The sequence below is a fragment of the Tachyglossus aculeatus genome, chromosome 20 (assembly GCF_015852505.1).
Source record: "Tachyglossus aculeatus isolate mTacAcu1 chromosome 20, mTacAcu1.pri, whole genome shotgun sequence".
NCBI lineage: Eukaryota > Metazoa > Chordata > Mammalia > Monotremata > Tachyglossidae > Tachyglossus > Tachyglossus aculeatus.
In genome coordinates this window covers 28884012-28956100 of record NC_052085.1, presented here as the reverse complement: position 1 = coordinate 28956100, position 72089 = coordinate 28884012, and the positions used below count along the sequence as shown (strand labels likewise).

Sequence of the window (72089 nt, the reverse complement as noted above, 5' to 3'; positions counted from 1 at the left end):
TGCAAATGCAAGGGGAACCAAGTTTGCTATAGCAAATTGGGTGGAAATCTCAGCCTTGGAAATGGATTACTGAGGCTGACTCTTCTAATCCAAAACACGAGCCATCGAAGCATTGTAAAACAATAAAAAGTCAACCAGTGCCCAGGTGCCAAAACAGCCCTGGAGTGTACATACCCGTGAAGCCACTGGCGAACTGGGAAATGGTCAGCGAAGATCACTTCTCGTGGTTATTGAGCACCGACGCTTCACTTAACCCGTCGACTGCATATATACCTGTATATATGTTTGTACATATTTATTACTCTATTTATTCATTTATTTATCTATTCTATTTTATTTTGTTAGTACATTTGGTTTTGTTCTCTGTCTCCCCCTTCTAGACTGTGAGCCCGCTGTTGGGTAGGGACTGTCTCTATGTGTTGCCGACTTGTACTTCCCAAGCGCTTAGTACAGTGCTCTAGCACACAGTAAGCGCTCAATAAATACGATTGATTGATTGATTGATTGATTGATTGACAGATGCCCCTGGATCCAGGAACGGACCTCGGGCCTGAGCACAGTAGCCTGCCCCCTGGTGGCCCTAATAGGGATTTGGACATAGTCCACGTTTCTAATGGGACTCACAAGTCTTAATCCCCATTTGCGAGATGCTCTAGCTGATTCTCAGAGAAGTGAAGTGACGTACCCAAGGTCACCTCGCGGATGAGTGGCCGACGCTGGATTTGGAGCCAGGTCCTTCCGGGAGGCAGCCACAAGGCGGCGCTGCTTCTCGCCCAGATGACGATTCTGGGCCTCCGCGCTTCTCTATCGCCACCTGGCGGCACTTTGCTCCAACAGCGCCGGCTCCTTCCCTGAGCCTCCATCTCTCTTCTAGGTCATCATCGTCATCAATCGTATTTAGTGAGCGCTTACTATGTGCAGAGCACTGGACTAAGCGCTTGGGAAGTACCAATTGGCAACATATAGAGACAGCCCCTACCCAACAGTGGGCTCACAGTCTAAAAGGGGGAGACAGAGAACAAAACCAAACATACTAACAAAATAAAATAAATAGAATAGATATGTACAAGTAAAATAAATAAATAAATAGAGTAATAAATATGTACAAACACATATACATATATACAGGTGCTGTGGGGAAGGGAAGGAGGTAAGATGGGGGGGATGGAGAGGGGGACGAGGGGGAGAGGAAGGAAGGGGCTCAGTCTGGGAAGGCCTCCTGGAGGAGGTGAGCTCTCAGCAGGGCCTTGAAGGGAGGAAGAGAGCTAGATTGGTGGAGGGGCAGAGGGAGGGCATTCCAGGCCCGGGGGAGGACATGGGCCGGGGGTTGATGGCGGGACAGGCGAGAGCGAGGTACAGTGAGGAGGTCGCCTTCGGCCTCCCCCTGGCCTGGATCTCCCTCCCCACTCCACATAGGCCAGACCGCCCCTCTCCAGGTCTTCAAAGCCTTATTAAGGTCGCCACTCCTCCAAGATGCCTTCCCTGATTAAGCCCTCCCCCCGACACCCCGTGCCTTCTTCGCCCTTCTTCATCCTCTACATCTGTCACCTGTGGAAATTCCCTATTTCCCCTGCAGCACTTATATGCATACCTGTAAACTGTGCATTTCGTGTACAGAAATGCAGTGGTTGTGAGCACAGAGGGGACAGTTAATAATAATGTTATTACTAATAATAATTAGTAGTAGTGATGCGGTATTTCTTGAGCACTTAAAATAGACCAGGCACTGTACTAAGCATTGGGGTAGATACAAGAAAATGGGTTTGAACACAGTCTCTGTCCCAAGTGGGGCTCACAGTCTTCATCCCCATTTTACAGATGGGATAACTGAGGTAGAGGGAAGTGAAGTGACTTCCCCAAGGTCACACAGCAGACAAGCGGCAGAGCAAGGATTAGAACACAGGTCCTTCCGACTTCCGGGCCCAGGTTCTCTCCACTAGGCCACACTGCTCAGCGCTTAAATGCCATAATAATAATAATAATAGTAATAATAATAATAATAACAATAACACGGCTTCAGCTAACACGTCAACATGAATGACTCCCAAATCCATCTCCCCAACAATATGCCATGTGAGAATGGGAAAAGCTTTTTCTTTCAGGACAGTGTCATCGAATCATCAATTACATTTCCACTCAACTATTTCCCCTCTCTGCAATTTATATTAATGTCTGTCTCCCCCTCTAGACGTGATGGGCAGCCCGCGTCTTCCAACTTCGATGTACTGGACTCCCCCAAACGCTTCATATAATGCTCTGCACACAGCAAGTGCTAGATACCATGGATTGATTAATGAGCTCATCATGATTATATAACAATTATACCACTTCCACAAAGATTTGGATAGACTCACTGCAGCATCCAGAACTACCAGCACCCAAAAATAGTGATTATAAGAGGGAGACTTTGCCATTTGGAATGGGAAAAACAAAAGTAATCGGAAGTCATGGTATTAGCTCCACGTGAGAGAGGGACTGTATCCAGCTTGAATTGCTTGTGTCCACCCTAGCTCCTGGTACAGTGCGTGGTACATAGTTAAGTGCTTAACAAATACCACTATTAATAATGATAATAATAGAATGGGGATTCAATACCTCTTCCCCAGCCTTCTTATACTGCGAGTTCTGTGTGGGACAGGGACTGAATCTGACCTGATAATCTTGAATTTACCCAGGGCTGGGTACAGTGTTTGGCACAAACTGGGCACTTAAAAATGCCACCACAATTATTATTATACAGGAAGGGGGTTAGGAGCCTGCTCGTTTCTAACCAGATTTCTGTCCTCTCTCTCTTTCCTTCCCCTGCCTTGTTAACTAGAGGAGAGTGGTTTGGCTCTGCAAATTGGACATTGCTTAAGAGGCCACACGGGAGATTAATCAATGGTGTTTATTTTATGCAGACCAATATATTCTAAGTGCTTGGGAGTCTTCAACAGAGCTGGTAGGCATGATCCCTGCCTTCAGGTGCCTTAAAGTACAGGTCCCTCCCCCCAGCCTTACCTCTTTCCCCTCCCCACAGCACCTGTATATATGTATATCATCATCATCATCAATCGTATTTATTGAGCACTTACTGTGTGCAGAGCACTGTACTAAGCGCTTGGGAAGGTCAAGTTGGCAACATTTAGGAATGGTCCCTACCCAACAGTGGGCTCACAGTCTCTCGTGGTAAAAATACGGAAGCTGTTGACCATTGCTCCCAGACTGAGCCCCTTCCTTCCTCTCCCCCTCATCCCCCTCTCCATCCCCCCCATCTTACCTCCTTCCCTTCCCCACAGCACCTGTATATATGTATATATGTTTGTACATATTTATTACTCTATTTATTTATTTATTTATTTTACTTATACATATCTATTCTATTTATTTTATTTTGTTAGTATGTTTGGTTTTGTTCTCTGTCTCCCCCTTTTAGACTGTGAGCCCACTGTTGGGTAGGGACTGTCTCTATACGTTGCCGACTTGTACTTCCCAAGCGCTTAGTACAGTGCTCTGCACACAGTAAGCGCTCAATAAATACGATTGATGATGATGAAATAGGGTGCACTTAATAATAATAATAACAATTATGGTACTTGTTAAGCACTTACTATGTGCCAAGTACTGTTCTAAGAGCTGGGGTAGATACAAGGTAATCAGGTTGGACACAGTCTCAGTCCCAAAGTGGGCTCACACTCTGAATCTCCATTTTACAGATGAGGTAACTGAGGCACGGAGAAGTTAAGTGACTTGCCCAGGGTCACACAGCCGACACGTGGCAGAGCCGGGACTAGAACCCAGGATCTCTGACTCTCGGGCCCGAGCTCTTTCCACTAGGCCATGACATCCTAAGCCAACCCAGGACTGAGCTGGGGAAATGATACAAAGACGTCTGGGTAGAGCCAGCTTGATGCAAAGAGGGGGGACTGGGACTGTAAGGAAACCACATTCATTTTTTGGCATTATTAAGAGCCTATCAATCAATCAATCAATCAATCAATAGAATATATTTATTTATTATGGTATTTGTTAAGCACTTACTATGTGCCAGGCACTGTACTTAGCACTGAGGCAGATACAAGGTTGTCAGGTTGGACAGAGTCCCTGTCCCTTACGGGGCTCACAGTCTTCACCCCCATTTTAAAGACGAGGGAACTGAGGCCCAGAGAAGTGATTTGTCCCAGGTCACACAGCAGGCAAGTGGCAGAGCCAGGATTAGAACTCATGACCTTCTGACTCCCAAGTCTATCCACTCTGCCATGCTGCTTTTTTAAGTTGAAGGAGGAGGAAAAACATAGGTACATCTGATAATGGCATGAGTTTGGAGGAAGTGAATAAATGGACCCATAAATGACAAATATGTAGAGGCAATTAATCATATTTATTGAATGTTTACTGTATGCAGAGCACCGTACTAAGCTCTTGGGAGAATACAATACAGTAGAGCTGGTAGGACATGTTCCCTGCCCGCAACGAGCAACAGACAATAATGTAACAGACAGGCCAGACAAATCTTTGGGAAGTGCTTTGCTGCTACTAATCACACAATTTGGCCCAAGAGGCAAAAAAGCAGACAGAGCCAGCAGGTCTCTTAGATTGTCAGCACCTTAAAGACACGGATTGTGGTTTCTTCTTTTTCTGTAGAACCTAATAGACTGCAAACTTGTTGTGAGCAGGGAATGTGTCTGTTTATTGTTATATTTTACTCCCCCAAGAACTTAGTAGAGAAGCAGAGAAGCAGCGTGGCTCAGTGGAAAGAGCATGGGCTTTGGAGTCGGAGGTCATGGGTTCAAATCCCGGCTAAGCCGATTGTCAGCTGTGTGACTTTGGGTAAGTCACTTCTAGACTGTGAGCCCATTGTTGGGTAGGGACTGTCTCTATATGTTGCCAACTTGTACTTCCCAAGTGCTTAGTACAATGCTCTCTGCATACAGTAAGCGCTCAATAAATACAATTGAATGAAAGTCACTTAACTTCTGTGTGCCTCAGTTACCTCTTCTGTAAAATGGGGATTAAGACTGTGAGCCCCTGGTGGGATATCCTGGTCACCTTGTAACCTCTCCAGCGCTTAGAACAGTGCCTTGCACATAGTAAGTGCTTAATAAATGCTGCCATTATTATTAGTAGTAGTACAGTGCTCTGTATTGTAAGTCCTCAATAAATATGATTGACTGACTAATAAAAAGAACAGGGGCTTGGGAGTCAGAGGTCCTGAGTCTTAATCCTGGCCATGCCACACATGCTTGTCATGTGATCTTGGGCAAGTCACTTAATTTCCCTGTTCTTCAATTTCCTACTTTGTAAAATGAGGATTAAACACCTGATCTCCCTACCACTTAGGCTGCGGCGTGGCTCAGTGGAAAGAGTGCGGACTTGGGAATCAGAAGTCATGGGTTCGAATCCCTGCTCAGCCACTTGTCATGGTGTGACCTTGGGCAATCCATTTCACTATTCTGTGCCTCAGTTCCCTCATCTGTAAAATGGGGATTAAGACTGTGAGCTCCACGTGGGATAACCTGATCACCTTGTATCCCCCCCAGCGCTTAGAATGGTGCTTTGCACATAGTAAGTGCTTAACAAATACCACCATCATTATTATTATTAGGCTGGGAGCCCTGTGTGATAATAATAATAATGGCATAATTATTAATAATAAGGATACAGGGACTGGGGCTGACCTGATCATTTTGTGAATCCACTGAAGGTTAGTGCAGAACTTGGCACAAAGTTACTACTTAGCAAATACCGTCATTATATATCACCTCTCGCTCCACCCTTCTAAGCCTCAAGAAGCAGTGTGGCGTGGGCCTAGGAGTCATAATAATAAGAATAATAATGGCATTTATTAAGCACTTACTATGTGCCAAGCACTGTTCTAAGCACTAGGGAGGTTACAAGGTGATCAGATTGTCCCCCGAGGGGCTCACAGTCTTAATCCCCATTTTACAGATGAGGGAATTGAGGCCCAGAGAAGTGAAGTGACTTGCCCAAAGTCATACAACTGACAAGTGGTGGAGCCAGGATTTGAACCCATGACCTCTGACTCCAAAGCCCGGGATCTTTCCACTGAGACACACTGCTTCTCTCAGAAGGACCTGGGTGCTAATCCTGACTCTGCCACACGTCTGCTGTGGGACCTTGGACAAATCACCTAACTTCTCCTTTCCCTCATCTGTAAAATGGGGATTAAGTGTGTGAGCCCCATGTGGGACAGTCACTGTGTCTAATCTGATCAATTTCTGTTTACCCCAGCACTTAGAACAGTGCTTGGCCCAAGTGAGCACTTAACAAGAACCATAATTTTTATTATCACCTAATCCAGATCCCTGAACACTGTGATTCAAGATCTTACACTGGCCTTTCAGCCTTTGGAATAATAATAATAATAATAATAATAATAATGGCATTTATTAAGCACTGACTATGTGCAGAGCACTACTCTAAGTGCTTGGGGAGGTTACAAGGTGATCAGGTTGTCCCACGTGGGGCTCACAGCCTTCATCCCCATTTTACAGATAATAATAATAATAATGACGGCATTTATTAAGCGCTTACTAGGTGCAAAGCACTGTTCTAAGTGCTGGGGAGGTTACAAGGTGATCAGGTTATGCCACAGGGGGCTCACAGTCTTAATCCCCATTTTACAGATGAGGTCACTGAGGCCCAGAGAAGTGAAGTGACTTGCCCAAAGTCACACAGCTGACAATTGGCAGAGCTGGGATTTGAACCCATGATCTCTGACTCCAAAGCCCGGGCTCTTTCCACTGAGCCACGCTGCTTCTCACGCTGGCACAAATCCTGCTTTGGCAGGATGTGACAGTAAAGATCTCTGCATCCACAAGAAAAGGCTTTCTCGGGTAAACTTATTTTTCCCCCCTCTCGGACTGCGAGCTGAGGTTGGAAATGTTCTTTCCGGAACTTGAAAATGTTGCTGTTCCTAACTGTTCCTTTGGTGACATTTGTACTTGCAGTTGCTATGTTCTCATAATGCCCAAAGGCTATGCGTGATGAATCACCAAATCTGAGCTCCAAAAGAACAACTCTATTGATGTAGGTCACCCTGCTGAGCCCAAGCAAACTGTTTTCATTTTCCCCCATCCACAAACCTGTAAATTCAAGTAATTGTGGTATTTGTTAAGTGCCGAACACTGTACTAACTACTGGGGTAGATACAAAATAATCTGATCAGACAGAGACCCTGTTTCTCCTGAGAGGGAGAAAAGGTACTGAATTTCCATTTCACAGGTGAGAAGTAAAATGACCTTTACAGAGAATTTAGGTGACTTCTTTTCTGGTTTTTGTTAGTATCAGGCATTGTAATAAGTGCTGGGGTAGGTACAAGCTAGTCAAGCTGGACACCGTCCATTTCCCACATGGGGCTCACAGTCTTAATCCCAAATTTACAGACAAGGAAACTGAGGCACAAGTAAGTGAAGTGACTTGTCCAAGGTCACACAGAACACAAGTGGCGGAGACGGTATTGGAACCCAAGTCCTTCTGATTCCCAGGCCCGTGCTCTTTTCACTAGGCCAAATTGCTTCTCATTCAAAGAATGTCTTTCTCTTTTCTCAAATGGAAACTGTCCAGCAATGGTTTGCAGGACTGCGGAGACAGAGTGATGAGAAGAATCAACATAATAATAATAATGGCATTTATTAAGCACTTACTATGTGCAAAGCACTGTTCTTTTTTCTAATGGCATTTATTAAGCATTTACTATGTGCAAAGCACTGTTCTAAGCACCGGGGTCATTACAAGGTGATCAGGTTGTCCCACAGCGGGGGTGCTCACAGTCTTAATCCCCATTTTCCAGATGAGGTAACTGAGGCACAGAGAAGTTAAGTGACTTGCCCAAAGTCACACAGCTGACGTGAGGCGGAGCCGGGATTGGAACCCATGACCTCTGACTCCAAAGCCCACGCTCTTTCCACTGAGCCACGCTGGAAGCTCGACCTCAACTTCTGGTGATAGAATTTGGGTCTATGGATGAAACATTAGACGATGAGACCAGATGCTCCACCATTACTGAGTCCAGTCAGTCACTCATCCAGTCCAATGGTAATCCTTGACAGTGGCCACAGGGCACATGAAAGGACTGGCCAAAGGCCACAGGGTACATGGAATTATAGAAGCAGCATGACCTATTGGATAGATCATGGGCCTAGGAGGAGTCAGAGGGCCTGGATTCTAATCCTGGCTCCAACACTTGTCAGCTGGGTGACCTTGGGCAAGTCACTTTACATTCATTCATTCATTCAACTGTATTTATTGAGCACTTACTGTGTGCAGAGCACTGTACTAAGTGCTTGGGAAGTACAAGTTGGCAACATATAAAGACAGTCCCTACCCAACAACGGGCTCACAGTCTAGAAGAGGGAGACACAACAAAATAAAACATGTAGACAGGTGTCAAAATCGTCAGAACAAATAGAATTAAACCTCTGTAACCTCATCTGTAAAATGGGGATTAAGACTGGGAGCCCCATGTGGGACATGGACTGTATTCATTCATTCATTCAGTTGTATTTATTGAGCGCTTACTGTGTGCAGAGCACTGTACTAAGTGCTTGGGAAGCACAAGTTGGCAACATATAGAGACAGTCCCTACCCAACAGCGGGCTCACAGTTTAGAAGGGGGAGACAGACAACAAAATAAAACATGTTAGACAGGTGTCAAAATCGTCAGAACAAACAGAATTAAACCTCTGTGCCTCAGTTACCTCATCTGTAAAATGGGGATTAAGACTGGGAGCCCCATGTGGGACATGGACTGTATCCAACCTGATTACTTTGTATTGACCCCAGGACTTAGAAAAGCACCTGGGACATAGTGAGTGATTAGAAAGACCATTTAAAAAAAAAAGTATTATGTGAAGGTTGCCTTCCTGATCACCCAACTTTATGGGTATGTGTTAATACAGGAAGCGCTCAACACATACCACTGATGATGATTACAATGATGATGATGAACGAGTTTTCTTTTGTTGTCCGTCTCCCCCTTCTAGACTGTGAGCCCGCTGTTGGGTAGGGACCGTCTCTACATGTGGCCAACTTGTACTTCCCAAGCGCTTAGTACAGTGCTCTGCACACAGTAAGCGCTCAATAAATACGATTGAATGAATGAGTAGGGGAGGGTGGATGTCTAAGAGGCCCCCCAACAGTCAGTTCCTCCAAATATTCTGCTTCCACTGCTGGAGACAGAATCCCGGGAATGAGGGGCCCTCCTGGGTCTAGGCCAGTTTTATTAATGCTTGTGAACTCAGACTCCTGTGAGAAAAACTTGGTCTCCTTCATTACCCACTACAAAACAGAGAAGAGACAGAGAGGGAGAGATGCAAAGAGACAGAGAAAGAAATAGTGTAAGAAAACAGTAATAGTAGTACTAGTTCTTTCATTCAGTCGTATTTATTGAGCAGTTACTGTGTGCAGAGCACTGTACTAAATGCTCGGAAAGTACAATTCAGCAACACATAGAGGCAATCCCTGCCCACAACGGACTCCCAGTCTAGAAGGGGGAGACAGACATCAAAACAAGTAAACAGGCATCACAGCAGCATTTTTGAGTGCCCAATTTGAGGGGGCACTGTACTAGATGTTTGGGAAGTACAGAAAAAAAAGGGGGGGTAGAGAGAGAGGCAGTGATGGAGAGTGTGAAAAAAGGAAAGAAAGAGGCAGCGAATTAGAGACAAGAGAGAAAGGGAGAAACAGAAGAGACAAGAGTTAGGGAGAAACAGAGAGTTAGAGAGACAAGGGAGAAACTGACGGTAGAAGATCCCTGAAGGAAGGTCAGAGAGAGGAAACTTTATGGAAGCTCAGGTATAACTTTCTATAATGCAGAAATCAGGCATTTCAACTGGGGGAAGTAAGCTAAGAAAAAGCAGAGAATTAAGCTCTAGCCATTTGTACTATAAAGGGTACACAAATAGGCTTGGAGAAATAGGGACAGGGCAGGGGGTATTAGTCATGAATAGAAAAGAATGAAACCCAGTAATTTGATCAGTCAAGAGTGCCGGCTGGCTCCGGGAAAGGATTCTGGAGTCTGGCACTGTACAGCGGAGTATTGGATAAGGCAACCGCCATCTCGGGCCAGGAGGATGCAAACTGGGAGAATTAAAGGCTTTTAGTGAAGTTTGATTGAGTGGACTCCCACACTGGCTGGCTGGTGGCGATTTCGGAGTCAATCTCACCTCAGGACCCCTCATTTTAATGCCAAGTGGCCCCCACTGACTTTAAAAACTTCCGGTGTTTGTCTCCACTGTTCACATAAACAAACAAGTCTTTCCCCATGTGAAGTTGAGTACGGAAGTCAGCAAGTTCTCAGAGTGAGTTCAGGCAAGTTTAAATCTCCACCAGGCTGGATTCAGAGGATTTCCTGGTCACAGGACACTTGGATATATAGCAATATGCAAATATTTTTATCCAGCCAGGCACCCTGTCTTAACAAATCATTCAGTAGTATAACTTTACTTATATTAGTGTTGTCTCCCCCTCTAGACTGTAAGCTCGCTGGGCAGGGAACATGTCTGCTGATTCTGTTGTACTCTCCCAGGTGCCTAGTACAGTTCTCTGCACATAGCATGCATTCAATAAATACCATTGGTTGATTGACTGATTGACTGATTTCAAAATATCAGCCTTGCACTGAATCGTTAGAGCAGCAAAAAACGATTTTCCAGGCCATCCCCATTCTGAGAACATTGCTCATTCATAAGTTACCAACCAGAGAGGGTTGGAAAGTCACTCTCCCCTTTCCAGGTTAAGGTCTTATCTGTCTGCATAGAACATGGTCTACAGATATTGGATACATCCATTCCCTGTCCTTCCCAGATGTGGCATTCAGTTTAATGAACACCAAACTCTCTGTTGCTCGGCTATTTAAACTGTTGAGCCTGAAGAGTGTCACAAATTTCCATTTTTTCTAGTCTGGCTTGGCACAGGGTGAAAAGAAGCAAGCAGGGGACCTGGGAAAATCCTTTTGGAGGTAAAGCTTGGAAGACTACAGTATAACAGAGTTGGTAGACAAATTCCCTGGCCTTCAAGGAGCTTACAGACTAGAGGGGGAGAATGGCATTAAAATAAATAAATTATAGATATGAATATAATTGCTGTGGGGCTGGGTTTTTTATGGTATTGTTAAGAGCTTACTATGTGCCAGGCACTGTGCTAAGCTCAGCTCAACCAGCTAATCAAGTTGAACAGTTTATGTCCCACATGGGACTCACTATCTGAATCCCCAGTTTTTCCAGATGAAGTACCTGAGGCCCAGAGAAGTGAAGTGACTTGCCCAAGGTCACCCAGCAGGCAAGTGGCAGAGCTGGGATTAGAACTCAGGTCCTGTGACCCCTAGACCCATGTGCTTTCCACTAGGCAGCATGGCTCAGCGTGATAAGAGCATGGGCTTTGGAGTCAGAGATCATGGGTTCGAATCCCAGCTCATCCAATTGTCAGCTGAGTGACTTTGAGCAAGTCATTTCACTTCTCTGGGCTCAGTTCCCTCATCTGTAAAATGGGGATTAAGACTTTGAGCCTCCCGTGGAACAACCTGATCACCTTGTAACCTCCCCAGCACTTAGAACAGTGCTTTGCACATAGTAAGTGCTTAATAAATGCCATCATCATCATCATTATTATTATTATAGGCCATGCTGCTTCTCTTCTTGTGACACAGGATGGTCTTCATCCTGGTTCCCTCGTTAGAAGATGAAGCCGGAGGCATATATTTTCCTAATGTTCACGAGAACCATAATTGTGATGATGAATTCATAGTCATTTCTGGGCTAAGAGACCTTTCCCTGGGAAGTCTGTAGAGCCAAATTAGGAACGAATTGGTTTGTAATTGTAAATTGCTGAGTTCAGTAATTATTTTGGCAGATGTACAGTAATTGGTTCGCCGAGCTAAGAAGTGTTCTTGGTGCTCCTGCATTACCTAGTTACCGGGTGAGATTTCCATAAACCTAGGATGAGATTCTTTCCCACGCCCACTTAATCACACCCCCGGGGGACAGAATGGGTCACCTGTCAGATTCTGCCCCCCACAAGACTCGATCCAAGGTTCCAGGAGGCAGGAGTAGAAACTCACCAAGCTGTGATAAAGCAGGGCGTTGTAACATAAGGTCTATGTTTATGATGTAGCTGTTAAACACTTAGAGGAAACGTTATTGAATAAGTGAATTTCCTTGGAATTATCCTAAACGGATACAGAGCCAGATTCTCTCAGAGCCCGTGAGAATGAAGGACATTTGGGAAGGCCAGGAATACTTTCAGGCTCATATGAGAGGCCCACCTACCCATGTATTTCCTGGAGCAGTAAAGTCATTCTGCTCCATCTATTTGCTCTCTCCCACCACTGAATTCCAGGTAGACACCTCAGAGTCAAGATAACTTGAAGGCCTCACCTGCTCAGCACCTCAGAGTCCAGATAACTTTAAGGCCTCGACCTGCTTTCTTGGAATTTGGGAAGTAACTGGGAAGGTTGAGAGATGAACCAGAGGTGGATAAGGGAGTCAGATAGTCAATCGTATTTATTAAGCACTGACTGTGTGCAGAGTACTGTACTTAAGCACTTAGGAGATTACAATAGAACAGACATATTCCCTGCCCACAGCAAATTTACAGCCTAGAGGGAAGGAAAGACCGCTAATCAACACCCATGCTCATGTAGAGGGATTACCAACAGCCGGAGGCTCACCCTTATTACTTAGCAAACGTTTGAAGAAATATTGATGTGCACCTGCAATAGAATGTGGTGGGCTGGTATTCATCTACAAGGTTGTCGTACGGCAAGACGTTATAGGCCGAGAAGTTTGCAGCTGTGGTCTGCAGACTGGTGAAGGCTTATCAAGGGTTAATCATTCCTGGGGGAAGAATCATCAGGTTAAGAAAGCAAGTACAGGCTGTAATTTGTCCTACCAAAAATGTTCCGATCATCCTGAATGTGGCTAAACCCAGCGCAAAATATCTTTGCAATCGCGGCCTCTCACCTGGTCTCACCTTTATTTATCATTTCCCAGTTTCCCGACCCCAAGGCAAATACAGTAACATCATTCCTGCTTTGCTGGATGAGTGGGGATGAATTGGATGATCACTCTGGAGAAGTGAAAATTACCTCTCAGATTTGAGAGGATCTATGGAGCAATCTTTCTTTTGTAGGTAGCCGAAGTTATTATAACCTCATCATTTCCCTCTGTCACGGAATCACAACCAGTCAAAGGGCTCGCATCGACGAGAATGTACGGGTTGATAAAACTGCCATGGGATTTTGGTTTCCACTTGAACTACTGATGAAATCAGCTCAGAAATACAGACCCGAGAGGGTGTCAATTTACAGCTTAAGGTGTCAGAACCTGCCCAGGCTTGCTGTTTTCTCGATGCATTTTACTGATTAGCCGCTCCACTTGACTTTGACTTTCAAGGCACTGTTCCCTCTGTTGGATGGACAACCGGAAATGATGTCACAAATGGAAATTGTTTTGTGAGTTGGTGGGGGGAGGATAACCAGATTTTTAGGGGCTCAAATGGACCAGGGAGTGGGGCTAGGGGGTGGGGGGGCAGGATAGATCAGGTGACATATAGGGGTTATAATTATCCTCAAAAATGATTTTTCCAAATTATAGGTTCCTTTATTATTCATATTCACCTAGACATATAATGTTGGTTTTTACCCATCACAAACCTCTTGAACTTTACCGAAGACTCAGGGTCTCTAACTCCATTGTTCAGAATTCTTTGACAACTGGGACTCTCAGGAACCTTGCCATTGGGAGTTGGAGAGGGAAACCTGTCTCTTCCTTCACAGCACAGAGAGGAAGTCTACATATGTCTCCAACACTATTGAGGAATGCTCCGCAAAATTAACTGACATTATTCTATCTTATTCCTTCTAACCTGTCAAAAGTTGCATTGTGTTTGCTCTCAAACCATTATTCAACCAATCAGTGGTGTTTACTGGGCATGTGTTTTTTAAGGAACAAGGAAGAATAATGTCGGTTAGTATTCCTCAAGCCGCCAAGATGTCCAAATTCCGCAGAGAGATAAACTTAGGGAGGTTAAACAATGTCAATCAATCAGTGGTATTTATTGAGTGCTTACTGTGTGCAGAATACTGAACTAAGTGCTTGGGAGAGTACAACACGAGAAAGTTGGTAAACATGTTCCCTGTTCTGGCCCTCATATCCATAGCATGATGTTCTTTCATCCTCTCCACACCCATTGGATAAGGGGGAAAACAACTGAAATTGGTGTAAGTAATTGGGAGTTGTTTACTGGCCCAATTAAGGGACACTCCTTCTCTACAGGGCATAACAAACTGACATCCTCTCAGCCTAGTTTAGCTCCCTTCTTGCCTGAAGGCAGTGGAATGACCTAGTTGACCTCTCAAAATCCCTTCCAGATCCATTATTCTAAAGGAAGATAGACTAACGGAAACCATAAAGCCATGTACACAGTACTAATTCTGGAAAAGTGGTCATATTTTTCAGTAAAATTAAATCTGAGAGGGGAACTTTTCTTGAAAAATTGATGGTATTAGAAAAAAATCCGTAAGACGTGCAAGCACACAGATGACACCCGTCTCAGAAAAACAACAAATTAATTATGACAGTAAGAGAATTGGAGAGCAGGCTATCATAATAAATAACACTGCATCCTCATCACAGGCAAACTGTTTGCACAATTCGTAGTAAGGCTGTGAAGAAAATGAATTACCCTAAAACACATGATTGACTATATAAATCTTTTTAATGGACAAATAATAGAGTGAGAATTGGTGGAGGGAAATAGACCCCAGTATGAGGAAGAAATTACAGGCGAGGAGGTGGTTGTTCTCAATGTTCTCTTCATCCAGGGAATTGGATCATGGAGTCAGCAGCAAAAATGGCCCTGAGAATTTTCACTGAATCCAGATTCTCTAAGGCTCCAAGACCGACATGAGAAAGACAGAGACACTGAGGAGGGAAGAAAGGAGATACGAAAGACAAAAAAATCATTACAGCCCATAACAGAACAATGGATGGAAAGTTAACAATTATTACTCTCTGAGACATGTTGATTGTAAGCTCTTTGTGGACAGTGAGTGTGTCTGCCAACCCTGTTGCATTGAACTGTTTAAAGCACTTAGCATTTAGAATTGATCGCTCAAAAAAAAAGGATTTATTGAGTGCCTACTATATGCAGAGAACTGTACTAAATGCTTGGGAGAGTATGATAGAATTAGCATCTTAGAGAAGCAGCGTGGCTCAGTGGAAAGAGCCTGGGCTTAGGAGTCAGATGTCATGGGTTCAAATCCCGGCTCCGCCACTTGTCAGCTGTGTGACTTTGAGCAAGTCATTTAACTTCTCTGTGCCTTAGTTACCTCATCTGTAAAATGAGGATTAAGACCGTGAGCCCCACGTAGGACAACCTGATCACCTTGTATCCTCCCCAGCACTTAAAACAGTGCTTTGCACATAGTAAGCGCTTAACAAATGCCATCATTATTATTAGCAGACATGATCATTACCTTCAAGAATCTTACCATCTAGTGAAGAAACGTCCAAAAAAATACATTGCAGGTAGGGGAATGTGATAGATACTGCAAAAGTGCTACAGGGGTTATGAGCACTTAAATGTGGAAAGGGGTGCAGATATGCTGAAATGACAGTTGGGGTAATTTAAGACAGGGAGATCAGAAATCAACAGAGAAAAGTTTCTGGAAGGCAATGCGATTGCAGAAGGGTTTTGAAGATGGAGATATGTGAAGAGGGAGAGAGTGAAGTCCGTGGTGGAGACAAGAATCAATCAATCAGTCAAAGGCATTTATTGCAGCGCCCTGATTAGCTCCCTTTATTCACACCCACAATTATTATTATCCTACACTGATTCCCCTTTTGCAATACCCAGCTTCGCATCAGGTCCAGAAAGGCCAGCGCCTTAAACTACAATGTTCTTTATAAAGAAACAGAGGAGGCTGCTAAACTAGCCCACAAAACAAGACAGTTTCTAATGTGGTGAGCACACCCACCTAAACCCTGTCCAACATATGGTAGAAAGTGTAAAAATCCTGTCGGGAGCTGAATCATCTTTGGAAAAACCTGTCAAGCAGCAAAGCCACACACTGTGCCCGCGAACAGAGTCACACTGCTAATGAAGTAGAAAGGAACTTTTGCACGGACAGACAGCTTCTCCACCACAAAACGATCCTGGGAAACCTTCTGCAGAGACTTAGGAAGAAACTCCTCTTGCTCATCTCCTCTCTTCAGGGCCCTTCCCTGTGGCATGTTTTAGATGATGATTTACTTAGATAAAATAGAGAACCAGGAAATGTTGGGAATTTCAGGAGGAAGAGTCCACACGCGACTGGGGCTCTGAAAATGCAAAGCTAACGGTGAACTTAAAGTAGTTTGGCAGGAAAGTATTATGGTATTGAATGGGTCCCCAAATTCTTTTGTCCGATCACACAAAAGGAGTTTGTGGTTCAGTGAACTAGGAGGTAGAGAAACTGCATAAATATCCAATCCTGGAATCGTTTAGTTAAGAACTAAAAGACTGTAAAAAAAAAAAAAAAAGGCCTTTCCGTTACCACAAGAAATGGTATCTGAGCTTTTGAGATTTCTTTTGGTTAGGTAGAAAAGGCTTCAATGCAAGCAGAGTGCAGAAATATGCCAGGTCAGTATGCTTTCCATGGCTTAATTCAACTAGACTATAATCGACTTGAGGACAGGACTATACCTCCTTTAGCATCTAAAGGCTAAGCCTTCTGGGGCCTTCAGCAAACGCTAAATAAAAGCTAACTTTCTGCGGAACTCCTGATCTTCCCTTTCCAGCGCTTAGTACAGTTCCTGGTACATAGTAAGCGCTTAACAAATACCATCATCATCATCATTACAGTGGTGTTACTGTTCTGCACGTTGTCAATCAGATCCTTATTGGCGCTAGATGCACCCTTCCAAAGTGGAAAGCAGGAAGCAATAGAAGACAGTAGAAAACAGCAAGGACAGTTTAGTACAATGTGCTACCCAGGGTAAGCACTCAATAAATGCTATTGGATGATTGACTGACGGTCCATAGGTCAGGCCAGTGAATCAAGGTGATGGGAATTCACTCACTAGAGAACAACATTGAGAGAATGAAGATAATAATGTTGGTGTTTGTTAAGCGCTTACTATGTGCCAAGCATTGTTCTAAGCGCTGGGGGGGGGGGGTGGATAAAAGGTAATCAAGGTTGTCCCACGTGGGGCTCACAGTCTTCATCCCTATTTTACAGATGAGGGAACTGAGGCCCAGAGAAGTTAAGTGATTTGTCCAAAGTCACACAGCTGACAAGTGGTGAAGCCGGGATTCGAACCCATGACCTCTGACTCCCAAGCCCGGACTCTTTCCACTGAGCCACGCTGCTTCTCACCATGCTTTGGGTCCATCCGAGCAGCTTCTTTGGACTCGCTGGTTGTGATCTGATGGCTGTAAGGATGGGCCTGACTTTCACAGGACATCGTAGCCTAGCCCAGAGGAAAGACCAGGGGTCTAGAGGAAAGACCAGGGGCCTGGTTGTCTAAGAACCTGAGTTCTAATCCCAACTCTGTCACTTGTCTGTTGTGTGACCTTGGGCAAATCACTTGCCTCAGTGCCCTCATTTACAGCATGGTTTAGTGGAAAAAGCCCGGGCTTGGGAGTCAGGTCATGGGTTCTAATCCCAGCTCTGCTACTTGTCAACTGTGTGACTTTGGGCAAGTCACTTCACTTCTCTGTGCCTCAGTTACCTCATCTGTAAAATGAGGATTAAGACTGTGAGCCCCACGTGGGACAACCTGATAACTTTGTATTAGCCCCAGTGCTTAGAACAGGGCTTGGCACATAGTAAGTGCTTAACAAATACCATTATTGTTGTTGTTGTTGGTATTGACAAAATGGGAATTAAGACTGCGAGCCCCATGCGGGACAGGGACTATGTCCAAACTGACAACCTTAGATCTACCCCGGTGCTTAACACAATGCCTGGCACATAGTAAGTGCTTAACAGATACCATAAAAACGGGTGGGGAGGCTTCACTTTAGGACTTGGGGTGTTTTCCTTTTCCAGAGGGTGCAGTGGGATTGGGAATTCAGGCTGCCAAGGTTGCACTCGATCAAGTTAACAACAGTGAAAATCTCCCTGCAAGCCCCCTTGGCCCTCCTTCCTACTTCCTACTTCTGCTTTGGTGAAGCAGATGGGGCGGTGGGGGCCAAGGGGAGCGTGTTTGAGGTGGGGAGTGGGCGAGGGAGAAGGACACAAGATGGGAGTCGGCGGGCGGAAGGCCAGATGGCCCAGGCTGCAGAGTTTGCATTTATTGTGAGCAACTAAAGACACTGTAGGCTTGGGATGAGAAGACTGGCATGATGGGAAAAGTAGCCCTCTCATGCTTCATTGTGATAATAATAATAATAATAATAATGGCATTTATTAAATGCTATGTGCAAAGCACTATTCTAAGTGCTACTGATGTTACAAGGTGATCAGGTTGTCCCACGGGGGGCTCACAGTCTTAATCCCCCTTTTACAGATGAGGTAACTGAGGCACAGAGAAGTTAAGTGACTTACCCAAAGTCACAAAGCTGGCAATTGGCAGAGCCGGGATTTGAACCCATGACCTCTGACTCCAAAGCCCGTGCTCTTTCCACTTAGCCACGCTGCTTCTCTAGTTATAAAATGTAGTTATACAATGTGCAGGATCCCGATTTGCCATCACCACTGTCAAACTTCAGCTTTTTAGGGAGTTCCAGTCCCTCCAATTCTCAGTGTACGTAGAGGAGAAGTAGGATTCATGCACTGGTGAGGGATATATGAGACTTTTTCTGGGGGAAAACTGGGGAAGTATAACTCTGCTCCAGGATTAAAAGGTGTTCACTCTTAAGGAGCTGAAGGAGATGTGATTTTTAAATTAGACTGAGTTCCGTAGAAGCAGCATGACCTGTGGAAAGAGCACAGGCCTGGAGGTCAGAAGGACCTGGGTTCTAATCCCCACTCCACCACTTATCTTCTGTGTGACCTGGGGCAAGTCACCTCACTTCTCTGTGCTTCAGTTACCTCATCTGTAAAATGGGGATTAATACCGTGAGCCCTATGTGGGACATGGATTGTGTCCAACCTGATTACCTTGTATCTGCTCCAGAGCTTAGAACAGTGCCCGCCATATAGTAAGTGCTTGACCAATGTCATAAAAAAGACCAATTTCAGCCCACAGAGGTGGTTCTGGAGGTGTTCTCTATAAATCCCCACTTCGGTAGTTGGGTCTGCCAGCAAGTGTAGAAACACTCCCCCTCCTCTATTCTGTGGTCCCTAATCATGTTGTTTGACTGGTTCCAAGCATAATGTTCTCACTCATCTTCGATAGCTACTCTGCCCAATGGTTTTATGCAACCCACCTCCATCATCCTCCACAATCTTTTGAGATGGGACATTCAAAGACCCAGAAACACCTGTCAGTAATGATGGCAGAGATTGAACTCATTGCTTTTCAGGGTTTCTCTTTATCCATTGAACTGATAATATTCTCACCCTAGTTTCCAAGCTGACCAGGGTGTTGACAAATCCTTTTCACTTAACAGCCAATTGGCAAAGGCATTAAAAGCACATAGTAGACAGTAAATAAAGTGTAACATGAATTGACAGCCCTGGGGAATAGTGTAAATAATGCCAGAGGATCATAACTGTAGACATTCAGTAAAGCTGAGAGAAGATGGAAGGTGAACAGACTTTTTAAAGTGGATGCTCCTTTTTTTCTGAGAATACGGCTGTTATTCGAATTGGTTCCTGTTAACACTGGACAATGTGATGAAGGAAAGACTGTGAATTTTGAGATCCTGTAAAGCAGCTTGACTTCAAAGCATACTCCTAGAAACTTCTCTCCTCTGCCCACCTCGTGAAAAGTGGTCAGTACTTTCAAAACGTCCAGTGGCTTTTGTGGGAACATGCTGGAGAGCATTTCCATCTGAAATCTCCAACAGGACAACAATCTCCTGCTCTTCATGAGCATTCTGATATGCAGAGGATCAAATCTGAGCACGCTCTTATTCTGTGCAAAGTAAAGGGTGTCTCTAAATGAAGGCAAACGTAAAAAGAAGCCCTGGCCTTGAGCAGTGCAGTAAATACTAAATGGCGCATGAATGTGATTTTGGAGACTGCAACATTTTCTTGACGTGTAAATACAATGATATCCAGCCACTCACTGGCCTGTGACTTTCTGCTTTTGATCTCACAGTCACCTCAGTGTCATCAGACCCTGATAACGATCCCATGACAAATCCCTGCTTAACTGACCACGGCTAAGAAGTGACAGGGCATATGCAAAATTTTTGTTCTAGGAGAGGAAAAAATGAATAGGTTCAGTGAAGCATTGCATATTTGCCTTTTATGTATTAATAAATAAAGCTTTATTCAGTTTATCCATAAACAAATCCTAGACTGGAGTGTTTCTCAGATAAGCCAGTCATTTTATTCAGTTGAAAACCAGGATATTAAAGAAGTCCCTTCTCCTTTCCTCTGGGATACTGAGAGTGGAGGAAGTGGAAGAAAATATGAATGTTCCCCCAAATTCTGAGTCATCTGAAGCATCAGGCAGGAGAAGCAGTGAGGCCCAGGCAAAAGAGCACAGGATGGAGAATCAGATCTCTGTCCTAATCCTGGCTTTACCATTTACCTGCTGTGTGACCTCAGGTGTGTCATTCAATTTCTCTGGAACTCAGTTTCCTCATCTGTAAAATAGGGTTGAAATACCTGCCATCCCTTCCCCCTTGGACCGTGAGTTCCATGTGGAACAGGGAATATGTCCCCTTACATCTTTCCCGGTGTTTACCAGGGCTCAGCACAGTGCTTGGCACAGAGTAAATGCTTTCAAAATACCATTACCATGAATTTTATTTTTAATAAACTAGGCGTGTGCGTGGAGATACATTTTCATCTTAGTACCTGCACAGTATTGCTACAAATATTCAGTGTTTTCTATTTGTGTTATCTAAGGGTTTGAATTCATCCATCAATTTGCCATCTATTAGCCTGCATAGAATTGCCAACTTTGCCCATGATAGAAATGCAGTGAATGAATAAAAGAATGAATACTCATATTCCTTTGGGTGAAGGGGATACCCCATACTATTTGCCCTCATTTCTGAAACAGCTATGCATTGGGACTGTATCCCTTAAGCACTTTGAGAGTCACCCTACGCCAGCCCCAAAGCACTTACAAACATATCTGCTTTGCTGATTCTTCATTCCTTTGCTCATCTGTACTTTATTTTAGTGGCCATCTCCCCCACCCGTCTTTGAACTCTTTGAGGGCAGGGATCATATCTAAAAACATTATTGCATTTTATTCTCCCAAATGCTTTGTACAGTGCTCTGCACACAGTAAGGACTCAATAAGTACCACTGATGGACTGATTAATTGCTCTCTCGTAAGAGAGTCCTCTCTGAATACATCATCAGAATCAGTGTCAGCCATTGGTTCATTCATTCATTCAATAGTATTGAGCGCTTACTGTGTGTAGAGCACTGTACTAAATGCTTGGGAAGTACAAATTGGTGACATACAGAGACGGTCTGTACCCAACAATGGGCTCACAGTCTAGAAGGGGGAGACAGACAACAAAACAAGTAGACAGGTGTCAATACCATCAGAATAAGTAGAATTATAGCTATTTACACATCATTAATAAAATAAATAGAGTTATAAATATGTACAAATATACACAAGTGCTGTGGGGAGGGGAAGGGGGTAGGACAGAGGGAGGGAGGGGGCAATAGGGAGAGGAGGAATGAATGACACTTCCACAGATCATAAATGGAGCCTCTAGAAGGTGGAAATCCAGGGCATGAAGTTGTCTGGATTTTCAGTTTGTTTTGAAATGTCCAGGGACCTTGAGGAGCTTATACAATGTAGTGTGGAAATGAAGCCCGTAACAACCACTAATGACAACTCTAGGTGTGGGAATCATTTTCCAATACAAATGTGTCAAACAGGAACCAATTTTCAAAAACAATCTAGTCTAAAGCAGCTATGATACATTCCATGAGGGAAATGGAAATCCAAGAACATTTCTGTTCAGAATTTCAACTGCAGGGATTCTTTCAGGGGAAGGATAACATATTTTGTGTTCTTGCTTATGGCTCTGCTCAATCATCCTCTCACTTATTCTGCTTCACTGCAGGTGTTTTATCAAGAGGAAACCCTAATCAAAACCAACAACCCATCGAAGTGTATGTTACATTTACTGAATAAGGGAAAAGATAATTCACAAAGTGAGAAGAGATTTCCAAGAATCAAAGTTGGTTTTGATTTTTGACGAACATGGCCGGAAAATAGTGGCTCTTTTCTAGTCACCTAGGAAGCGAGCCATTACCCTCTGCATTTACTGCTCAAATAGAACAAATATATGCAGACATTGGAGGGTCCTTGCAGGAAGCAGCATGACTTAATGGATAGAGCACAGGCCTGGGAATCAGAAGGACCTAGGTTCTAATTCTGACTATGCCACTTGCCTGCTCTGGGACCTTGGACAAGAAACTTCTCTGTGCCTCATTTACCTCATCTGTTAAATGGGGTTTAAGATTGTGAGTCCCATGTGGGACAGGGACTGTTTCCAACCTGATTATCTTGTATCTACCCCAGTGCTTAGTACAGTGCCTGGCACATAGTAAGAGCTTAACAAATACCTTTAAAAACAATCAATCAATCATTAATAGTCATCAGTACTTGTGGACTGATCTGGTATCCTTAGATTCTGTTGCTTCCCCTATCTGTAATTTATTTTCATTTCTGTCTCTTTCCAATATACTGTAAGATTCTTGAAGGCACGGACTCTGTCTACCAACCTATTCTGGTGTGTTCTCCCGTGTGCTTTATATCAGTCAATCAGTGGTATTAATTTTTTTAATGGCATTTATTAAGCACTTACTATGTGCAAAGCACTGTTCTAAGCACTGGGGAGGTTACAAGATGATCAGGTTGTCCCACGGGGGGCTCACAGTCTTAATTCCCATTTTACAGATGAGGTAACTGAGGCACAGAGAAGTTAAGTGACTTGCCCAAAGTCACACAGCTGACAATTGGCAGAGCCGGGATTTGAACTCACGACCTCTGACTCCAAAGCCCGTGCTCTTTCCACTGAACCACGCTGCTTCTCTAATTAATTGAGTGTATACTAAGCACTTGGGAACGTACACTATAAAAGAATTAGTAGGCATGGTCCTTGCCCACAAGGAGCTTACAGTCTACAGGGAGAGGCAGAAATAAAAATGAATTACAGATAGAGGAAATTCTAGAGTTTGGTACAGTATACCGCACATAGTAAGCGCTCAACGTATATCATTGATTGATTGGTACTTGGCCCAGAAGGGGAGAACATGGACTAAGAAATTAAAACTACAGGCAGAGTAAGATGAGTATAAGTATAAGAAGAAATAAGTATATTTGCCACCCAAGAAATGAAGGACTAGAAAATATCTTTCACCAGCAGCCTCAGAACAAATGCTTGGAAACAGATGGCGCCAAATACAAATAAATGAGTGATGATAAATGTTTCAGCATCTCTATCGATGCTCATTTTTCCACCCAGAGATGGAGGGAAGATTCAAAGCTTACAGGGAAATGCAATATGGAAGCAGTAATTAAGGCTCTTGGAAAAGAACAGATGCTTTGGAGATGGTAGATTAGCAGGAATCAGATTGGATTAGAAATTTAGGAAAAAAATGTATCTGGTTGGGGAAATGTGGATTTCCTCCTAAATCAATCGATTGATCATAGGTATTTATTGAACAGGGGACTGTACTAAGCACTAGAGAGTACAATAGAGTTTATAGACATGATCTCTGTCCTCCAGAAGTTTACAGTCTAGTGGATCAGATAGTCATTAAAGTAAATTCCAGGTAGGGGAAGCGTCCAAGCACAAGAATATGTTCATAAATGCTCATCCTCTCCCCATCTCACCACTGTTTGTTTTTGTTGTTTTATTATGTTGTTAAGCACTTACTATGTTCCAGGCACTGTACTAAGTGCTGAAGTAGATACAAGCTAATTAGGTTGGACACTGTCCATGTTTCACATGAGGTCCCCAGTCTTAATCCCCATTTTACAGATGAGGTAACTGAGGCACAGAGAGGTGAAGTGACTTGCCAAGGCCACACAGCAGACAAGTGGTGGAGCCGGGATTAGAACCCAGATCTTTCCAACTCCTAGGCCAGTGCTCTATCCATAGAACATGCAGCTTCTCAGTATCATCACTGTGGATGATATTGTGAGAACTCTTAACACATCCCAGTTGCAACACTAGAAATTTACCCTCTGTGACCTGGATGTTTAGTACTAGACACTTAGTCAGTGCTCTGCACAGCATAAATGCTCAATAAATACTACTGATGATGATGATGGTGGTGGATGAGATTTAGGACCAAAAAAATCCTAAAAGATTTCCCAGGCCCCATGCCTTCCTCATCCCCCAGTTCTTTCCTAGTCTCTGTCATTAACGTGTTTCAGTGTTGCAGAAGCGTGGCTCTGTGGAAAGAGCACGGGTTTGGGAGTCAGAGGTCGTGGGTTCTAATCCTGGTTCTGCCAATTGTCAGCTGTGTGACCTTGGGCAAGTCAGTTAACTTCTCTGTGCCTCGGTTACCTCATCTGTAAAATGGGGATGAAGACTGTGAGCCCTATGTGGGACAACCTGATTACCTAGTATCTCCCCCAGCACTTAGAACAGTGCTTGGCACATAGCAAGCGCTTAACAAATACCAACATTATTATTATTATTATTATTATTATAACCTGGAATTACATTCTAGACTCAACTGCCATCCAACAAAGTATCTCTGAATTGACAGGAACTAAGCAGGACATGTACTGAGAAAGCTTCCTGCTCATAAGAGGAAGACGGCAGCTAGATGGCCTTATCCACCTTTGCCAGTTTAAACCAGCTGAGGCAGGAGGACAGTAATTCCAGACCATTCGCCTATTTTCTGAATTCCCCCTCGACCGCCTATGGAATTCTATGACGATCTCATCTGAATGAGGACGTATTGTCAGCCTATTTAACAACCATTCTTTTCAACCTTTAAACGCCTTCTTGGTAATCTGGGAAAGTTAGGCTCCTGGGTATAACACAGTAGGAGTAATGGACTTTTTTTAGGACTGCCAAGCGGATTTAACTGATTTCCTTTCAATCCAAATATCACTCACTGAGCCATAAACCAGGCTGCTGTTTCATACTGCCAAGCTCTTGACCCCAATCAATATTTTTAAATGCAGTAGCCTGACTACTCTGTAATAAGCCACTTTTTTTCTGGGCTCCACTCTTCAGAGGAATGAGAGATCAATATCGATTGATCGGCAATAATTAAAAGACGGACCTGAGGTCTCTAGATCACCCAGGGCTAATCTGGAGAGCTGTGGTGAGAGCGGGAGATGATTTCCTCTAAATTAAAGATCTATTAATCCTCTTCCTCTTTAATGCCTTCTTGCCAGATTGGGGATTGTCCAATTTTCTCCACTAATGGAAAGCACATCAGTACTGAAGAGAGAGAAATCAGGATCCTCTTTCTTCACTCTTGGCGGGTTACTGAGTAATTTGTGGTGAGGTTTTCTCTACTCTGATCAGAGGTGCAGATTTTAAAAATGAGAATTGGACTTGACAGCGTTTCACCAATTGAAACTCAGCTAGTAGAGGAGTTGTAAGAAGCAGAGAAGCAAAGTGACTCAGTGGAAAGAGCCCAGGCTTGGAGCCAGAGGTCATGGGTTCTAATCCCGGCTTCACCACTTATCAGCTGTGTGACTTTGGGCAAGTCACTTCACTTCTCTGTTCCTCAGTGACCTCATCTGTAAAACGGGGATTAAGACTGTGAGCCCCATGTGGGACAGGGACTGTGTTCAACCTGATTAGCTTGTATCTACCCTAGCACTTAGTACAGTGCTTGGCACATAGGAAGCACTTCACAAAAACCATAGGAAAAGAAAAAAAGGTAATTTTTGAGGGTACGCCCTTCTAGGGTGATGCTTGTTTTTGCTTATTCTCTCCCATGCCCTAGCCACAGTGGGAGCACCTGATAAAAGCTTGAATGGCTGTATGACTGAATGAAACTCCAGCACCCTACAAGTTGAGAACCATTCTGGTCCTCTCTGGATCGCAATCTCATTTACAATCCAATCTTTCCTCCACCAAACTGGTTTTCATTCACTCATTCAATCATAGTTATTGAGCGCTTTCCATGTTTGAAGCAATGTACTAAGTGCTTGGGAGAGTACAATATAACAGTAAACAGACCCATTCCCTGCCCAAAATGAACTCCTGACCCATTTGTGATCCTATTCCTGAGTTTTGTGTCAAAACCCGAATTTCCATTTCCAGTTCCAGGCCCGGGCCTGACCAGAAAATGGTGGAGAACTGTGGTGCTGAAGCGATACAGATGGATCAGTAAGATGACCTGAGCTACCCCAGGGTGCGGTGAAAATGAATGAAATGCGTTGGCTAAGTTCTGCCGCTTTTCCTGCAAAACCAAATGCCAAGGAAAATCTCATTTGAAAGGAGAAGAAAGACTCTTGCTTGAGTGTCGTAAAATCAGATGGGTTCTAGTGAATAGCATAACCCTGCTTGACACATGGAGATTCTCAAATTCTGTAGGAGAGATGTCTGTTGTTTTCACCTAACCACCTTTCAATTTAGCTTCTGTTGTTTGCTCTGTCACCTTGACTCTTTCTCTGTTCTTCAAAGCACAAAGGCAGTTTGAAAGCTTCTAAATCTGGGGCTTAGTGCCTAAGAGCCGTGACAGAATGGAAGTTTTCTCACCTTCTTTTCCTTTCCTTTTACTGATTTCCGTGTGTCATGTGTATTGAACATTTTCTGTAGGCAGAGCACTGTACTGAGAACTTGGGAGAGTACAACAGAATTAGTTGATGTGATGTCAGCTCTCAAGGAGCCTACATTCTAGTAGGCGAAACACCAAAATTAAGTGCAGGTAAGATGAAGCCATAGCATAAGAATGAATATACCACTGCTTTAGATTCACATGGTCTCTAACTCCCACAGTTTCCCAATGACTGACAGAGGCAATGCATCTTCACCTGGAGAGGAACTATTCTTATCCCACATTTTATAGCTGAGAAACATGAGGCACAGAAAGGTCAAGTAACTTGTCCAAGATCACACAGCAATTCAGAGATCGAGTTGGGAATAGGGACAGGGCTTTGGTTACCTCAGGCCCCGTTACACTTCCTCAAATGTCATGTGGGTCAAGAAATCAGTGGGCAGCGTTAGAACAGGCTTTGCACGTAGTAAGCGCTAAATAAATGCCATTAAAAAAAAATCTACCTATCAAGTGACGTGGTTCCCATAACATCACCTAGGTACCAGTGCTTACTTTGTGCAGAGCATTGTACTAAACACTCAAATACAATAAATAGAGATGGTAGACATGATCCTTTTTTTTGGTATTTACTGAGCACATACTGTGTGCCAGACACTGTCCTAAGCATTGGGATAGGTACAGTTAAGGTGGTCACATAAGGCTCACAGTCTCAATCCCTTTTTTATAGATGATGCAACTGAGGCACAGAGAAGTAAATAGACTTACCCAAGGTCACATAGCAGACGAGTGGAAGAGCTGGGATTAGAACTCAAGTCCTTTTGACTCTCAGGCCTGTGCTCTATTCACTGGGCCATGCTGCTTCTCAGCAGGCCAATCAGCGGGCCCAGGAAGGCACAATCCTTCCTCAATCTTGGCTTGGTTCAGGGCTCTTCCTCTAATGGTCAAGCTCTTAATTGGGTGGGGCAGCTGGGTACCGAAATGTTGGCCTTGTGGTCCAGCTAATCCAGTTAGAGAAGTAGCATGGCCTGGGAATCAGAGGACCTGGGTTCTAATCCCAGCCCTGCCACTTGTCTGCCATCTGACCTTGGGTAAATCACTTCTCATCTTGTGCCTCAGTTGCCTCACCTGCAAAATGGGAATGCAATCCCTATTCTCCCTCTTACTGCGTGGGACTGGGACTGTGTATGACCTAATTACCTCTTATCTACCCCAGTGCTTAGAACAGTGCTTGACATCTGTAATAAATAGCACAATAAGCTATTATTATTTAGGCTGTTTCAGCCATTAATTGAGTGCCACTTCAGGGAGGCCGGCCAATCATCTCTCCTTAATAGCCAGCATCCCTTTTCATCTTGCTCTCTCCTCTGCGCTCTTCAGTCTTCCATCTTTCCCAATCCACTGAACCAAATGAACAGGGCTGTTATAAAATACCTAATGTAGTTCCCTTTGCTCATTAATTTTCTCAGAAATTAATCTAATTTCTCGGCCTGTTGCATCCTGAATTGTAACGTTGAAGTTTCTGCATTAGCACGGGAGTCCTCCAAAGTGCAGGGCATGTACAAATTGGCATTGTCACCCAATAGTGGAAGCATTGGAGGGAGGAAAATAGGATGAATTCAAGACTTGTTTAGCCTGTATATTAATTGCTTAATTACCGTGAGGTTCTATAGTGCCATTAAAAGCCACAGTGTCAAGAGGTCTCGGTCGTATTACGTTCCTGCTGGAAAGCAGTCTTTACATCACCACGTTGAAATAGGGGAGCTAAAATTCTGGATGAACTTGTCCGTAATTCCCGGTTTTTCTTTATTTATTTTATCACATTTTTTGAGGACTTGTTTCTGTAGAAAATCCTGCTGTTGGTCCAGTGGAGAGAGCGTAACTCTGGGAATCAGATGACCAGGGTTCTAGGCTCAGCTTGGCAGGTAGGGGTATGACATCTGAAGCCTTGCTAGCGATGATGAAGATTTCTGTATGAAGACCCACCTAGTGCGTTCAGGTAGATGGGCAGGCCCTGTGGGAATCCTGAAGAATAACTGGCTAATATGGATGGTGAAACCCTAGCCTGTAAAGCAGTGTAACCTAATGGGTACAGCATGCCTGGTAGTCAGAAGGACCTGGGTTCTAATTCTGGCTCTGCCACCTGTCTGCTGTGTGACCTTGGGCAAGTCGCTTCACTTCTCTGGGCCTCAGTTTCCTCATCTGTAAAATAAGGATTAAGACTGCGAGCCCCATGTGGGGCATGGGCTATGTCCAACTTGACTAGCTTGCAACTACTCCACCACATAGTAAAGTGTCTGGTACATACTAAGCGCTTAACAAATCCATAAAAAAATTACTCTCTCCCCAATAACCATGACTAGAGAGAACCCCGCCCTGGAATTTCACCTTTGTGGACATCACCGGTGAAACAGACCCTACATTATAAGACTTTCACAAGGGCCATTAATGATCCCTCCAGACCAGTCTTCCATAACTCAGGAGAGATGAGACTTTCTGTCTTTGCCAACTGATGTAGGTCGGGGAAGGAGGGAGTCGGGGGGAGGTTCAAAGGGGAACAGGTAAATTGGTTAACAGAATGTTCAGGTAAATTCCATTATTTGGAATCTAATACGCAGTGGGTTGAGATCAAACCCTTTCTGGGAGAATACGTTTTTCTGGAGAAAAGAAATCCCATCTCAACTCACTTCCAGAGCAGCAGGAGAACCTTTTCTGGACGGATGGACACTGTGTCTGACCCTGGAGGTGTTAGAAGTAGAGCAGATGTTTGTCTGTCTTTTGTCTCTGGCTTACTCACTGTGCCCCATCTCATCTATATCTCACTGTTGATCCCTTCTCCATGTCCTCCCCCTAGTCTATATATCTCTCCCCCTCCATATATGCCAGACCACCACTCTCGCCATATTCATAGCATTATTAAGGTCACATCTCCTCCATGAGGCCTTTCCAAATTAAACCTTCTTTTCCCTGGCTCCCTCTCCCTTCTGCATCGTCTGTCACTTGGATCTGTGACTTTTGGTCATTTGATATTAGCCCCACCCCCAACTCCACAGCACTTTTGTACACATCTTTAAATTATATATTATAAATTTCTCATTTATTTATATTAATGTCTGGCCCCACCCCCTACCCCCACCCCTCCCCAGACTGTAAGCTTGTTATGGGCAGGGGACGTGTCTCCTAATTCTGTTGTATTGCATTCTTCCAAGCACTTAGTTCAGTGTTCTGAACATAGTAACACTTAATAAATACTACTGATTGATTGACTGTAAGCACCGTGTGAATAGGGACTGTCTTCAACATGTATACTTTTTTTGTCAGAATCCAATCACCTCAAACAGCTAATATTAACATAAAATAAATAAATGTGAAGGAATTTCAGGGCTGAAATGTATCCTTGGAATGCTTAAATGTTCTAAATTAATATTAAGATAAGGATTGCACTTTTAATAGTAAAAGTGAGTGTAGCCCTAACAATAAAAATGTGTAGTGTAATAAAAAATATTTATCACTGAGGGTAAAAATACCAGAACACCTATATTTAGTTGCCATCTATTAAACTGACAGTACCTATTAGGGGAAATTCTGATTTCTTTCTCTACTGAAAAATTCCATTTACAGAAGGCAGGCAGTCCTCCATTCCCGAATGTTTACCAAAAACATCCTGGGCATAATTTATGAATCTTCCTTGGAATGAAAATGAAATGTTTGCATAACTTTCCATTTGGATTCGCCTTTAAAATTGCCTCATTATGAGTGATTAGTAAAAACTCCAATCATTTTTGGTAAGCAGTAAAACCTAATTTAACACTTCAGTGAGGTTACATTGCAGGATGCCAAGGGATGGGAATTGTTCAATCAGGAGAATTACCCAAATGCAGCCACAGAACATGACCTGAAATTTTCCAGACCCAAACTCATGTTGACCGAGTTTGTCTATTATATTTGGGTGTAGAACAGGTGGCTATGATTTCTCAGCATCTCTAATTTTGTTTTCTGTTTCTTTATCCACACTGTAGCAATGAGTTAGTTATTGAAGTCTTACTGTGTGCAGGACACTGTACTAAGCACTTGGGAGAATACAACATAACAGTTGGTAGACACGTTCCCTGCCCACAGCGAGTTTACAGTCTAGAGGGGGAGACAGACATTAATGTAAATATTAATTAATAATGGTTAATTAATATAATTAAGTATATTAATGTCTGTCTCCCCCTCTAGACTGTAAACTCTTTGCGGGCAGGGAATATGTCAGTTACAATGTTGTGTTGTATACTCCAAAGTGCTTAGTATAGTGTCCTGCACACAGTAAGTGCTCAATAAATGCGGTTGATTGGTTGAAGCGGCCTTCCCTGATTAGACCCTCATTTCCTCCTCTCCACTCCCTTCTGAGTCACCCTGATCTGCTCCCTTAATTCACCCCTCTCTCAGCCCGGCAGCATTTACGTACGTATCCCTAATTTATTTATTTATATTGATTTTATCCAATTTTGACAAAAACTCATTGTTTCAAGATTTCATCTGCAGGCTTCCCAGTTTTCTGCCTTTAGCTTTATTTGGTTACTCCATTACCATATCAATGGTTACCATATCAATGGTATCACCATTGATTTTATATACCTTCAACTGGATTTTATCTTCTTTCAACCAGAAAGGCCCACCCCCATAAGAATCCTTGAGGGCTTGAAGAATAGAGGCAGAAGACCAGAGGAAGGTCTCTGGAAGTTCCCCAAGAGGCTGGAGGAAAGCAGGATAAATGACAGGCATGGTGATCGCTCATCCTCAATGGAAAGAGGGTTTGGGGATCACAGTGGTTCCGCTTGGGGAGTCAGGGGAAGGAGTCTGAGGGAAGCCAACCGCTTCACTGCTCAAATCAGTGTCTGTCAAAGCCCAGACAGGGGAGAGGGACATGCTGTGAGGAGGCAGGAGTTTTCCAGAATTCACTGGCGCCCAGAGGAGATAAACTTTCACGAACTGTGTGTCTTTCATGGGCTCTAAACTCTCCAATAAATGACTAGGACCCGGCTGCTACTGACTAACTAGTAATGCAGTGGAGGTTGTTTGCTTTATATCTAGCTAATGCTTGGTGTGAGAACAGGCTTCTCTGACTTTTTTAGTGTCTCTAATTTTGCTTTTCATTCCTCTGTTCACATTGGAAGAAGTGAGGATTAATCCTTTCTATTCAAGCCTCCCCCTTGAGGAGACAGAGAAGCCTTCTAAGAGTGCGCACTCCTTTCGAAAACATGCTTTTATCATTCATTCAATCGTATTTATTGTGTGCCTACTGTGTGTAAAGCACCATACTAAGCGCTTATCAAAGAGAGACCCTCCGTAGGCTGAGAATCCATCTGGACATTCAGTATTTCTTAGCAGCCTTAGCTGGATCGATCTAATCATCCATCTGTGAAATTTTTATTAAGCAACTAACCCAGTTCAAAGCACCACACTAGCACTTAGGAGAATACAGTGGAGATAAAAAATGCATCCCTGAACTTAAGGAGTTTATAATACAATGGGGGAGACAGGCAGGCAAAAATGATTTACAGATAGTGGTAACAGGAGGAAGAACAAGGAGCTAAGAGGTAGTTGTATGATTTTATGGTATTTGTAAAGCACTTACTATGTGCCAGGCACTGTTCTAAGCGCTAGGGTAGAAACAAGGTTATCAGGTTGGACACAGTCCCTGTCCCACACGAGGCTCACGGTCTTAATCCCCATTTTACAGATGAGGAAGCTGAGGCCAAGGGAAGTGAAGTGACTTGACCTAGGTCACATAGCAGACAAGTGGCAGAGCTGGTACTAGAACTCAGGTCTTTCTGACTCCCAGGTTAGTGCTCCATCTACTAAGCCACTCTGCTTCTCTTAGGATTATGATTGTGTCAGGATGAGTGACTGAATATACAATGTGATATACATAAGTGGTGGTGAGAGAAATAAAATGCATAGCTGTTGTGGGTGGTTGTTGAGTTGTTGTTCCTTGGGGTATCATGAACTGATCAAGCAAGACTTCCTGGAGGAAGTAGGATTTTTAAGAGGGCACTGAAGCGGCGGGGGAAAAGGGACTGTCCCTTCCTTTTTGTTGCCCTTCTTCCCAGCCACCCAATAGTCAGAGGGGAAAACATCCTAAGTTACAGGAAAGGAAACTAAGGCACAAAGATGTCCCAAATTGTTATTTTTATTAACAGTGATAATAATAACTGTGGCATCTGTTATGAACTTACTGTGTACCAAGCACTGTACCAAGCACTGGGGTAGATACAAGATAATTAGGTTCCATATGGGGCTCACATTCTGAGGAGGGACAACAGGTATTGAATCCCCATTCTATAGATGAGGGAACTGAGACACAGCGTAGTTAAGTGACTTGCCCAAGACCACAAAGCAGAAAATGGTGGAGCCAGGATTAGAACCCAGGCCCTTTGACTCCAGGCCTGAGCTTATTCCACTAGGCCATGTAAGCAGCTCAGACTTTGTTCCATGGATTCTCTAAGGCTCTGGGGTTGTGTCCCTCCAGCTATGAGCTATTGAATCATGGCTGGCTCAAGAGGACAATGTTCCCACCGTTTGGTTTTATTTGGAAAGCCTCCGGAGCTGTGCTCATAAAATTCTTTTCAGAACTTTCAGCCCCAAGTCTTCCAGCTCCTAAATAGTCGTTTAGGGAGGCCATGAATGCCAGTAAAGAGGAGTTTGTTTCTGAGAGTTACACAAGTTTTCAAGGAACACATGAAAATTTGCATCACTTTCCTTAGGGAAAAGGCAGCCTGCATTAATTTTCAGTATATTTCACTTGACAGTAATCACCTCTGGTACTAGCCAGGCAATAGGAATGCAGCAACACCAATTTAGGATTTCAAGAGAATAACTTGAAACTTTGCAGGTGAATGAAACTCAGAAGAAAGGAATACCTCTCAATTTTTCTGCTTACGTCTTAATTGAATGAACCATACGAAAATAGAATCAGACTTTTGTACCAGGACATGAATCAAACAATATTAGCATATTTAGAATCAGCAGAGAAGGAAATTCCTTCCTCAGTACAATACCTTTCCTTTGACTAATTGACTAAAATGCTAATGAAAGGCTTCTAATTACTCTAATTGGTTTTCCTAGAGAGTTTCTTTCTCAACCGATACTTCAAATGTTATGTCTTTGTATAGATGTCACCAGGATTATATGAAAGAAGCTCCCCAGAAAATATCTTTATATAAGAAGTTCCCAAGTTTTATGCTGCTAAGGCTCAAAAGGACATTTTTCTCTTCTGGGGAAGGGTGAGGGGAGGAAGAAAGAAGTGAAGTAGGGTGTTCTAAAATGAAGGAAATCAATTTTACTTCTAGAACTCTTGAAGCTAAGTATAGGCGCTAGAAAATAACAGTTTGGTGAGTAACACAAGCCCACACTGTTATCTGGACACTCACTATTTTGAATCTCTTTAGATGTTGTCTCACTCCACCCACCCTCTTCTCTCTTTCTCTTTATGGACTGATGCTCAATGAATGCAATTGATTGATTGATTGATTGATTGACCATACATGGAAGTTTGGGTTTGAGTCCAATTTTGGTAGATTTCTCCCTCTTTTGGTTTCCTTCACCATCATCATCATTATCAGTATTTTTTGGCATCTATTTTGTACCACTTAGGTCCTACAATCTAACCTTCACCTTATATCCTCTCCAGTGCTTAGAACAGTGCTTTGCACATAGTAAGTGCTTAACAAATGCCATCATCATTATTATTATTAATGGGGCTAGAGAAGGGGTTTAAGATAAAGTAGGGTGGGAATCTATCCATGGACAACCAATCCAGAGGGATTTTTCAGGAAAACACTCCTTAGTAAGGCAAAAGTGTGTCAATCAATCAGTCAATCAATGGTATTTACTGAGTGTTTCTTCTATGCAGAGCACTGTCCTAAACACTTGGGAGAATACAATAGAGTAAGTAAATATGATCCCTGCTCTCAAGAAGGTTACATACTAGAATCAGCTAAATTCAGAGCATTATATCAATCAATCGATCAGTTATATTTATGAAGTGCTTACTGTCTGCAAAGCACTGTACTAAGCACTTGGAAGAGTACAATATAACAGAGTTGACAGATGCCTTCTGTTCTGGAGGGAATGTAAAGCTCAGAGTGTAGTTTACACACTAAGAAGACACCTTTCACTTCTGGGGGTGGATGGAGTTTCATTGCCTTTTCAGAAAGGAGGCACCAAAACTATGTAATAACAACTGTGGTATTTGTTAAGCACTTACTGTGTGCCAGGCACTGTACTAAGCACTGAAGTAGGCACAAGTAAATCCACTTGGACACAGTTCCTGTACTTCGGGGGCTCCAAGTCTCAATCCCTATTTTACAGATGAGGTAACTGAGGCACAGAGAAGAGAAATGACTTACCCGAGGTCACACAGCAGACAAGTGGCAGAGCCAGGATTAGAACCAGTGACCTTCCCAGGCCCGTGCTCTATTCACTACACTATCCTTCCAGGAACAGGTGATAAAGAATACCAAAAGAAAGGGGGAATGTTGACCAAACACGGAAGTCAAAAACCTCCTAGAGGAGGCTTTTTTTTTAGCAGAAGAAAGTTTAAGAATTCCAACCCATGTCTGAGGCTATTTTTCAGAGACACCAGGGAACCTGCTGGAATTTTACTGAACCGTCCACCTACCCAAAGTTACCTCCAGGCTGAGAATAAACCCGAGAGATTAGGGCTGGGAAGGTAGAGTTTTTAGGAAGTTAAACATCTCAAATTGGGACTTTTAGTGAAAGAAGTTTGTCAGGCAGAACTGTAGCATTCTGACCCTGACATTAGACTACGTAGATGATGCATTTTTCATCATTTAAATTCAACTGTAAAAAAGACATGGAAGAATTCCTACAGATACAAAAATAAATGTGTTGGGCATGATGCAGAACTTTGTCTAAAAGACACCTCACAAGGTTTCACTTTGGAGAGGCGTTATTTTTCAATATTACCTCATCATCAGGAGACTGTCTTCCCCTCATAGCATGCACTTTTTAAAATATTATTGTTAGACTCTTACTCTGTGCCAGGCACTGTCCTTGGGTAGCTACAAGATAATCAGGTTGGACACAGCCCATGTCCCATCTAGGACTCACAGTCTTAATCCCTTTGTTCAAATGAGGTAACTGAGGCACAGAGTAGTTAAGTGACTAGCCCAAGGTCATGCAGCAGACACGAGGTGGAGCCAGAATTAGAATTCAGGTGCTTCTGACCTATGCTCTATCCACTAAGCCACTCTGCTTCTCAATTCAGAATTCAAAATAAAAATCAATCTCCACATGAAAAGCTTCATTATTTTGTTTACCATTGGTATAAACTTTTTGAGGGCAGGGTTGCTTCTTAAGAGTCTTTAGAACACCAAGTGCCTAGTACAGAGATCTACCCAAGGTAATAATAATTGTTGCATTTGTTAGGTGCTTTCTATGTGTCAGATGCTGAGGTAGATTCACTACTATCAGTTTGAATACAGTCCCTGTCACACGTGGGGCTCACACTCTAAGGGGGAGGGAGAACGGGTACAAATCCCCATTTATCAGATGAGGAAACAGAGGCACAGAGAAGTTAAGTGACTTTCCTAAAGTCCCATAGCAGGCAAATAGAGGAGTCGGGAGCAGAACCCAGGTCCTTTGAATTCCAGTCCTGCCCTCTTTCCTAAGGTAGATAATCAATCTATTTATATTAATACTGATAGCGGAAAGATCTGACTTTAGGCAAACAATCCAGGTGTTCTGTCAGACAAATAGGCAGAATCTGAATTCCTGCTGCCTTTTTATCTGTGTTTCAGTCAACCAATGGTATGTATTTGGGCTCTTGCTGAGAAGCTGCTTGGCTTAGTGGAAAGAGAATGGGCTTGGAAGTCAGAGGACGTGGGTTCTAATCCCAGTTCCGCCACCTGTCTGCTGTGTGACTTTAGGCAAGTCACCTAGCTTCTCTGTGCCTCAGTTACCTCATCTGTAAAATGGGGATTCAAAGTGTGAGCCCCACGTGGGACAACCTGATTCTTCTGTATCCACCCCAGCACTTAGAACAGTGCTTGGCACATAGTTAGGGCTTAACAAATGCCATCATTATTACTATTATTACAGTGCACTGTATAATACTTCCCAACTGAGTTGGTAGGCACAATTCCTGTCCAAAAGGAACTTATTATCTACAGGGGGAGATAGACATTAAAATAGACTAGCAATACAAGAAAGATAAGAATATTTACGTGAGTATTGTGGGTCTGGAGTATCAAAGTGCTTGTGGACAGAGAGCATGTCTACCAAGTCTGTTATATTGTACTCTTCCAAGTGCTTAGTAGAGTGCTCGGCACACAGTAAGCTCTCAATAAATACCATTGATTGATTAAGGGGTTAACAGTGACAGATCTGAATACTGGCTCATTGGAAGAAGGGGAGGGCAGGGCATGAGACAAAATCACCCCAGGTCCCTCCCAAGGGGTCAACTAGTTGCAGAAATTGTCAGGGACCAGATTTCTTCAATCTTTAAATTATAAATTATTAATCATTTATTTATATTAATATCTGTCTCCCCACTAGACAGTAAGCTCATTAAGGGCAGGGAAATGTGTCTACCAACTCTGTTGCACTGTATTTTCCCAAGCACTTAATACACTGTTTATTATTAATAGTAGTAATAATAATTATGACATTTGTTAAATGCTTACTATGTGCCAGGTACTGTACTAAGCCCTGGGGTGAAGACAAGCAAATTGGGTTGGACACAGTCCCTATCCCACATGGGGCTCACAGTCTCGATCCCCATTTTACAGATGAGGTGACCGAGACACAGAGAAGTTAGGTGACTTGCCCAAGGTCACACAGCAGACAGGTGGCAGAGCCATGTTCTAATATTGTTTGATTGGACTCTCCCGGGCACTTAATACAGTGTTCTATACAGAGTAAGCTCTCAATAAATATGATTTACTGACTGTACATAGTGCTTCAGAAAGACCTCTGATTAATTTCTCCAGTGGGGTTCAGTTCCTACCTTGTTGGAAAGCCTCGTATCAGGAACAGGGACAGGAGCAGCTCACTTCATGCCAGGTTCCTGGTCTTCACAAAGGCCTGTTGGAAAGTGAGATTAAATTGTTGGCAAGAGCTCTGAAGCAAATGTGCTATCACCACATTGCAGGTTTCTGGAGAGGGCAGCAATTTAGCATGTGCGAGTTAAAGCTGTGGTGAATAATTGATTGAAAAAGAGGGGTGAGATGGTGTGCATAATGTATTCAAATGGTGGCTGAGGGAAAAGTCATTTTTGAAAGATTTGTAAGCCAGGCTGCAGAGAGAGTGAGGTGGAATTCTAGGATAATCTCACTGGGCTTTCTCCAAATACACAAAAGCCAAAGATCAGCTAAATTTACTTCTACCAGAAAAAAGTTTCTCGGTGGATATATATTCAGCGGGCTCGGGGAGCTGGGTGGATGGGAGAAAACTGGCATTTTAAAAAAGGAATGGGGATAAGGAAAAGCCTTGTTGGAATCCTTGCCCAGATGATAGTGCTTCTTCTATAGTGTTCTCATGCCTGGAATGATTGTGCTTGAACATTCATTGTATTAAAATCAATTTTTGAGGGTTTTAGTGCTTTATATCTTTTTCAATGTTCTGTAGGAGGTAGCACTGATTTTTATTGAGCCCTTATCATGTTCAGAGCACTGTACTAAGCGCTTGGGAGAGTACAATATAATAAAGTTGGTAGACACTCTCCCTGCCCACAATGATCTTAAAGTCTTGAATTGCTTTGGTGGTTTATGCAAGGAACTTGAAGGGTTGGGTGGGTGTGGAATGTGATATTTTACAAGCCAGACAGCTATGCTGAAAGTCTTGGGTGGCGGTGGGAACCTGAAAGTCAATCCCTTTGATATTAATTGAGGCCAACTTGAGAACTTTTACAGTGATTTAGGAGATCAAAAGGAATTCCTTGAAGAACAGTTGTTAAGATCAAGTAGCATGGTTGTTGATGGGGAAAATCCCTTCAATTTGAAACAATTCCAATCACACTAAGCCCACAAGCCATACGTGCTTAAATACTCGGTTATTGTAGTTTAAATCATATTTTGTAAATTATTTATATTAATGCCTTTCTCCACATGTAGACTTAAAGCTCATTGTTAGCAGGGATGGTGTCTGCCACCTCTGCTGTATTTGTACTCTCTCAAGCACTTAATACAGTGCTCTGCACATAGTAAGCGCTAAGAGAAGCAGCATTGCTCAGTGGAAAGAGCCTGGGCTTTGGAGTCAGAGGTCATGGGTTCAAATCCCGGCTCTGCCACTTGTCAGCTGTGTGACTTTGGGCAAGTCACTTCACTTCTCTGGGCCTCAGTTCCCTTATCTGTAAAATGGAGATGAAGACTGTGAGCCCTCCGTGGGACAAGCTCATCACATTGTAACTTCCCCAGTGCTTAGAACAGTGCTTTGCACATAGTAAGCACTTAATAAATGCTATTATTATTATTATTATTACTAAACAAATACTGCTGGTGATGATGATGACAGTCCAATCATTACGCTCCACTCACTGATCCCCCCCCATGCTGAGAAGAATCTTCAGTCAACCAATAAATCAATCAATGGTACTTACTAAGAGCTTAACGTGTGCATTGATTGAACCCCCCCTTTTTTTAGTGGTACTTACTGGGGTAGATTCAAGTCAATCCAGTTAGACAGAGTCCCTGTCCCACATGGGGTTCACAGTTTAAGTAGGAAGGAGTAGGATTTAACTTCCATTTTACAGATCAGGTAACTGAGGCCCAGAGAAGTTAAGTGACTTGCCCAAGCAGATAAGTGACAGAGCTGAGATTAGAACCCAGGTCCTCTGACTCCAGGGCCTAGGCTCTTTCCACTAGGCCATGCTGCTTCCCATTTTCTTCCCTGAACCATCCCTTGGCGTGTCTGAAAGAGAAGCAGCATGGCCCAGCTCTGCCACTTGCCTACTGTGGAATCTTGGTCAAGTACTTCATTTCCGTGTGACTCAGTTTCCTCATCTGTAAAATGGACATCCAATGCCTATTCTCCTTCCTGTCTAGAAGGTGAGCCCCATGTGGAACAGGAACTGTATTTGATGTGAGTATCTTGTATCTATGCTGATGCTTTAGTACAGTGCTACATACTGCTGTCATAATTATTGTCATCATTATTGACGATGATGATGGTGTTTGGTAAGTGCTTACTATGTGCCAGGCACTGTTCTAAGCACCGGGGTAGATACACACTAATCAGATGGGACACATTCCATGTCCCACATGGGGCTCGCAGAGTTAATCTCCATTTTACAAATGAGTCAACTGAGGCACAAAGAATTAAAGATCATTCATTCATTCGATCATTTTTTGAGCACTTACTGTGTGCTGGGCACTGTACTAAGTGCTTGGGAGAGTACAATATAACAGTAAACAAACACATTCCCTGCCCATGACAAACTTACAACCTAGAAGGGGATATCTCACCCACGAGCTCCATCATAATAATAATAATGATGGTATTTGTTAAGCACTTACGATGTGCTAAGCACTGTTCTAAGCGCTGGGGTAGATACAAGGTAATCAGGTTGTCCCATATGGGGCTCACAGTCTTAATCCTCATTTCACAGATGAGGTAACTGAGGCGCAGAGAAATTAAGTGGCTTGCCCAAGGTCACACAGCAGACAAGTGGCAGAGCCGGGATTAGAACCCACGACCTCCGACTCCCAAGCCCGGGCTTTTTCCACTAAGCCACGCTGCTGCTTTTCTAGAAGCTTTCATAGAAGCAGTAGCAGCAGCTACTACTAATAATTAACTACTAATAATTAATGATTAGGGTACTCATTAAGCTCTTATTGTGTGCCAAGCACTGTTCTAAGGTCACACAGCCAATAAATAGTCAGGATTAGAACCCATATCCTTCTGCCTTCTGGGCTTATGCTCTCTCCATTAGGCCATGATTATTGTTAAGGGGTTTGTTTCTAGGAGGATATAATATAGGCCAATTGCTGTCCACCAAACCAGACTCCCCACCAAAAGTAGGAAGCACCCTCCTTCTTTGTCCAGAACAGCTATTCAAGGGTCATGGCAGGCTAGGAATCTTTGCAACAAAGCCTCAACAGTTTTCTGTTGAGAGAAATTCCACTCATCTCAAGTCTAGCTCTCAGGACCATTGAAGTGTGCCCGTGCTGATCTCACCCTCGGTGCCCTTTTAGGGGTTCAGAACAGGGATAGTTTCCCTCAGAAACTCTATGCAGCAGACATCCATTGTATATGAAAGTAGAATCGATGGAGCCCCCAGAAGACAGATTTGCCTCGAAAACAAGCAACGATGATGAGTTATTTTCAAAAGTGAAAGTCTGAGATGAAGGCGTTTCTAATAGCCTGATATCGATTCCCATTCTGTGATCAGCAAAAGCAAACTTGGTCTCGGCAAGAGAGGGAATCTCGCTTTATGAAAACATCCAGCACCACTTCCTAACCCAGCTGGTACTTTTCCTTAAGGATCCCTGTTCTTGTTTCCCTCCCATGGTTCAGCAATGGGAATTCTAGGGGAATGGTGTATTTTTATTCCACTAGGTTCTAGAACAGAGGGTACAGTGACCTGATTCCAAGCACCAGACCTCTGTTTCCATGGGTGGGCCTCGGGGGTTCTGGGATAACATGGAGGCAATGCCTATGTTGAAATAGCATGGCCTATTGGATAAAGCACGGGCCTGGGTTTCAGAAAAACTTGCGTTCTAATCCTGACTCCTCCGCTTATCTGCTGTGTGACCTTGGGCAAGTCATTTAACTTCCCTGGGCCTCAGTTACCGCATCTGTTAAATGGGGATTAAGATTGTGAACCCCATGTGGGATATGGACTGTATCCAGATATGGACTGCGTCCAACCTGATTAGCTTGCATCTACCCCAGTGCTTAATACAGTGCCCAACACATGGTAAACACTTAACAGAGGCCACAAAAAAGTGGTCAAACAATCAATAAATGGCATTTATTGGGTGCTTACTGTATGTAGAGCACTGAATTAAGAACTTGGGAAAGTACAATAAAGTAACTAAAAACAATCCCTACTTTTGAGGAGCTCACAGTCTATTCAGGGAGGCAGACACTAAAACAAATTACAGGTAGGGGAAGCAATTAGGTGTAAGGATTTGTAGATAAATGCTATGGGGGTCTGGAGTCGGGATGAAGACCCATGTGACTCAGGGGTAGGGACTCAAGTGCAGAGGTGACACAGAAGGGAGGGAGACCAGGATGGGGATATGAGCAATAAATCAGGGAAGACTTCCTGCAGGAGATGGAATGGGTCAACTCTGGTGGGAGAGAAGGTGGAAAAAGAGGATGGGGAGCTTGGTTTTCATTTTTTGTGTTTAAATGGCCGCACTCCTCTTCCCCGTTTCCCAAGTTTGCTGCTTCCTGTGGTTGATAGTGGCAGTTTATTGTTTCCTGATGATAATATAAGGAACTTACTATGTCTCAAACACTAGGGTTGAAATAAGATAGTCAGATCAGAAGCAGTTCCTGTCCCACATAAGTTTCACATTATTATAGATAGAGAGGGCTGATATCTTATCCCCATTGAATAGACGTGGAAACTGAGGCCCAGAGAGGTTAAATGACTTGATCAAGGTCACACAGCTGAGAACTGGGGTTAGAACCAGAACCAGAGAAGCAGTGTGGCTCAGTGGAAAGAGCATGGGCTTTGGAGTCAGAGCTCATGGGTTCAAATCCCAGCTCCACCATCAGCTGTGTGACTTTGGGCAAGTCACTTCACTTCTCTGGGCCTCAGTTACCTCATCTGTAAAATGGGGATTAAAACTGTGAGCCCCAGGTGGGACAACCTGATCACCTTGTACCCTCCCCAGCACTTAGAGCAGTGCTTTGCACATAGTAAGCACTTAATAAATGCCATCATTATTATTATTATTAACCAAGGTGTCCTGAGATGAGGACCAGGCTCTTTCTCTCCCGGCAATGAACACACTTTGCTCTGACATCTCTCCTTCTTTCCTCTCGGGGAAGGAAAATTCCTTTAATAATGGGTACTCCTGTGACCCAACGGATAGAGCACAGGTCTGGAAGTAAGAAGGCTCTGGGTTTTAATCCCAGCTCTGCCACTTGTCTGCTGTGTGACCTTAGGCAAGTCACTTCACTTCTCTGCGCCTCAGTTACCTCAGCTGTAAAATAGGGATTAAGATTGGGAGCCCCATGTGGGACAGGGACTGTGTCCAACCTGATTTGCTTGTATCTACCCCAGTGCTTAGTACAGGGCCTGGCACATTGTAAGCGCTTAACAAATAACACATTTATTATTATTATTACTATTACCTTGGCGCAGTGTGGGATGGTTCTTCTCATTTTTTTCCAGGCAATGCACAATGGATGAGCAGTCCAGGTCCCCGCTAGCCAACCCAGACCACTGCTGCTATAGAGTCTTGGGATCCACTCTTATCTAAGCCCACCAAGAGCGGTGCCCCTAACTGTGAGTTTCAAGAGAGATGCCAGGAGCTTGTGGGGACCAGGGAAGAGGTGTAACCGCTAGGTACCTCTGAAATGCAGAGGCTTGAGAGTGCTCTCTGCATCTTCTCTGAGTCAATCTGCTCTCTCGGTTGCCCCTCCACTCGGCCCTTTCCCCCAAACCCCTGCTTGTCCCTTGGCTTTCTACCCTGGTAGTCCCAGTATGTTTCCCAGGGAGTTGTTAATCTTCACAGCCTGTGTCTCGCTAATGGCAGCGATGCAGCTGTTGATGTGTGTTAGAACAACTTTTTCACCTCCAAGGGTGTTCGGAAGCCTTTCGTGGAAAGACCGGCTCCGATTGGAGAATGGAAGAGACTCACAGGCTGGAGAATGAGCTTCCTAGAGGCAGACAGCATCAGCAGTAACTGCAAATATGAAACATGAAACCCAAGGGGAAGCTTTTTTGGGGGCCACATGGAAGATATCAATGGCCAGGCCCCCGAGAGGGTATCGGTGAGAATCAGCATGGTGTAGTGGCTACAGCATGGGCCTAGGACTCAGAAGGACCTGGGTTCTAATCCCGGCTCCTCTACTTGTCTTCTGTGTGACCCTGTCTGCTGTGCCACAACTTATCTGTGCCTCAGTTGCCTCATCTGTAGAATGGGGACTAAAACTGTGAGCTCCATGTAGGGCAGGGACTGTGCCCAACCTGATTAGCTTTTCTCTACCCAGTGCTTAGAACAGTGCTTGACACACAGTAAGCGCTTAACAAATACCATCATTATCATCATCATCATTATTATTAGTCTTTGAATATAAAGGAATATATGCTCCCATCAGTCTAACTGCAGTCCAACTTACTCTAGACTGTAGAGGGCAGGGAACGTGTATACCAACTCTGTTGCAGTTAGTGCTGTGGTCTGCACACAGTAAGCACTCAATATAGACCCGTGTTTGATATATTGATTGATTGAAATGCATCCATATGTTGTTCAATTCTGTGAGAAGCACTGTGTTGCGTTATTATACCTGTAATAAAATCCTAGATTTTCTCCCATTATTTACATTCTCCTCCACCCTCACCTCTGGCCTTTTTACAGCCAGCAGAAATTTGAAAATTGTGTTCCAAAGATTGCAATACCCTGGGACAAAGGACACGGTTGCTTAGCAACAAGATGCATGCGACCGTTCAGACTAAATTTCTTACTTGGGTTTCTTTCCTGTTTTGCTGGCATGGCTCCCAGAGCTGTCATGGAGAACCAGACATCAAATGACCTTTCCTTTCCCCACAGAGACTGGAGCTCCGCGCTTGGCCAAAATTCCTGAATCCTTTGAGAGTGGCCCGTGTGTTTGTGTGCATATGTGTGCGTGTGTGTCTCCCAAGCGCTTAGTACAGTGCTCTGCACATAGTCAGTGTTCAATAAATATCATCGATGATGTTGATGATTTCTCTGGCCCTCTTTTTTTCAAAGGCTTTCCTAAAGAAGGAGAGGTCAGTGGGATTTCCAAACTCGCTTTTATCTTAAAAATGCCCTGAAGTTGAATTGATTGATGAATTTGGAATTGGGCATCACCAAAGAGAGGGACCTGAAACCTTCCCACAAGCTGGTCTTCAACGATAAGGGCACAGGGCATGCATTCAATGCATATGCTAAAGTGCTGGGAGCTGAGCCCATTTATTACTTAACTAGGGGTTAGCACAATATCCGCCCAATTTCCTGTGGCTGATGAAATAAGGGGGCCAGGGGTGAGACATCTAGGCAAACTGAATAGGGGTACTTTGGGAATTTAAAAAACTCCTTTTCCTGATTCCTCCCCAGGCTAAGTGCGGGTTCTAAGCCCAGTCTTCAGCTGCAAAGGCAGAGAGAGGGGAAAAGAGGATCAATATGAGAAGAGAGTTGCTCTCCAGAAGGAATCATTTATTTTCTACATTCTGAAGACCTTAAATAGCTTCTCGCATGGGTGCTTTGTTCAGTGCTCTGCACACAGGTAGTCCTCAATAAATATTATCGATTGATTGATGAGTCGGTTGATGTTAAAAGTCGTCATTACCTTAAGAACAGATCAAAGATTTACCTGAATTCTTTTTAACGTAGATTCTTTCTTTCAGATTCCTTAAAAAGATCAGTTTTCCTGTTTTTATTCCTGATGGCAGAAACTATTCTTCCTGAGAGATGGGGCGAGTTAGATTCGTTTCAGACAGGAAAGTTTCCAGTCAAAACTTCCTGGTAATCAGTTTTCTCTGCAGATTTGATACTGTGTATAACATGAATGGCAGTTCTTTCTTGCTTTTTTTCATGGTATTTGTTAAGCGCTTACAATGGGCCAAGCACTGTTCTAAACACTGGGGTTTATCGGGTTAGGCACATTCCTTGTCCCACATGGGGCTCATAGTCTAAGTAGGAGGGAGCACAGGTATTGAATCCCCACTTTACAGCTGATGAAACCAAGGCACAGAGAAGTTAAGTGACTTGTCCAAGGTCACCCGGCAGGCAAGTGGCAGAGCTGGGATTAGAACCCAGGTCCTCTGATTCCCAGGTCTGTGCTCTTTCTACTAGTCCATGCTTTCTTCCCTGGGTTGGATTAAGTGCAACTGTACGTGAGACAACTGTTGGACGGTTTAATAATGAAGAAGTGACTTCTAAAGGCAAGACAGTCTCCAAAATCCAAGTGCCACAATCCAAGTTTTCTTCGAGTCATGGTAAATTTTTCAGACTGTCCTCAAGTACAGAATTCTTTTCATTCCTCCGTTTTATTGAAGGGATTTGGGGGGACGGGAAGACTACATCCTCAGCTGTTATTCAAGAATATATATGGTTAGTGCTTAGGATTTTGAATTTTAGCAAAGTCATTTTGCCATCTGTTACAATAGAAATCCATCTGCCACAATAATGCGATCAAAACCTGGATCCCTAAAGTAGTGAGGGCTGCTTTGAGATCTGAAGAGGCAATTTCAGATGTCAAAATGCAGTGCGTTTTTCTATTATGGCACATGGGATGCAGTGGAAGGGCAGTTGAAGCAAGTCAAGGTGGGAGGAAAGTTAAATGATTATCTGGAAAATTCAGGAGGAGCAGGTGATTCAGAATAAGAAAACCAGGAAGGGTGATGCTCGGGCCTAGCCAATTTTATGCTAAATGACCCCTGTCAAATTCCCCAGGAAATGATCCAGAGAATTTGACAATTCTTCGGTTCCCTCATTGTATAGTTGATTCCCTTCACCCCGCACATAAGAGTGCTAAAGGTGAACTGGGACTGGGGTATTCAAAATCCATCATATAAATTGGGGAAAGCTTCCTGGAGGCAGTGGGATTCTAGGAGTGTGTGGGGGGACTTGAAGATTTCTCGTTCCTTTGCCTATAATTGTGGGAGAGCAGCCATCAGTAGGGACTGGTGTGCAGGAAACCTGCTGGGATTCCTTTTTAATTGGCCAGGGCTTCTGTACAGGATCCAGTGATATAGCAGACAAGTGGCAGATCTGGATTAGAATCCAGAACCCCGATCCTGTGCTCTTTCCACTACGTCATGCTTCTTTGCTATACACACATGCATACACCCCCCCCGCCCACACACACACACAACCAGGTACACGGGCACACAACTACAACCCTATACACATTTACAGAGTGCACCCAGAGAGAGATTTATATTAGACTTTTGAATAATGTGCATTTCTACCTTGCGAATGAACAAAATCCCAGTTTATACCATTTTCCCTACTGTCCTGAAGAACTTGAGGGTTCCTGGAGGAAAGCAAGATCTCATATTAAGGAGGAAGCTTTCTCTTTTCTGTCATTATTATTGCTAACGTTTACTCAGCAATTTCAAAGCACAAAACACCATACTAGGTATTGGGGTAATTATAGGAGAGAATCCAAGGGCACCAGTAGGGAAGGGCAGACTCACAAGATGATCAGAATATAATTCAATCAACAACAAAAATAAGTCAAAATTCAATCATCAACATATCAGTGGTCAAAGATGCTTCTTAAACAATGAAATATAAGTTCAACACCTTGTGAAGAAGTAGTTTTAGAGTATTTTACCACCCCAATCAATCAATCGTATTTATTGAGCGCTTGGGAAAATACGGTGCAACAGAGTTGGTGAGCTGTCCTAGAGAAGAAACTATGCCGACCTTCCCTCCTTCAAAGGATGGGGTTTAATTCAAAAGCCTCCATTATTAGTTCTGGCTCCATAAAATGGTGGGGAACAGCAGGCAGAGAAGACCAACAACGGGAGAGAAAGGTGAATAACATTTCCTGTTTCCCTCTCAGCTTTAAGAGACTGAGAATCAATCAATCAAAGGTATTTATTGAGCATTTATTGTGTGCCGAGCACTGTATTAAGCCTTTTTAGAAACAATCCTTGCCTCCAGGAAGCTTTTAGTCTACAGGAAGCAGGTAACCCTGGAAAGATAAGGATAAACGCACCAGGAATACTTGGGCGGACATAAAGGGAGACACACCAAAGGGCACATGTGAACACATATATAGAGTAGAGGGCTACCCTCACCAACACACAAGCAGGCACAAAGCACCCAGACAAGTAAGAAGCAGCGTGGCCCAGCGGATAGAGCGTGGGTCTGGGAAGTCAAAAGGACCTGAATTCTAATCCCTGTTCCTTCACTTGTCTGCTATTTAGCCTTGAGCAACTTACTTCACTTCTCTGTGCCTCAGTTACTCATCTTCAAAATGGGGATTCAGGTTGTCAGCCCCATATGGGACATGGACCGGGTCCAACCTGACAACCTTGTATCTACCCCAGTGCTTAGTACAGTGCCTGGAACATAGCAAATGTTTAACAAGTATCATTATAAAGTAAGACAGAATCAAGAGATACATGTAAACTATATTATCCATTTTAGTCTGTAGTGTTCAAAAATGCCCTGCTTGTCCAAATACTTTTTTAATTCTGAAAAATCTAGGGCATTTAAGGACTGAAATCTCCTTTTTGGATAGTCTCTGTAAAAATGATCCACAATTCAAGGATTCTCATGACCTGATGTGGTTTAAGAATGCAACTGCGGTGTCGTATGAGGGAGGTTTTAGATCTCTATAGCTATCCTCCTGTATGGGCTTCTTCAGCCGCTATTTGTAACATCTGGTTCTGTTTTTTGACTCTTCCTCTTCATCCTCTGACTCTTGCCTGAAACAAGTTCATCTTCAAAATCGGCTGTTGCTGAAAGCAAATGGATGGGAGGGCTGTAATTGTTCTTCTCCTTCATTATCATTGTCATCCTCCTGATCCTCAGTACTTCTTGATTATTCATTCATTCATTCATTCATTCAATGGTATATACTGAACACTTACTGTGTGCAGAGCACTGTACAAAGCGCTTGGGAAGTACAAGTTGGCAACATATAAGAGACGGTCCGTACCCAACAACGGGCTCACAGTCTATAAGGGGGGAGACAGACAACAAAACAAAACATGTGGACAGGTGTCAAGTCATCAGAAGAAATAGAATTAAAGCTAGATGCACATCATTAACAAAATAAATAGAATAGCAAATATGTACAAGTAAAATAGAGTAATATATCTGTAAAAAATAAATACAGGTGCTGTGGGGAGGGGAAAGAGGTAGGGTGGGGAGGATGGGGAGGAGGAGAGGAAAAAGGGGGCTCAGTCTGGGAAGACCTCTTGGAGGAGGTGAGCTCTCAGTAGGGCTTTGAAGGGAGGAAGAGAGCTAGCTTGCTGTATTATCCTCATGGGCAGCAATAAGGACAGCGTGATGTAAAAGGAAGAGTTAGAATCCTGGTCTGGATAGATTCTAAGTTTAACCCAGTTATGTCATTTCTTATATTCCTCTGTTCTTATTAAATATGCACATAATAAGTAAGGTAAAGTTACCTGCAGGATAAGAAAACAGAGGGAGGGTATAATATGATGGGGGTAAGATGATAGGCATAACTAGATGCGGGGGGAAATGACCATGTTAGCTTGAATGGTAAGAACACAGGACAGAGAAATGAAAATAATTTCAATGTATCCAGAAGACTTTGTGCAATGCGGTATCCCAAAGACAGGCCTAAAGGAAGTGAACAAAAGTTAAATAACCGGAATTCTTTTCTCCTTCCTTGCTTTCTAGCTGCACTTTATCTTCCTATTTCTCACTCAAACAAAATGGAATGGATAACAAAAGTGTGTTTTGACTGCACCTGGAAAGATCCCACAATAAATTAAGGTTCTTGCTGTTTTATGTTTAGATGTGTGATTCTCTTTGTCACTGTTGCTATGCAAAGAAATAAAAAGGACTTTTTTCTTATCTAATAAAAAGAAACATCTTATAAACATCTTCTAATTATTCTACTGGAACAAAGATTTTTAATTTTCCCAAGCTTTGAAAGAGGTTTCTATTTAAACCTATTTAGAGCTGAGGTTCTGTATGCATTATGTTTATAAATGGCATCCATGAAAAAAACCAAAATTTGCTCAACCAATATTTCACAGAGCATATGAAAGTAGGCAGGGTGACTTCACAAAGTATCACCAAGTTTGTACCTCCAAAACTTGTGACTGTAGTTCACCCCAAATTTTAGACAACTGACCTTTGTTCAAGTCGCTAAGAACATCATAATTGGTTTCTGAGCAGTCGATGTGATTAGGTTAATGCAGAGATTAATCCCAGGGACTCTCTCTTAGAGGAGATGCTTTTTCAGAGAGGAAAGATGATAGTTTGGCAAAACTGAGGGGAAAGGTTTTCCAGACAGGGAGAAAAGTGTGAGCAATGGGTTGGAAGTAGGAGAATTGAGAAGGAGAAACAGAGAGGAGATTTGCTTTGATTGAGCCAGGAAAATTGTTTATCGTCCCTCTATTTGCCCTTAAAGTCCTTCCACAGCCAATCCACTGTCTCTCAGAGATGCGTAGATGCAGACTGACCCAAATCTCGAGGCAACATGCACCAACTTAGCACCTTTTATTAGAATCCCATTAGTGACACACATGATTCAAGTTATTAAGCATTTTGATTTCTGTGATTCTTCTAAAACTTCTCCTTTGGAGCCCCGTTCTTGATGTTACATGTCCTTGCTGAACATATGTTTGTTTCTTTTCTCCTTTTGATTATTATAACAATTATTTAGTATTTATTAGGTCCCAGGTCCCATGCCCTCTCTGTCTTCTCTCCCCATCTACCTCCACCCCCATGGAGAATGCAAATCTTTCTTGCCTCCCTTTATTTTAGAACTCCTGGGTTGATTTGCTAGCTATTATCATTTTTTTCCCTGCTGTTTACCATCAGCCTCTCTGACTTCCTCTTCCTCCTAAACTGATCGTCTCAATAATGACTTTTCTCCTTGTGTTAATGATCTTGCCAACTTGTTCTTCTGGTTTATTAGGGAAGCTATTTAACATCGTTATTTCTTGAACCTAATTTTCGAAGTCAATTAGGATCCCATTCTAGCTTCCTACATTATGGGCATATATAATGTTGGAAAAGCAGAGATGAAAACCTTAAAATATAATAATTGCCTCTTATTATTTAGTACTTATTTAGAATTGAAATCAGGAGTGGTGGTATTTCTTTATTACAAAATAAATGCAATTATCCTAGATTAGTTGAAATAAAATACAAATGAGCAACACGCTTGGTGAATTTAAAGCAAACGGGACCTTGTTCATTAAACATCATTTACTTGTCTCCACTGAAACATTTCCAACCTCCAAAAGAAATATCGGTCTGAAACTATATCCATTTCTTTTGTCGGATTAACATACTCCGGTGAATCACCAACAGCATCTCTGCCTGCCTATTTGCTTGTTGCACTATAAGCACTAGTTACACAGGAATGAGAGAATGCAAGTGGATCTGAGGAAGTCACCAGCCCCCCCCAAAATTAGTCCCCACAGGTTCTCTCTACTATTTAATGGCATTTATTAAGCCCTTACTATATGCCAGGCACTGTACTAAGCACTGGGGTAGATGCAAGCTAATCAGGTTGGACACAGTCCATGCCCCAAATGAGGCTCGCATTCTCAATCCCCATTTTACAGTTGAAGTAATGGAGGCACAGAGAAGTGATGCCACTCGGCCAAGGTCACATAACAGACAAGTGGCAGAGACGAGATTGGAACCCAAGTCCTTCTGATGCCAGACTGGTGCTTTTCCTACTAGGCTATGCTGCTTCTCTGAGCTGTAACCCAATCAAGGAAAATGGAGCATTTAAAGATTGGGGTGGAGTCACCTGATTGGATTAGCTAAGGGCAGTTCCAATCCTAGAATATCTGTCTATTTTTCTATAATTGCCCAGGACAGGCTACCCAAATCCAGAACTTTCCCAGCTAAAGAGGGACAAAGCATCAGGCTATACATTTAAAAACACCCTTCTCTCTGTGCATCTGCTTGGTTTAAATATTGAAATAATCCCCATGGCCCTTTCTTCCTTCAGGAATCTGGGAAGGTAATAGAGGTGACGAAAGCTGATCCTAGTGGATAGAGTACAGGCTTGGAAGTCAGAAGGACCTGGGTTCTAATCCTGGCTCCGCCACTTGTCTTCTGTGTGGCCTTGGGCAAGTCACTTCACTTCTCTGTGCCTTAGTTACCTCACCTGTAAAATGGGGATTAACACCATAACCTCCACATGGGACTTGGATGTTGTCCAACCTGATTACCTTGTATCTAACTCCAGTGCCTGACATATAGTAAGCACTTAACAATTACCATCAAAAAAGAGTCATCATCATCATCAATTGTATTTATTGAGCACTTAGCAACTGCTATGGCTCAATCACTTTAGACTCATGATATAGGGCCTGAGAAGCTCTTCAAGTATTTTGTGACGAAATAGATGCATCATTGTCAATTATTATTGAATTTTCTCATAGGTAGCAATGCTGACAAACTATGGAAAATCTGCAAAAATATGAAGAGTGAAACACCAAGCTGAGAAGATGACTATCATAAGTGGGGGAAGCAGCGTGGCTCAGTGGAAAGATCCCAGGGTTGGGAGTTAGAGATCATGGGTTCTAATCCCATCTCTGCCACTTCTCAGCTGTGTGACTTTGGGCAAGTCACTTAACTTCCCTGTGCCTCAGTTCCCTCATCTGTAAAATGGGGAGTAAGATTGTGAGCCCCACGTGGGACAACCTTGATTACCTTGTATCCCCCCAGCACTTAGAACAGTGCTTGACACATAGTAGCACTTAACAAATACCAATCAATCAATCAATCGTATTTATTGAGTGCTTACTGTGTGCATAGCACTGTACTAAGCGCTTGGGAAGTACAAGTTGGCAACATGTAGAGACAGTCCCTACCCAACAGTGGGCTCACTGTCTAGAAGGGAATACCAACATTATTATTATTATAAGTGGCTACTCTTGAGACAGTTGCCTCCGGGAGCAATGTCAGAAGGGGTAGTGTGGTGTGTCAGTATGTGGGGGTGGGTGGGCTTACAATTCTGTGGGGATTTTCTTTTTATTTGGAACACCTGCAGCCCAGTAATTTTGAGATCCACTGATTATAAGATTGAAATTATTGGTAGATTGCATTTGTCATTTGTTTTTATGGCAATCGCTATCGTCTTGACTTAAATTTGGGTAGACTCAGATGGGCTTCATTAGGTTGTGCTACTGTGCCCTGGTGTATCACACACAAAGTCAGGACACCCCTCCTGGGGTTACCAAATGTCTGAAGCCAATTCTGGGCAGAGTTCCCATTCTGGGGTGACCCAAGAGGTAAAGAAAAATGAACAGAGAACGCTCTTCCCATGGGTCTGCTCTGAATCGTTGCAGACATTCATTCATTCATTCATTCACTTGTATTTATTGAGTGCTTACTGTGTGCAGAGCACTGTACTAAGTGCTTGGGAAGTACAATTCAGTGTTCATGACTGAATCCTGGGAAACGAAGCAGTGTGTCCTAGTGGAAAGAGCACAGACTTGGGAGTCAAAGGACCTGGGTTTTAATCCCAGCTCTGCCAAATGCTTGCGATGTGACCTTGGACAAGTCACTTCACTTCTCCATGCCTCAGTTTTCCCTCCTACTTAGACTGTGAGCTCCATAAGGGACAGGGACTGTGTCCCAACTAATTCACTTATATCTACCCTAGCACTTAGAATAGTGTTTGATACATAATAAACTCTTAACAAATACAATTTAAAATAAAAAAAAAAAATTGTGAGCCTGGACCACATTCAGCTCAGCCTCCGCTGGCACTGAAGCCACTCTCAGTTGTTTCAAGTTGCCCTGGGAAGATTACCTGGGAGAATCTCAATCAAATAGTCCCCAAGTGTTAGAGATGTTCAATGTAAAGGAATTTGGGCCAACTTTTTAAACACCGGTAAATCATGTGTATGTCTCCTTTCATCATCTGAAGGGCAGATAAAAATACCTTCAACAGTATCCAGGGGGCTGTACCCAAGGCACGGGTTCTTCAATAATCCTTATATATCGAGGGATGATTCATAATTACAGTCGACTCTAGAAATAGGAATTCCATTGTGGAATGGCAGTGCAGTGTGTTCCTACATTCAATTATTGCCTCTTGCGTAAGACGTTTAACGAGGCACTGCAGTTAATAGCTCCTTTAAAAACATAAAGCGGCTTGTCACATTTTTTAAAGACTCCATCTCTGTTGGGTTTCTTTGGTTGGTTTTTCATTGGAAAGCAAAGAATATCCTCATCTCCTTTCCCTGTATCAGCACCCATCGCCCAATCCAATTTCCTTAGCAGTGTTAGAGGGGGATGTCTTTCCAGACTAGACAATGCAAAGTATTTTGCTTGAAGCCACCTTTGACCCAATATAGTAATATTAATTAAATTTGACCTGGATGTTACTGAGTTCCAATAACCTCTCAAGTCTCCAATCCGTAATTTAGGTTAGTGTCTGTCTCCCAGGCTAGACTGTAAGCTCCTTGAAGGAAATGTTGTATTTTCCCAAGCACTTAGTACAGAGCTCTGGACACAATAGCTTTGAAATGACAGGATGCCCCTTTAAAGGGAGACCCACTTTAAAATGAATCCAAAGAGGTATCTGGCTTAAAGTACTCTTTCTGTGGAAGGTGTTTTGATCATACTGTGAGTTTCCTTCCCTCACCCCCCGACCATGCCCATCACCACCCCCTCAGCTTCTGAATCCTGAGGGTCAGAGGAGAATAGGGCTCAAGGCAAATGAAGTGCATTTTTATCCACGGGAGGCTTTTGTTAGAAACAAGGGTGCACTGTGGTGGCTAATTTCCACCTTGGCATCTGTCCACCAAAGTAGGGAGATTGATTGGCAACACACAGCAACACTGCAGGATGCAGCTGTTCCAAAGACATGCGGTGAGTGCAGTCCAACATGGAGGAGCCTGAGATGTTAGATGTGTGATGGCAGCCCCTCCAGATTTTGAAGTGGAGTGACCAGAAAGCTTTCTCCCTTCAAAAACCTAACCAGTAAAATAAGTTCCATTCTTTGCGTTGAGCACTGGACAGGCTTCTTGATCTGTAATGAGAAGCAGCATGGTTTAGTGGCTAGAGCACAGGCCTGGGAATCAGAAGGACCTGGGTTCTAATCCTGACTCTGTCACCTGTCTGCTGTGCGACCTGATCTCCCTCCCTCCTAGACTGTTAGCTCCATGTGGAGCAGGGGCCATGTCTGATCTTGCTATCTTCCCCAGTGCTAGTACAATGCTTAATGCAGAGCTTAGCACATAAATAAACTACAATCAGGCCCCCCAACAGGCTGGCTACTCATCTGGCAGTGCGCCATTTTCCAAAGTGGGAAGAAGAAAGCACTGGACACCCTCTCTGCCTGCACTGAAGGACTGCCAGCATACAGAAGGGTGCAGTTGGCCTGTTAACAAGGAAGCCTGGTTTTCTGCAGCTCAGCTCCCCTAAGCTTTCACCTCAGAGCCCAGACCCTAGTTATAGGATTTGGAAAGGCAGCAAAACCGGCTTTCCCAACACCCCACCCCCATATCTCAGAAATGGCAACAGAGCCTACAGCCCGACAGGCACCGTGAACCAGACCTTTTAGTGAAATGGAAAAAAAAAGGAGGCTGACAAGATTTCAGATGAGAACTTTGATCTGGATTCAGTGATTTAAGAAAAATAATTTCCAAGACATAGGCAGATGACATTCATGTAATACTTAGTGCCTTTATGATCTTCACTGGCAAGAGCAACAGGTGAATCTAAAAAAATCCAAAATCCAAAACAGTAAGAAGGTCATTTTCCATAGTGTCATCAGGGAGGATGAAAATGAACTTACATCTGGGGGATGAACCATGGAAAAATTAATTGGGCTTCCCTTAGGAGGCTGTTTTTATATACAGCAGCCTGGTTTTCTGCTGATCTGGCCCCTGTCCAAGAATGATATGTCTGTAGACTTCTTCCTAGGTCCCATTTTAATTTTCAGCTCCCAGCTTCTGTCTGCTCCCGGTTCCTGCCACCAAGTCCCAAGGCTGGGAAGCAGTCCTCTTTTTCATAGTGATTTGGCTCTGGAGCAAATGGAGGGATCAGGAGTCTCCCTGAAGAAACACTGCAGCTTTTAGCAGTCACAGACAGATGGCCACAATATCATACATATGATGGTATTGATATCACATCACAAGTGGCATCACGTGTGTCTGAGTGTCTGATGTCCATGAGGGCCACTAATGGCCATCCTGCTATCCCAAAGGTCTTCTTGGTGATTTAACTGGGATTCATCCTGCCCAAGAACATTTTGGATTCCATGTGCAGTAGAATTGGGAAGAATTTCCAACTGAATGGGTTTCAGAACCCCGGAAAATGTCACTTTTCTATCTGAATTTTGGTAAAGTTCCCCAGATATCTAAGAAAGGCCTCCAGAAAATCTTCACTGTCTCTCCCTGGGTTCGGGTTTGGGTTTTTTTAATGGTATTTGTTAAGCGCTTACTATGTGTCAAACACTGTTTTAAGCACTGGGGTAAGTACAAATTACTTGTCAGACACAGTTCCTGTCTCTCATGGACTCACAGTCTAAATAGGAGGTATTTAATCCCCATTTTACAGTTGAGGAAACTGAGGTACAGAGAAATTAAATGACTTGCCCAAGGTCACACGGAAGGCAATTGGCAGAGCGGGATTAGAACTCAGATCCTTCTACTCTCAGGTCCTTGCTCTTTCAGTATGTCAATGTTTCTTCTCTGTGAACAAAGAAGATTGTGCAATTTAATTTTGTATGGCTTTTTCTGACATCCAAGGGGCAAACTTTTACCCTACCTGATACAGGACAGAACTGAAGATTCAATTTAACTTAAGCTTTTTCTAGAGAACAGTTGCAACACTGGGAAGAAAATACACTGGGAAGAAAATATCTGTGAATCATCGCCAAGCCTAGAATCTGAAACTGTGGGATAAGACCATCTGTAGTGCATAAAATCATATTGTATAATCAATCCATCAGAGGCTTCATATCTTAAAATCACAGTCTCCTAAAGACTGGAAGGAACTTTAAAAAGTTATCTAGCCAATCCTCCTCCTCCGCACGAGTCACCTCCACACAATTCTAAGACCGTGTCACTTAATTGTTAATTGTAGCATTTGTTAAGTACGTACTATGCATTAAACACTGTACTAAGTGCTGGGGTAGATCCTAGGTATTCAGGCCAGACGCAGTCCCTGCCCCAACCAGGGTTCACATTCTAAACATGAGCTAGAACCAGCACTGAATATTTTACAGATGAGGAAACTCAGGGACAGAGAAATTAAATGACTTGTCCAAGGCCACACTGCAGACAAGTGGCAGAGCTGGGATTAGAACCCTTGTGAGCCCCCTTTTAGACTGTGAGCCCCTTTTAGACTGTGAGCCCACTGTTGGGCAGGGACTGTCTCTATATGTTGCAAATTTGTACCTCCCAAGCGCTTAGTACAGTGCTCTGCACACAGTAAGCGCTCAATAAATACGATTGATGATGATGATTAGAACCCAGGTCCTCCGACTCTTAGGCTCATGTTCTTTCCACTAAACCACGATGCTTATTTCTATGCTGCAGAAATACGATAATTTTTAGTGAGAATAAAAGCTCTGTTATATCTGCAGCTAATGAACTCAAAAGATTTAAAGATCGTCACCATTTGGTGTGCAATTTGGCATGTCTTGGGACTAACAGTAAAACAATTGAAATTGGGCAGAAAAATGTTCTAGTTTTGTGGCCACTACCGGCAAGGTGGGATTCTTGGAGATTGTTGCCCTGAACAGTAAACGCATTTCCACAAGCTGGAAGTTTGGGCTGCTTTTTCTTGAAAATTCCTTCTGAATAGCAAGGTATTCCAGCTGTGCATAATGGCCCTATCATTCTGAGTTTACTCATCTGAGGTAATATGAACTCAATTTTGAATTTACTCACCATTGTGAGTTTACTCACCTGAGGTAAACCTGATTAGCCTGTATCCACCCCAGTGCTCAGTACAGTACAGGCACATAGTAAGCATTTAACAAATACCATAAAAAAATGAAGAGTTTCTGCTGCTTTGAGGTCTGTTTACCTCAAACTCCTTATTTTTCCCCAGAAAACCTGGGGAGAGACTTTGTTTTTCCTCCGGCTGTTCAGAGTGTAGTCTAGTGGGAGAAGTTCAGAGTCAGGAGAGTCAGTACTCTTAAACTCTCTGGGCCTCAAATTCCTCACCTGTAAACTGGGGATATCAATCCCTACCACTTCATATTTCCTAATAATGTTGTGGTGATAAAAATCAGATAATTGATATGAAAGAGCTTTGGAAAAGCAAGAGGGCTACAAATTCACAGTGTTATATATTATTATTACTATTATTATTGCTATTGAGCCCCATTTGCTGATTTCCTGAAGTTGTTTTTTTCCCAAGCTCTTACTCTGAAGGAAAACAGCAGTAGCATCTTGATAATACTGTAATCATCACAGTATCATATTTAATGCCAGAGAGGAGTGCATCGTTATAAAAAATCAAGTTTCTCCCATGAAGCCACGAAGTGATTAACAATGAATCCAGAAGCCAATATCTCAGTCAACTGAAGTCTCATGATAAAATGGAGGGAGAGAGAGCCACAGCATGACCTATTTGGAAAAAGCACGGACTTGAGAGTCAGAGGACCTGGGTTCTAATCCCTTCTGCGTGACTTTTCTGCTGCATGACTTTGGGGAAGTCACTTAACTTCATTATGTCTCAGCTTCCTCATCTGTTAAATGGGGATTAAACACATATTCTCCCTCCTACTTAGATTGTGAACCCCATTTAGGGACAGAGACTGTGTCTAACTTGATAATCTTGTACCCCAGGTCTTACCGAGAAGCAGCGTGGCTCAGTGGAAAGAGCACGGGCTTTGAAGTCAGAGGTCATGGGTTCAAATCCCGGTTCCACCACTTGTCAGCTGTATGACTTTGGGCAAGTCAGTTCACTTCTCTGTGCCTCAGTTCCCTCATCTGTAAAATGGGGATTAAGACTGTGAGCCCCCCATGGGACAACCTGATCGCCTTGTAACCTCCCCAGCGCTGAGAACAGTGCTTTGCACATAGTAGGTGCTTAATAAATGCCATTATTATTATTATCATTACCATGCTTGGCACATAATAAGCGCATAAAAAGTACCACAGTTATTAATCCATAACATCCAAAAAAAGCACTTTGGGGTTTGTGCGGGACTCCTAAAAGGACAGAAGCTAGTTCCTTTGCACAACCCCTTCAAGGACCCATTACAGGAGTTTGCACAAATTAGATGCTCACTAGGTACAATCTATCTACCTTTTGGTAAATTGAAATTTACCCTGATCAAGGAAAAAAAAATTAATGTTTATCACCTCATCTGCGGAACAATAGTGAATATCTCTTTCAGAAAGTAGATTTTGACTCCTCTTCTTACGGTAAATGTACTAAGTTCTCATTACACACTGCAGGATTGCAGAGATAAAGGGTCTGAGGCTCTGTGAGTCACATCTGCGGGTAGTATGGGAAAGATTTCCATAGCAACAGCCTCCCAAGGAATGAAAATATGAGAAGTCAAAATTACATAACTGCTTCTTAACTGTGCTTGTGAGGGAATCTGACTGTAAAAGTGGCTCTGGTTTTTCATGAATTTATGGCAGATTAAATTGAAACAATTCATCATGCACAATAATTGGGTCAAAAATTAATCCCCTCTGATTTTTCAATTGTCCCCCAAACAACAACAAAATAACTACCCCCTACCTACCACCAGTTAATCAGACTGGCAAATAAGAACCTCTTCATCACCTCACTCTAATTGGCTTCAGGCTTAATATATAATTTGTAGACATCAAGGACCCGTGATTTCAATTCAGATCAACTAAGTCAGGTTCAATATTTGAGGGGTTTATTCCAACTCAAAAGCAATAATAATAATTTAAGCGCTTACTCTGTGCCAAGCACTGGATACACTAGATACAGTATGTGTAGATTAGACACAGTCCCTGTTCCATATGCGGCTCAAAATCCCCTTTTGTACAGATGAGGAAACTGACACACAGAGAAGTACAGTGACCTGCCCACAGTCATACAGCAGGCAGGTGGTGGAAGCAAAAGTAGAACCCAGACCACGAGACCCCAAACCCTTGTTCTTTCCACAAGAGAGAAAGGTGGGATGCCTGGATGGGTGAGGAGGACAGCTAATAGCCAGCTGGAAAAATGCAGATTACTCAGGTGGGTTCTGGGCCTAAAACCCCAGGGTGACTGGGAGCACTGGGGCAACTGGTGGAGATGTTTCTTTGTTCCTTTGACCATTCTCATGAGCAATCTGATCAAACTCCTCAGGAGGTCGAGAACCTGCCTTATGTAGCTTCCTGCAGAGCTTTATGTGGTATAGGTGTTTAATTGAGCATTAAATAAAGGATCATCTCTGTCCCTGAATGCCAGCTGTAATGGCAGATGGCTGGAGATTGAACTTTTGGTGTGTCCCCACCATGGCAAATGCACAAAGGTGCCATCAGTAACAAGTGGCACTTCCCTAATTGTAGGAGAGTCTGAATTGCTTCTGCTGCCCTGAACAGACAAAGGAGAATCACATTCTGTGGGAGCAGTCAAGCAAGCTATCTTAATTATGGCTTTCTGGGAAGACTGTGAAATAGTGATAGTTTGAAAACCATCTGAGGGCTTACCGAAGGAAGTGCGTCTGTCTGAGAGCTGATCAGGCCTCACCGTGGCCTGTCACCTGGCTTTATACTGGACAGTCCTGCCTTCAGTTGGTCAGTCCACGGTCTGATACGGGTAGGGCACTGGACAGATTCGAATTTGGAGTTCCTATTTCCTTCTGCTGTCAAGTTCCACAGCTCAGAAGCGGCACCTGTGTTCAGAGGGACCCAGAGCAAGGACTCTGGGAGCAAGTAGGAGGATCCCTGACCCTTCCAACCCCCGGAGGAATGCACAGAGGCACATCCCAAAATGGCAGATATGATATTATCATATTACACCATGCCCCCAACCTAATGCATTGCCATGAAAGCCATCCTTGGCCACCCTACCAACCCTGAAGTGAAGGATGCTGGAGAAACAGAGGGCCTTGCTTTTTAGCTGTAAACCCGCCTGCTTTGTGAACAAGTCCCCAGCATAGAGTTTGTGGTAGGACTCCTGTTTGCTTGTTTCCTACTTCCTAAATGGAAATTCCCTCTGCCCAAGGCTTTGTTGTTTCCCATTATATTTCCTCCCAGAATTCCCATTTCTAATTCCTCTAACCAGCCTGCCCAGGGCTTTGGGCTAACCAGCTGTTGTTGTATCATTTCTAAGAGTACCATAGTGTGCTAAGCATATGGAGATGGCATGGCTTAGTGGAAAGAGCGTGGACTTGGGAGTTAGGAATACTGGGTTCTAGTGCCAGTTCTGTCACTGGCCTGCTTTGTGATTTAAATTTTGTCTTGCCCATATTACAGGTGAGGAAACTGAAGCACAGAAAATGGGGATGATCATACCTCCCTCACAGGGAATTTGTGTTTATAAAATGAGATTGTTGGTGTTAAAGGTATTATTATGATGTTATCTATCATGGTCCCTACCCAACATTAATGGCTGTCAAAATGCTAACTGCAGCCTCATTCTTAGTAAACTGTGACTGTGAGCCCCATATGAGATGAGGATCCTCCAAATCCTTCTGGGACTTTGCTTCACTCCCTCCACCCTGGCTGAGCATCCAAGAATGGCCATATCTGTGACCCAAGCATATAACCTCTCTGATATTTTTAAAATCATACTTGTTAAGCACTTACTTTGAGTCAGGCACTGTATTAAACATTGGGGTAGAGACAGGCTAATCAGGTTATACACAGTCTATGTTCCACATAGTCTTAATCCCCATTTTACAGGAGAGAGAATTGAGGCACAGCGAAGTTAAGTGACTTTCTCAATCAATCAGTTGTATTTATTGAGTGCTTACTGTGTGCAGAGCACTGTACTAAGCGCTCAACTTCACAACGATGTGGAGAGGTTTAATTCTTTAGAGCAGTGGGAGCAGGATGAGATCAGGGTGATCCTGGAGACTGCTTGATCACTCAAGTGGTCAAAGTCACTTAACACCTCTGTGACTCAGTTTCCTCATCTCATTTTACAGGTGACTCCTGCTTAGACTGTGAGCCTTATGTGGGATAAGGAATGGGGATTAAATGGGGGTTAAGAACAGTGCTTGACACATAATAAGCATTTAACAAATGCCATCAAAATAAGAATTATTGCATTTGATAAATGCTTACCTTGTGTCAAGCTCTGGAATAGATGCAATACAGTGTGATCAGACAGTCTCTGTCAGTCAGTTAATGGTATTTATTGAGTGCTCACTATGTGCAAAGCAATGGGTCTCACAGGTCCAAGGTGGAGGGAGTCTGGGATCTTTCCAAAACACATCAAAATAACTTGAATCTACTTTTATTTTAACTTGTATCTAACTTAGCACTTAATTCAGCACCTGGCATGTAGTTCCCCCTCTGCTTTAGTCTGTGAGTCCCATATGGGACAGGGACCGTGCCTGATCTGACTGTATCTACTCCAGGGTTTAGCATAGTGCTTGGCATATAAGAAGAGCTTTGTAACTGCCATCATTATTATTACTAAAATCTACTTAGCTGGAAGAAATTCCCAGTTCAACACATTGGAAGCAGACCAGTATTGTGCTTGGGAATTACCGGAGACCGACAGAGGTAAAATAAAACAGATTTTTCATCCATATGTCTCAGGTGATAATGACTACAAAAATAAAACTGTTTTTAGCGAAGAGGGTTTGCTGACTGTTTTCACCATTTTATTCCCAAGTCCGTGTCTCGTGTATTTCCCTTGGCAAAATGCACTTCGTGAATCCTGATCCTTGGACAAAGTTCAGATTTTCCACCTCTCTTCCTTCCTTGTAGTTTTTAATCCTGCATTTCACCCTTCCAGTTTCTTCTGAACTTCCTTATTACAGGTTTACAACTGAGCTGATTTTCAGGTAAGTTTTGATTCTTGGGTTTTAGTGGGTGTGAATTTTGTTTTTGTTCTTTAATCTGTAGATGGTAAACTCCTTGTGGTTTCCACCAACTCTATTGCATTATACTTTCCCAGTACACTGTTCTGGACACGGCAACTGCTCAGTAAGCACCGTTGACTGATTGATTGATATTCTATTTCTCATAGTAAAACGTTTCGCTCTACCCTGCTCTGACAATTAGATGCAGAGGCAGTTCACCAAAAAGGGAGAGATCTCAGTGGTTTCTGGAGCTGCTGAATCAGAAATATTCTATTCTGTCCCCACAGGCTTCAGCTGTTCTCCCTGCCAACCTTCTCACCAAGGATGCTACAGCAACTGGAGGCGCTGAGGGAGAGTGAGGATTGTTTGATGCAAGCCATCACTACTATGACAAAGAAACAACTCAAGGGTTTGTCCTGCTGGTTGTAGGGTAAGCCTTTCTCTTTTTAGCCACTGCTGTCTGAAAGGCATGGAAAAAGAAAATATTCACAAGTGCACTTTCCTGGGCAAAGTGTCCATGTGTGGAAAGAAATTCTTTCTCAGACCCACTCAGACTCTTGGATGTGCAACTGTATATTCATTTCCAGAACTTAGTGCACGTGATAAGGATTTAAAATACTACTACTAAATACTAATACCACTACTGAGAGCAGGGCATCTTCAAACTACAAGTCAACGCTGCTATTATTCATTCATTTCATTCATTCATTCAATCGTATTTATTGAGCGCTTACTGTGTGCAGAGCACTGTGCTAGGCGCTTGGGAAGTACAAGCTGGCAACATATAGAGACGGTCCCTACCCAACAGCGGGCTCACAGTCTAGAAGGGGGCGACAGTATTAACAAAATAAAATAAATAAGATAGTAACTATGTACAAGTAAAATAAATAGAGTAATAAATAATCCCAGCTCTGGCACTTGTCTGCTGTGTGACCTTAGGCAAGTCACTTCACTTCTCTGTGTCAGTTACTGCATCTGTAAAGTGGGGAATAAGACTGTGAGCCCTATGTGGGACAGGGACTTTGTCCAACCCGTTTTGGTTGTATCCACCCCAGGGCTTAATACAGTGCCTGGCACATAGTAAGCGCTTAACAAATACTAAAGTTGTTATATTTTAAAAAAAATTGTCTCCTAGACATGATGAATCAATCTACCTACAACAGAAAAGCAGTACTTGTCAGAAATCCAGGAAATCATTTTCACCTTTTTGCCTTGGCTTCTATAAAAATGACAAACCAAACTTGCAAAGCTCTCAGGGGAAATCTTATCATTTTCATATTACTCCATACTGCTTAGGCTCTGGGGTGGTTCTTATATATAATCCAGGTTGAGGTGGACTGATTTCATTTGAATGACTGCCTGAAAAGTCACCGAAGGAGAAAGAAATACCAGCTGACAAACCAATTCGAGCAGCCTAAGACTGCATTTGAGAGAAATGTAAGAGGAAGCTGGTGAGTGTGAATTGTAAAAAAAAAAAGGTGCTTCTGATTCAGCAGAAAGAAAATAACTTTGTGGGGGATGGTCTGTTAAACTCACATGGGGAGCATCTGTTAGACCTAAGACAAAACCAAGATTCAAAATAAGCCTAATAGGTGTTTATCAGGAACAAAGAGTAAAGTTCACTCCGCAGTATCATTGTCTTTAAGAAAAATCTATTGGTTTATGGAAACAGTGAGACCAGTATCTTAATTTAGGTAGAGATAAATGGGTCGACCTTCAAGTAGCATTTTCTAGCCTAACATGTAGCCCCTCCCTACTTCTTTGGTAGTGAGCTCTGTTGCGTGCAGGGACAGAGCCCTACCTGATTATCCTTTATCTCCCCCAGTTTGGTTTGGTCCATCGTAAGCACTTAATAACTCTCATAATTATCAATCAATTAACCAATGTAAAAAAATTTACTGAATGTATCCTGTGTGCAGAGCACTGTACTGAACACTTGCGAGAGAGTACGATAAAGTTAGAAGACACAATCCCTGACCTCAAGGAGCTTACAGTCAGATGGATTCACTCGATCGATCGTGTTTATTGAGCACTTACTGAGTGCCGAGCACTGGACTGAGTGCTTGGGCGAATGCAATATGACAACAGAGTTGGTAGACACGTTCCCGGCCCATAATGAGCTTACAGTCTAGAGGACTGTTAGAGGAGGTTACACTCAAGAAAAACCAAAGTCCCTTTCGCACCACTGGCTTTAAAGAGCTCAGCTGGTGGTGCTCACTTCAGCCTTGATGCTCTCTGCCCTCTGGATGGGTGGGAGCCGGAAATGGCTGAGTAGAGGAAGACTGAGGAGGACGATGGCAAATAAAATCATTGCAGCTCCAAGCAGGCCAACCCTGCCTGACCTTCTTCTAGGCCTCTGTGCGGGGATTGGGCTCAGAGCTCCCTCCCCGACTTTTTCCCTCCTCTCTCCCTCTCCCAGACCGTCTGACTTTTCTGCCCCTCGGGATAAAGGCGACTCAGCTGTCCCTCCTCCCCCCATCAGAGTGGAAGCCCCCTGTGGGCAGGAGATGCACCCTTTTATTTTGGATTTCCCAACTGCTTAGTACAGTGCACAGCACCCTACGGGCCCAGTTAGTGTTGTTCATACAGCTCCCTGTGGGCAGGGAATGTGTGCGTTTATTGTTATATTGTCCTCTCTCAAGTGCTTAGTACAGTGCTTTGCACTCAGTAAGCACTCAATAAATACAATTGAATGAATGAATACATTGAATGATTGATTAATCTCTTTGGCGAATACCCATTATCCCTAGAGGATTCACTTCTGCTTTGATCATCATCAATCGTATTTATTGAGCGCTTACTGTGTGCAGAGCACTGTACTAAGCGCTTGGGAAGTACAAGTTGGCAACATATAGAGACAATCCCTACCCAGCAGTGGGCTTTGATGATATGCCTTTGGTCACTTAGTGTTATTCATCAATCAGTCATATTTATTGAGTGCTTACCATGTGCAGAGCACGTGTACTAAGCACTTAGGAGAGGAAAGTATAACAGAATTAGCAGGCATGTTCCTTGACCATAAAAACTTACAGTCTAGAGAGGAAATTGGCCCTCTTGGGGAAACGGCTGCTGGACCAGTGCTCTGCACACAGTAAGCGCTCAATAAATACGATTCAATGAATGAATTTCCCACAGTGCCATCTATGCGAAAGGAAAGTCAACCACTCGATCAGCCGGTGGTATAAAAGTGCTTAGTATGGTGATCTGCACACAGTAAGCGCTCAATAAATTCCATTGAAATACCATTGATCAATAGTTCATGAGCATCTAGTGGGTGTAGAGAATTGTACAAGGAGCTCACCATCTAATGCCTTTAACCCGGGTGACCATTTGTCCCGTTTCAGGTGGGAAACATTTGTTTTTTCAAACTTCCTGGTCATTCTGTCCAGTTGCTGAAACATCAGAAGACACCTGGAGAAGACTGTAAGTGTTTGATGATGATGATGGCACTTACTATGTGCTAAGCACTGTTCTAAACTGGGGGGCGGTGGGGTGGGGAGAGATATAAGGTAATCAGTTGTTCCACGTGGGGCTCACAGTCTTAATCCTCATTTTATAGTTGAGGGAACTGAGGCACTGAGAAGTTAAATGACTTGTCCAAAATCACTCAGCTGACAACTGGCGGAGTTGGGATTAGAACCCATGACCTCTGACTCCCAAGCCCGGGCTCTTTCCACTGAGCCACGCTGTGCCTGATACATGCTTTATATAACATTTATTACTTTTGCTCCTTTCTGCTTAAGAATGTGCCCCAGGATGATTAATTTTGGGTGGTTTCTCAACTCAGATGCAGAGACACACTGTTCTCCTTCATTGCAAATTTGAGTCTGCAGCAAAACCTAATATTCAAGAAATGGTATGCCATAATCTTACGAAAATGGTGTTTGTTCTCAGCGTGTTTAATAATAATGATGGCATTTTTATTAAGAGCTTACTATGTGCAAAGCACTGCTCTAAGAGCTGGGGAGCTTACAAGGTGATCAGGTTGTCCCACGGGGGGCTCACAGTCTTAATCCCCATTTTACAGATGAGGGAACTGAGGCACAGAGAAATGAAGTGACTTGCCCAAAGTCACACAGCTAACAATTGGTGGAGCCGGGATTTGAACCCATGACCTCTGACTCCAAAGCCCTGGCTCTTTCCACTGAGCCACGCTGTGCCTGATAAATGCTTTATATAACATTTATTACTTTCCCTCCTTTCTGCTTAAGAATGTGCCCCAGGATTATTAATTTTGGCTTGTTTCTTAACTCAGATGCAGAGACGCACTGTTCTCCTTTGTTGCAAATTTGAGTCTGCAGCAAAACCTAATATTCAACAAATGGTATGCCATAATCTTACGAAAATGGTGTTTGTGCTCAGCGTGCTTAATCTGTGGGTCAAAATATGTCCTATAGGTTTATACACAGGCCGTCCGCTAACATTTGTCACCCGTGTTGTGGCTTCCTTCTGGATGCTTAGAACAGTACTTGGCATATAGTAAGCGCTTCACAAATGCCATTATTATTACATCCATTCCCCTTTAAAGGGAATGTTCTTGAAATTCCACCTAAGCAGCAGTAGAGGGCAGTCTTTGATCCTTGCAACTTTCCATAAAAATCATCAAAAGATTTGATCAGAATGGCATCATACCAATAAATGGTATAAATGCTTATTAAGCACTCACTGAGTGACAAGCACTGTGCTAAATGCAGAGTTGACACGAGATTAAACAGATCATTCACAGTCCTTGCTGACAAGGTGGGCCTCCCGAGTAAAGAGGAGCAGCTTCGAAGCTAAATAATAATAATAATAATAATAATGGCATTTGTTAAGCGCTTACTATGTGCACTGTTCTAAGCGCTGGGGAGGATACATGGTGATCAAGTTGTCCCACGTGGGGCTCACAGTCTTAATCCCCATTTTACAGAAGAGGGAACTGAGGCACAGAGAAGTGAAGTGACTTGCTCAAAGTCACACAGCTGACAATTGGCCATCATTTCCAGAGTGAATTCTCCCTAAGACTACTCAACGTGCTGAGAGATTTCCAGAGAGAATGGGCAGAGATTTATCAGAGGGAGTCTCTTTACCAGCGTTGGGGTGTCTCTCTCAAATCCTCTAATCACAGGCTTCTGTTCACCTTTACTCCAAATCGCCATACAAGTGGGAAATCAAATAATAGAAGTAAATATGAGCTGCTCCAAGCTGGTTTTTGGAAAGCAGAAAGTTTGCCGCGTGGAATTCCTTTATTTTCCACTCTCCACTTTCATCCACCGTGGAGAAAGAGGTGGCGTTTCCTCAGGAATGAAATTGCATTCCACCCCGTTAGACTGGTTCTCATTAAATCTGTTATTCTTGCCTCGGAGCACAAGAAAATACCTAATTCAAGAATCCCATCGCAGTTGGCTTCTCTAATTCACAGGACAATTACCAAAATGTTTTTTTCCCCACAGTGGGACAGAGAGAGAGATCGCTGGGGAACAGAAATTCTTGCAGTGTGTTGAGGGGGAAGAAAAAACGAGACAAGAGTTAGATTTTTCACTTATGAAAAAGAATGGGGTTGCTGTTGAGCAAAGAGATGAAAATTGTATAGCTTTCTGGGACACTGGCAGCCAATACAATACATTTAAAAAAAACCTCATAGACATGCCTTATGAAAATGTATGCCCAGTAGTTACATAGCCTGCCTATTTCATTCGTTCATTCAATCGTATTAATTAAGCTCTTACTGTGTACAGAGCACTGTGCTAAGCGCTTAGGAAAGTATAATACAACAATAAGCAGTGACATTCCCTGGCCCACAGTGAGCTCACAGTCTAGAACGGGGGAGACAAACATCAATAATAATAATAATGATGGCATTTATTAAGCACTTACTATGTGCAAAGCACTGTTCTAAGCGCTGGGGAGGTTAGAAGGTGATTAGGTTGTCCCACGGGGGGCTCACAGTCTTAATCCCCATTTTCCAGATGAGGTAACCGAGGCACAGATAAGTGACTTGCCCAAAGTCACACAGCTGACAATTGGTGGAGCCGGGATTTGAACCCATGACCTCTGACTCCAAAGCCCGTGCTCTTTCCACTGAGCCACGCTGCGAAAATTACAGATATATACATAAATGTGGTGGGGGCGGGGGCTAAAAATGCACAGATCATCTTGTGTATATTCATAAACACACTCCTTACTTATTACTTACCTAAAAAACAAGTGGTTGTTATTAACACCAGGTTGAAATGGAATGCAAAACAGGTCTCTCAGTGATGTCTCCTGAAGATTGGAATGCAAGATTAATAATACCAATATCAAAAATACCATCGTTATTATTAATAATAAAAATAGTGCTATTTGTTAAGGGTTTACTATATGCCTGTCCCGCCGTCGACCCCCGGCCCACGTCCTCCCCCTGGCCTGGAATGCCCTCCCACCCCACATCTGCCAAGCTAGCTCTCTTCCTCCCTTCAAAACCTTACTGAACGTTCACCTCCTCCAGGAGGCCTTCCCAGACTGAGCCCCATTTTTCCTCTCCTCCTCCCCATCCCCTCTGCCTTACCTCCTTCCCCTCCTCACAGCACCTGTATATATGTTTGTACAGATTTATTACTGTATTTTACTTGTACATATTTACTATTTTATTTATTTTGTTAATGATGTGCATCTAGCTTTACTTCTATTTATTCTGATGGCTTGACACCTGTCCACATGTTTTGCTTTGTTGTCTGTCTCCCTCTTCTAGACTGTGAGCCCGTTGTTGGGTAGGGACCATCTCTATATGTTGCCAACTTGTACTTCCCAAGCGCTTAGTACAGTGCTCTGCACACAGTAAGCACTCAGTAAATACGATTGAATGATTGAATGAATGAACAAGCATATTCTAAGTACTGGGGAGGTAGAACAGATATTGAATTCCATTTTACAGAAAAGGTAACTAAGGCCCAGAAATGTTAAGTGACTTGCCCAAGGTCCCACAGCAGTCCTGTGCCGGAGCTGGGTTTAGAACCCAAGTCTTCTGATTCCCAGGCTCATGCTCTTTCCGTTAGGCCACACCGCTTCTTGGTTCAGGGGCAAAGTCAGAAGATCAAGCATTGTGGCATGCAAGAAATCACCATTATAGGTCACCTTTTAGAATGTCTGGCACAGGAAAAACAATTGGTTGCCATACCTTTAGTTGCCCAGGACAATGATGCATGTTCTTCTCAGCTTAGTTTTGCCTCAGTTGAGCTCCCTCAGAGCACTGATTCTAACAGACCCACCTTCCTGCTGTTTGGGAGAATTTCCATAGCAACAGCACAGTAGCAGAAGGGTCTGGTCTCTGGAAATTACCGAAAGAATTCCATTATTCAGGTGGTAAAAATGGAAATAGCACTAGCAGGGCAACTCCAGCCCGTCAACTCCCTCTGTGACTCCATGAATGGGCACAGGCTGGAATGGCAGAGAACCCCTGCAGGGTTCCCTGTTCCCATGGAAACTAGGCTAGCTTTTCCTCACTTTGACTCTCAAAATTGTACCCCTATAATGAATTCCATAGTAGGTGGGGAATCAGAAAGTCTTCCCATGGTTCAGCGATCATGGACCTCAGAACTGTCTTTTCATTCCTCTGAGCATCAAAGAGAAATGCCTGACCTCTGGCTTTCTGGTACTCAATCTGCTCTCTCCCTCTTACTGAACTAGGCTGACCTAAGTAGGATATGCAGAATAAGCAAACAGCAAGTGAGGGTTGTCACTGTTAACTTAGTCCAATAATCTAGCCCTGAAAAGATACCCAAATAAAGAACTGGAAATTGTCTTCCAGGGACACTGACTCTGGAACAGGAAAAGAGGAAGGAAGAATCTTCAGCACTTTATTCGTCCTTCCCTCTGTAACATTTCCTAGTTCTCTCCTGAAAGAGAAAACAAGGTAAATGCCATCAACAAATCTTATAGCCTCAGGCACTAGAAACCTTCAGTAATAGCTCCGTTGTTTATGTGAATATGGAATGAATACCTTTTGCTTGAATGAAGGGCCTTGATCTTCTCTTCACCCTTTAAGTCTAAGTGTCTGAGTAATTCGCTGGTTTATTCACAGATATTATTCTCATCTCCAAACAACCAGTTAAGCCTCTGAAATAGTGGGAAGGAGTAAACACAAAATATTCAGCCCTGTATGATACTCAATAAGAATCTTTATTCACAGCCTGCATCCTTCTGGACATTGATTCCTTTCCTCTTCTTCTTCTCTGAAGCTACCCGGCATCCTTTGGGCTGAACATTCGGAAGTACCTCAGGGAACACCTGTTGAAGCTTTTATTAAAATTCCAATCAGAAGGCTTGTAAATATTTGACTACTTTCATTTTTGAACAGAGTTGTGTTTTAACATCTCAATGCCAGTCCCAGCTTCTAAATATTTCACTCCAGGGCATCAGACACTATGTGGAATAAGTTTCTGCTTCCGGATTGTAAGGGTCTTAAAAACAAAAGGCCTAACCTTACTAGCAAACGGGAGCTGGGTGGCTACTGTTTTTCGGAAGTTTGTTCTATAATCAAACTGAACGGGGATGTGGAATTGAGAGTGGGGGAGAGTTTCATAATTTCATGAATAAAATACCAACTTGAGCATTGTTTAATTCCAGCTGAATAATATTTTCTGCTGAGAAACTTGGAAAAGTCTAGAGCCTCACCAAAGCTTAGTACAATAGTAGAGCACACAGTAAGCGCTCAATAAGTGAGATAGATTGATGAATGCACCACGCCATCAGTGGGTTGTTCGTCCAGCCCAGGATTCTGTCTCTAACAGAGGTACCAGGATGCTCAGGGTAACTGTAATCTTATTACCTTCCTGAATACCCATCCCAAGGCTTAGAACATATTATCTAACATCCCTATTTTTTCCTTCTCCTTCCCCAAACTTTGTTCTCTTCAACCCTGGACCATCTTCATCGCTCCATCTCTGATCTGGAGCTCAAATCTCCAGGCTCAACTTTCACTGCCCCATTCCTTCTCTCCTAATGCACTGGGCAAGGGAGGAGAAATTTGATCTGACTAGAGTAAAGCGCCTGATAAATGCAAAGGGCGGGGTGGTTCCTCAGGGGGATGTGGTTTCCAGTGGGATCAGTTTTCTGCCTTAATTTTTATGGATTAAAGTTCAGGTTAGGGCCTCTGAGAGAGTTTATTAACTGCTTTTGACAAGCAGCACAAAATAAATTATTTTTAGATTAATCAGACCTCATATATGGTACTCAGTAAAAGCAACAAACCACCTTTAGGAGAGTTGGCATTAAAGCCCCTCAGCATGGTTGCTTGAGAAGTTTTGTGAGTGCATCCATAGCTGGTCTGGAGAGCAAAGCCAGATCAATCGGAAATAGAATTGTATTTATGCATTAGAGAAAGAAGATCAAAGTTTCACTGTTCCGTGAATACACAGCCTCCCAGCAAGCACTCCTGGAAAGGTGGTCTAATCATTATCTTTACCCACTTGTTCTCACAGAAAGAGTAATTCATTTAAAGATATTCACCAGGGTGTGAAATTTAATCTGGCCGCACCTTGCTAGCTCAGGAGATTGG

General features: G+C 43.2%; 1 long non-coding RNA gene and 1 other non-coding gene across 3 annotated transcripts in view; one reads left to right on the top strand and one right to left on the bottom strand.

The window, feature by feature from the left end:
- Positions 1 to 100, top strand: part of LOC119941691 — a 132-nt gene extending 32 nt beyond the window's left edge. The window contains exon 1 of the small nucleolar RNA XR_005455276.1: positions 1 to 100. This exon is cut by the window's left edge and continues 32 nt beyond it. This is a non-coding gene — a small nucleolar RNA (small nucleolar RNA SNORA66).
- A 55128-nt stretch (positions 101 to 55228) lies between these two features.
- LOC119941590 lies at positions 55229 to 69947 on the bottom strand. Of its 2 annotated transcripts, none has more exons than XR_005455229.1 (3): positions 69711 to 69947; positions 68748 to 68818; positions 55229 to 55664 (listed from the first exon to the last, which is right to left on the bottom strand). It is a non-coding gene; the product is annotated as an uncharacterized LOC119941590 (long non-coding RNA). The 2 variants fall into 2 exon arrangements; XR_005455230.1 differs by having other exon boundaries at positions 69802 to 69947.
- Between the last annotated feature and the right edge of the window lie 2142 nt (positions 69948 to 72089).